A 72,089-nucleotide genomic window follows, 5' to 3' on the forward strand; every position below is an offset into this window, starting at 1 on the left:
AACAAGTCTGCTGTGGGGATGGGTTTAAAGTCCACATAAATTTCTAATTATAAGATACCCAATTCCCTTCTGATGAAAATTAGAAGTTGAATTCAATGTGGAAGGCTTATACTTAGAAATTTGGAGTACAAAATTTTGTATCATCCCAAGGTAAGGTATGTACTCGGACCTGTTGAAGGTGAGGATGAAGTTTAGCTTCTTAATGGTTTATTTGAAAAAGTGCAATAGCAGGTGCATGACTGAAATGAACTACCTATGTGAATGTGAAGTTTTGCCGCTTCAACAAAGCTTGGACTTTTGCTTTAGATACATTCATGAATGGATATGGACACATGGCTTGTAAAGTGTCAGGATAGCTTTAGAGTATTTGAAAACTTATGTGTATGTTATTTTCAGTTATTCAAATGGGTTGAAGGGTTCAATTCTTAGAACACCCCGATTCTCGAATATTTGGAATGTGTAATGTACTAAGGTGAAAATTCAATCTTCAAGATATTTTCATTTATGCATGAGTTTTGTTTTAATTTGTTTAATTCTCATGAAATGAATTGCACTAAATTGGGGAGGATTGTTGTAAATTTAGTGTAATTTTGGGTTTTAATCTACACTTGTAAATGAGTTTGGAGGTACGGAGTGTACACCCATTAAGTGATAGATTACCTGGACCCAAAAGTGATTTTCCATTATTTACTATCATGACTTGGTCTACCTGAAATTTGACTAAGTGTTTTCAGTACTAAGTTTTCTTAGTAAGCTGAAATTTGGCTAAGTGTTTTGTGCTGGTTGTTCTGCATTGCTGGTCCTTGTACTGGTTGTTCTGCATTGCTGGTCCTTGTGCTGGTTGTTCTGCATTGCTGGTCCCTGTGCTGGTTGTTCTGCGCAGCTGGTCCCTGTGCTGGTTGTTCTGCGCAGCTGGTCCCTGTGCTGGTTGTTCTGCGCAGCTGGTCCTGTTTGCTGGTTCCTCTGCGCTGCTGGTCCTGTATGCTGACTTTTGCGCTGCTGGTCCTGTATGCTGACTTTTGTGCTGCTGGTCCTGTTTGCTGATTTTTGCGCTGCTGGTCCTTTTGCAGTGCTGGTTCTTAAGAGACAGCAGTAAGAAAACACTTAACACAATTTTGAGTGATTACGGAAGAATTATTCTTGCACCCACTTTTGCTTTAGTGGTTGAAGGAATAATACTTGTTTATTATAAAGTGATCACTCATGCTTTGATAGTTGTAAAATATAATATTTGTTTATTGTAAAAGTAACAACTTTTACTTTAATGATGGAAGTGATAATATTTGTTTATAGAAATATTCTTCCTGTAACCACTTTTGAATATTATAAAAGATACTTTTATTAATCAATCGGCCAATTGATTTTAATAAAAGACTCTTTCATGATAAGGGTGTATATAAATATATTAACCAATATGCATGAGTAGATACACAAGTTACGAACACCAAAATATTCTTCTGCAAAAGGAATTCTTGTTTCTGCCAAAACAAGAATTTAATCTCTGTCTTATCCCAAAGTGATATTCGTGTAACCCAGGCTATAAGGGTCGAATAATTACTTTCGAAAAGTGATACCACGATTCAGTGATTTATCCGGCTATCGATTATTTTACCCTACACGAAAGAATTTAATAAAACCTCCAACAACGTTGACTGTTACGGAGTCTCTTTGAAGCTACATAAATGTCTTTGACCGCATCATACGATTTGAATAGTTTTCATAAGTCTACCACTACCCAATATTCCAAAAAATTGAAAAAACATATACGATGTTAGATGATTTCCACTTGAATGCTTGTCTCGATACCTATAGTCGCCGTTGTATTCTCCCAGGAATCTTGCCGTGCCTGCCCTTACGAAATTCTCTCTCTATTTTCTCTCTCCACACTCTCACTCCCATATTCACATATTTTGGTCATATTTTTTTTTTTTGGCGAAAAAACGAATACTTATATAGAAACGAGACCGTTTTCAAAAGAAAAACGCCCTCAACAAGGAATACAAAAAAAGACGCCGAAACAGGGAGGCTCGCAAGGAGAAAACAACTAATCTCCCTAACAACCCGGAAAACCATAATGACAAACTAACCAAACAAAAACCGATTACAACACGAAAAGAGCAATCACACCAAATTAACTATCAAAACGAACCCTACCACCCAACCTCGAGGACCCGCCCTTTTCAATTTACTGTTAACCGTCTCTTTCAAGGAATTCTTCCCTGATCGATTTTCAATCTTGTACGATAACACATTGGCGTATCCGTCACCCGGTGCGCTCTCGCCGGGCAAACGTGTCATCATAGCATCGAAAGCAGAAAAAGCCTCCGCGGACATATTACCTCGCCCGGATGCTGATGAATCTCCTTTTTTTACCATCTTGAGGACCCATAAACAAGTTTTGAATTGCGTCTCCGTAATCCAAGTCATCAACGTTATCTTTAAGCTTATACGTACCCGATGTAGAAGCCTCGTTCATCTTCTTTCTAGACCTCGGATTAACTTCACTAAAACATCTTCCACTACGACCAAACAATATTGGTAACGGCCTATATTTTGGTCGTATACATCAAAGTTTTTACTCTTAATAAATTCTATTTTATTCATTGGATAGTATTATTTTTCATGTTTGTAGTTGACTCCCTTAATGGTTTAGCTTGGTTTATGACTAAATATAAATGAAATGGACAATCATCACCTATATACTTCTAATAATCAATAGCCCATGAACGGTAATTTGAGTATAATTTATTTTTTTTATGGTTACAACTAAAATTTGAAATAAGCTAGCAAACCTACTTTATGTGAATCTTAATTCAAACAACTTTTTTATAACTTTGGTTTTGAAATAAGCAAACCTTATTTATATGAATCTTATTTCAGCAACTTTTTTATAATCTTTAGTTGAGTAACATGTAGTTTTTTTACTTTTTATACAATAGAAGTTTGTATTACCGTCAACATACGAATTGTAATTATAAATGTATGGAGCGAAATCATTTCCCATATCAACACACATGTCACTTAAATGCATGGTCGTCTCATTAATTTATTAGTCCATATTCAATATATGAAAATGAGACATTAATACGTTAAAAATTTCAACAAGTATAATAAATACTACTACTAAAAAGTTATCATCATAAATAGCAAAACACGTTATTATTGAAAGTAACCTACAATGTTATATTGATTACCTTATTCAACATGCCGCAACATTACATTCAACATGCCGCAACATTACATACACATTGCGGATACTTCTCGCAGCAACGTACGGGCTCAAACTCGCAGGTTTAAACTAATTTTTAAACAACATTTATGATTCTAATTATAAAATAAATTAGCTATTGCCGACCATTAACATGGTGCAATTATCAATGAAAGATTACCACCATATTTTAATAAGTATATGCTATCAGCTATTATATCAGGTGTAATTAGTATGGTAACTGATTCTTATATACTACAAAAAACGGTGGCATACACCACTAAATTATGATTAGTTCACGTCATTACCACGGAATTAGTATTGTGTAAAAGGGATACTTAAAGCAGGAGAGCCAGAAGCCATGCAATAGTACCGTATTCTTTAAGAAATACACAACCTCTGTTAAACTAAAGTTTACACATGCACACTCAAAACAATGTTACAGATTTTCAGCCACAATCACCATATGTCATTATGTTGTAAACATACCCAGAAATTTAGACTGAATTTTTATTTACACATGTCATTAATACACATACTTATATGCAGAATTTATGAATGATGTTTCATGGAACCATTTATGCATCTTAAAGTTCCAAATTGAAATCACATGTAAGGATTTTGAAAATCATTGGTATGAGTTTGAAAAGTACTTTCTCTGAAGCCCGAATACGTACATACACTTGGTTCTAACTAGGGCTATAAATGAGCCGAACTACTCGCGAGCTACTCGAGCTCTGCTCGTTAAAAGCTCGATTCGAGCCGAGCCTGAATGAGCTCGAGCCTGAACTTGAACATAGTTTAAAACTCATTTAGTAAACGAGCTCGAGCTTCATGTTTCGAGCTCGAACAAGCTCGCGAGCCTTAACGAGCTTTTCATTTATAAACACCAAAATACTATTTTTCAATAAAATAATATATAATTTATAATATAATAATTAGTTATATCAATAATAGTTGAAAAAATAATATATGTGGTTAAAAATTATAAGAATAATAAATATGAAATATAGTAAATTTAAATAATATAAATATAAATAAGATTATTTGAAAAACCAGCCGAGCTCGAGCTTGTAAAACATCAAACGAGCCGAGCTCGAACTTAAAATATTAGGCTCGAACGAGCCGAGCTCGGGGCTGGCTCGTTTACACCCCTAGTACTTCTAACTTGTCAAAAGAATAAATAAAATAATAATAAATAAATTACTGTTTCAAAATTTGAAGATGCTGTAAATGGAATGAAAGTAGTGATGATTTAATTAAAGATCAAGTAATCAAAACTTTGCCTATTTAGATAGACCTTCACATATATGTAATAACATGGTATGATATCAAAAATGTTGGGGTTTAAGATGTTAAACTAAACAAAAACGAAGAAAATTGAAGGTTGCTGATATTTCGACTGGGATAGGTGCATCCTGACCGGGATAGGTGCATCCCTACCGCGAAATTGAGGTAGATGTCTAGCTAAAAATTTTGGTTCCAATCCCGACCGCCATGGTCGGATCCCGACCGCGAAATTTTGTCTAGCAGGACAAGTTGGACAACTCTATGTAACCTGTAATTGTGTGCACAATATAATAAGAAGAAAATCTATGGATTGAGCACATGGAGTAAACTCTTCTCCGTGTTTGGAGTTAGGATATACCCACGTTAAATTCTTGTGTCGTTATGCTTTATTTTTTTATTGTTTATGCTTGTAGTTGATTCGTTTGTCGTTCGTGAGTTGGTGATTGTTGTAAATCACTTGTCTTGGTTGGGTCTAAATTCCTAACAAGCGGTATTAGAGCTACATGCTTCGAAAACGGGCACTATGGCGAATATAAAGCAGATATTCGATTGTTTGATGATTCAGTTATCAAGAAACGACATATCAAGGGTTTGTGTCTTGCAACAAATATCGAGATCTAGAGACTTAGTTGATCGCGGTGAACTTGGAGTATGTCTATGTATCCATAATAGTTGATCACACTAGGGTTAATCTGATCTTGGCTTAATAGAGTATATGCTCTCAGCTATTATATCAGGTGTAATTAGTATGGTAAGTGATTCTTATACCACGAAAACTGTTTCATAATTATGATTAGTTCGCATAATTACCACGGAATTAGTATTGTGTAGAAGGGATACTTAAAGCAGGAGCCATGCAATAGTACCATATTCCTTAACAAATACACAACCTTGTTTAATTAATTTTTACACATGCACACTCAAAAACAATGTTACAGATTTCCAGCAACAATCACCATATGTCATTATGTTGTAAATATACCCAGAAATTTTATTTACACATGTCATACATACACACAATTATATGCTGAATTTCTGAATGATGTTTCATGGAACCATTTATGCATCTTCCAAGTTCCAAATTGAAATCTAATTCACATGTAAAGATTTTGAAAAACATTGGTATGAGTTTGAATTGAACCTTCTGTGAAGCCCGAATCCGTACATACAGTTGGTTCTAGCTAGGGCTGTAAATAAGGCGAGCTACTCCTGAGCTACTCAAGCTCGGCTCGTTAAAAATTCGAATCGAGTCGAGCCTAAACGGGCTCGAGCCAGAGCTTGAACATAATCTAAAGCTTATTTAGTTCATATTTCGAGCTCGAACAAGCTCATAAGCCTAAACGAGATTTTCATTAATAAACACCAAATTACTATTTTGTAATAAAATAATATATAAATAATATAATAATTAGTATTATATCAATAATAGTTGGAAAAATAATATACGTGGATAAAATTTATAAATACAATAAATTTAAATAATATAAATCAAAATAAGATTATGTAGAAAGCCAGCCGAGCTCATAAAATATCAAACGAGCCGAGCTTGAACTTAAAATATTAGGCGCAAACTGAGTCGAGTTCGAGCCATAGGATATTTAAACGAGCCGAGCTCAAGCCCGGCCGAGCTCAGGGCTCGACTCGGCTCATTTACACTCCTAGTTCTAACTTGTCAAAGGAATAAATAAAATGAATAAATTACCGATTCAAAATTTGAAGATGCTGTAAATGTAATGAAGTGATGATTTAATTAATAAATAAGTAATCCAAACTTTACCTACTTCAGATAGACCTTCACATATACGTATAATGTAATAACACGGTATGATATCATAATTGTTGGTGTTGAAGATGTTAAACGAAACAAAACTGAAGAAAGTCGAAGGTTGCTGATATCCCAACCGGGATAGGTGGATCCTGACTGGGATAGGTGCATCTCGACCGCGAAATTGAGGCAGAAGTTGAGCTGAAATTTTTGCTTCCAATCTCGACCGCGATGGTTGGATCCCGCCCGCGAAATTTTGTCTTGCTGACAAGTTGAACGATCTGTTTCCTTTTATCGTTTTGCCCTATAAATACAACCATATGTACATGTAATTGTGTGCACAAAATAATAAGAAGAAAATATCTTGTTTGCGCTTGTGGAGTAAACTCTTCTTCCTGTTTGGAGTTGCGATATAACCACGTTAAATTTTGTGTCGTTATGCTTTATTTATTATCGTTTATGCTTGTCGTTGATTCGTTTGTCGTTCGTGGGTTAATGATTGTTGTAAATCACTTGTCTTGGTTAGGTCCTAATTCCTAATAAGTGGTATCAGAGCTATAGGCTTCGAAGAACGGCCACGATAGCGAATTGAAAGCAGATATTCGATTGTTTGATGATTCGGTTATCATCATGAGAAGAAACGACAGATCAAGGGTTTGTGTCTTGCAACATGTATCAAGATCTAGAGACTTAGTTGATCGTGGTGAAATTGGGGTATGTCTATGTATCCATGAATGTTGATCACACTATGGTTAGTCTGATCTTGACGGGTTATGATGCCAACGTCCGCGACGCTGGTTACATTATGATGGTGATTTATTCACGAAGAGTTAGGGAGTCGGGGGATCGATTTGATAGGGTTTTGCTGCAGAAGATACAGAGAGATTTTCGGGAGATCCGGGTTGGATCTGCATTCTTGTTCTGCGTGATCTCGTGCGAAAGAATGATTGAGCTATCAAATCCGGATGTTCATACGCAGTTGTAGGAGATAATTTATAGAGTTCGTTAACCGTTGTATCGACTTTAATTTTGGGCTGTATGTAGTAGATACATGGTCTACATGTGGTAAACATTTATGGCTGATCGGACAGTTGGATTTTCAAATACGAATTTTCGAATTTGGGCAATTTCAGGATGAAATTTTTTGGGTTAAAGCCAAAAATAGGCTACAAACTTACACAAATGTACCGATGTCGCCCACAAACTCATTTCCGTCCTACTGTCGCCTACAAACTTTCAAAAAATGTGCTAATATCAATATTTTATAGTTTTGACCTGTTACATACTAATTTTGACCTGATTTTTTTTTTTTTTTTTTTTTAAGAATTAAGATCCAATCCACGAACGACGCGTGTTGATTTTAACCAGTTTAGCCGGTAGCAAGTCATTTTTGTTTACATTGGTACACATTTTGAAAGTTTTTGTTTACATCGGTACACTTTTTGAAAGTTTTTGTTTACATCGGTACACTTTTTGAAAGTGTGTAGGCGACAGTAGGACGGAAATGAGTTTGTGGATAACATCGGTACATTTGTGTAAGTTTGTGGCATATTTTTGGCTTTAACCCAAATTTTTTTGGTTTGATGACTAAAGTGCGAGACGGTTTTGTCTCGTGAAACTTCAAGCGATACGCGTTGTGTTTTCAAAGATGTTGGTTTGTTACGGGAGCTCGGTAGGATGGTTTAGCTCGCATTTGGGCGGTGTTGTAATGAACGAGGTGCATCGGTTTGAAAGTCAACAGTGGGAGTTATCGGGGAAGTTTGGTGCTTGCGGGTTTGAAATGGGGGGACCAAAGTTTTTGGTCAGATATTCCAGAATAGAATTTATGGAATATGCGCGCAGGTTAGAGTTCCTTGTCACTAAGGAAATTGATTGTCGAAGGGTGTCGGATAGAACACATTCGACGGGTTGCTCGGGTTTGGTTGATGTTTCTACAAAGGGGAGCGATTTTTCCTTCAAGGGTGATCAATTAGGAATCTTTAGGTGATGGTTGGGGCAGATAATCTTGTAAGTCCCGAAACTTGAAGCTTTCAAGATATTGTTAAAGGTGTCGGGAACTCGATGTGAGTTTGTTAACTGATGGAAGTATCGGGCTAGTGGGACTTATGGAGACGGGTATGCGACATGGGTCTCTAACTTTTACATGGTATGTGTGTTTGATTCTTAGGAACATTAGAGAACTCGAGTACTTGTTTATATCCTCCAATGGCAAAGAAATTTGCGACTGACCGGGTGGTCCTTATCAAATTCTTCTCAAATAGCAGTTTATGTTTTTTTTACTCGTACAGTGAGAGCGTACTTGAGGATGTGAAGATGTGTTCATGAAATTCATATCGCTATGAGATAGGTCAGGTGTACCAGCGTGAAAGCGGAAAGTTGAAGGTGTAGATTTCGAGGTTGTGACTGTGTTCTCACTGGAGCCTTTATGAATAGTCTACGAGGGCGTTTGTCAGATTTTCTGATTGTTGAGAAGGAAAATCAGTGATAGACGGGAAATTCTGTACAAGGGTGATCGTTGACATGTCGGTGACAAGGTTGGGCGTGTCTAGAGCGATGAGTTGAGGTGGTTTTGTCTCCTGTTTAAATCATGTGATTGAAGTCTCACATACTTCAATGGATCTTCTAATGTAAGAAGATGGTGACGCAGAAATCGAGATGACCCAAGCTAGTAAATGAAGATTGGATTATTACTCAGCGGTGTTTTTTGTGTCAAAAGCCTTCCTTCTTACAAACGGGTAACCGGTGGATAAGTGCGGCGTGACCCGGATAATTTATCCAGTGGTATTGAAAGGAATCATGGTCAGCTAATCGAAAGTTGTTTTGGGTTTTTAACATAATTGACAGGTGAAGTTGATTACGTTTTGACAAGAGAATTTGAAGTGCTCTTTATCGAAAGTTGCTAACTTGATGGTTAGAATGTGTGTGTCCCAAGAAGCTTTTTTGACGGTATAGATGGGTAGGTTTAGTGAAGTTAAGATAGGTAATCTAGTACGGGTTCGTACAAGATCTTCAAAGTGGAAGATTTGTTGGGGGTTGAAGATGTTATACGAAACAAAAACGAAGAAAATTGAAGGTTGTTGATATCATGACAGTGATAGGTGCATTGCGGCCGGGTAGGTGGATCCGGACTGGGATACGTGCATCCCGACTGCGAAATTGAGATAGAAGTCGAGCTAAAATTTTTGCTTCTAATCCCGACCACGATGGTGGGATCCCGACCGCAAAATTTTTCTTGCAGGACAAGTTGAACGATTTGTTTCCTTTTATCGTTTTGCCCTATAAATACAACACTATGTAACCTGTAATTGTGTGCACGAAATAATAAAAAGAAAATCTCTAGTTTTTGCCCGTGGAGTAAACTTTTCTCCGTGTTTGGAGTTGGGATATAACCACATTGAATTTTTGTATTATGCTTTATATTTTATCATTTATGCTTGTAGTTGATTCGTTGATCGTTCGTGGGTTAGTGATTGCTGTAAATCACTTGTCTTGGTTGGATCCTAATTCCTAGTAATAAATGACATTACTAATATTGTATATATATTTTTTTGAACGGCGATTTTTTGGCATCAGTAGATCATTTCTTTCAACGACCCTCATCATTTGCACGTAACACACACGTTCGGGCGAAAACCCGAACCCGATCGACGGTACCCGGGAACACATCCATTCGGGCAGTGTACCGGGTAGAGGTCCGTGAACGAATCCGGTAAAACCTCCCTATATGGTCAATATATACCACCGTTATTGGTGTTCAATTGATTTAAAGAAAATCACGTCATCCCTAAGGATCGAACCCATGACCTCTCCCCATCCCATGACACAAAGTACATGGGGTTGAACCGTTGGGCTATGCCCGCAAGTTCTACTAATATTGTATATTAGTGAGTAATATAATATCATTATTATAGCAAAACAATGCTGTATGGTTTTTAGCAAAACTAAGATGCTATAAATACACATATTTTCATAGCATTCATATTGTAAAAGTATCGGTGATAATGGAGGGTGGAGATGCGTTTAGAGTTAGTAGCGCGCGAATAAGTAGTTCTAATATATGGAGAAATAATGATAGAGATATTTTTCCAAGATCTTCAGTTGAAGAAGATGATGAAGAAGCATTAAAATGGGCTGCAATTGAGAAATTACCAACACAACTTCGATTAGAACAAGGAATATTAACCGAAGAAGAAGGCCAACCAAGAGAGATTAATATCAAGAATCTTGATTTAGCTGAAAAACGAAATCTTTTAGAAAGACTTGTCAATATTGCAAAAGAAGATAATGAAAAATTCTTGTTAAAGCTCAAACATCGTATTGACCGGTAATCTCCATTGCATCAAAAATTCATTTGATCAATTCTTGGCTTTTTATGTTTTATATTTTTTGTTTTCCTTATATTCGGATAATAAAAAACAGTGTCGGGCTTGAACTTCCAACTATAGAGGTCCACTTTGAGCATTTGAACATAGATGCTGAAGCATATGTTGGAGGCAGGGCACTCCCTACCATTGTCAACTTTCTGGTTAACATCTTACAGGTTGTTATATATATTTTCACTTTATACCCCCAATTTCAGCCAATATAACAATATTTCACCTCAATTCAAACTTCTCATTTCAGGGATCCTTAAACTATCTGCATCTTCTTCCAAGTAAAAAGATTCTGTTACCAATTCTCCATGATGTCAGTGGTATCATTAATCCTGGGAGGTAAATAATTACCATAATATCTTCTGAATTGTTTTATAAAAATATACGAAAATAACAGTAATATGTACTGTTTATTATGCAGAATGACATTGCTACTGGGCCCACCAAGTTCGGGAAAAACTACACTGCTTTTAGCTTTGGCTGGAAAACTCGGGTCAGATTTAAAAGTAAGAGAATCATCTACTAATTCGATAAAATTGAACTATCCTATTTGGTCTTTTGTTGTAAACTGACTAATGTGTTGGTGAATGAACTATAGGTTTCTGGTAGAGTAACTTACAATGGGCATGAGATGAGAGAGTTTGTACCACAAAGATCATCTGCTTATATAAGTCAACATGACCTTCATATTGGAGAAATGACGGTAAGAGAAACGTTAGCGTTCTCTGCCAGGTGTCAAGGAGTCGGAGCAAGTTACGGTCAGTAATACTATTACTGTTTATATTTTCACACACACACACATGTATATATATATGCACTGTTGTAAAAGTCCGCTGAGTAGGCCGACACGTCGGTCAAAGTCAGTCAAAGTTAAGTCAAAAAAATTTATATTTTTTAAAATCAAATTTTGTGCCATATACCCATTTGGGGATAAGCAATTTAGATTATTTTATCTTTAAAATTAAAGTTCGGATTTAATATATATATATATATATATATATATATGTATATATATATATGTATATATATATATGTATATATATATATAATCAAGAGGGAAGCACTTTTTTAGGGGAAGTAATTTTTTTTCGTTTTTTTCGAAATTATTTTTTCATGCATCAAGATTACATGAAAATATAAACATTTAAAAAAGACACTTTGTGATGAATGTTATTATTTTGACGGGAAAACGCTCGAAGAAAAAAATGAAAGCATGCATCATGTGTAATATTATGCTTCTGAGTTTTTTCTTAGGGTTTAAAAATTAGGGTTTAGTAATTTGGGTTTAGAAATTATGGTTCAAAAATTAGGGTTTAGCTATTAGGGTTTAGAAATTAGGGTTTAGGGTTTAGATTGAATTTTTAACACGAACGGTTTAGAGTTTAGGATTTAGGGACTAAACCCAAAACACTAAACCCTAAACCCTAAACCCTAAACTCTAAATCGGCCTAAATTTTGAAAAAAAAAACTTCATATAAGATGAAAGAAAACAACGTTTCAAAAATATTATTGAGAATAACATTTACTCATGATGAATGTTATCAATTATTTCTTCAATCGTTTTCCCACCTAAATAATAACATTCATCACAAAGTGTCTTTTTTAAATGTTCATTTTTTCACCTAAACTTGATGTCTGAAAAAAAAATCGAAAAAAAGAAAAAAATTTACTTCCCCCGAAAAAAGTGCTTCCCTCTTTATATATGTATATAGGGCAGGATCAATGGGGAAGTAACCAATCGGGGGGAAGCGGGGGGAAGCAAAAAAAAAAAAAAATTCGTTTTTTGAAAAAACTTTGTTCACGAACATTATAGATTGGATGAAAATAAGAACATTTAGAAAAGACACTTCGTGATCAATGTTATTATTTTGGCGGGAAAACGATCGACAAAAATAACATTCAAGATAATATTGTTCGTGAAGAATGTTAACGTTTTTTTTGCATGTTTTGTGAAGTAAAATTTAGCCCGATTTAGAGTTCAGGGTTTAGGGTTTAGGGTTTGGTGTTTTGGGTTTATGGACTAAACTCTAAACCGTTCATGTTAAAAACTCAATCTAAATCCTAAATCTAAACCCTAAATCTAAACCCTAAACCCTAAATTTCTAAACCCTAATATCTAAACCCTATAAACCCTAATATCTAAACCCTAATATCTAAACCTAATGTCTAAAACCTCAACATACGCTCGAAAAACACGATAATTGTTATATATTACTTCTTCGAGCGTTTTTCCGCCAAAATAATAACATTCATCACGAAGTGTCTTTTCTAAATGTTCTTATTTTCATCCAATCTATAATATTCGTGAACAAAGTTTTTTCAAAAAACGAGAAAAAAAAAAAAAAAAAATTGCTTCTCCCCGCTTCCCCCCGATTGGTTACTTCCCTCTTGATCCTTCCACTGTATATATATAGTAGAGGGATCAAATGAGAACTTTTTTTGTGTGAGAACCCTGAGAACTCAAAAATACACTGAAATTTGAGCAAAAATGGGAAATTCGAGCAAAAAACTCCATATTCGAGCAAAAAATAGGACACGGACGAGCAAAAAACCTGATAGTCGAGTAAAAATGGAGACAGTCGAACAAAAAAAAAAGGACGAACAAAAATTTGATATTCGAACAAACGCAAAAATGTAGAACATATAGGTAGTCGAACAAAAATTTTGATATTCGAACAAAAGATGGTTCTACATTTTTTTTTGAAAAAAAAAAAAAAATAAATAAAATTTTGCTCGACTATGAAATTTTTGTTCGTCCGTGTTTTGTATTTTTGCTCGAATTCCTCTTTTTTTGCTCGAATTTAAGTGTATTTAGGTGTTTTTTGGAGTTCCTAGAGTTCTCACACTGAAAATGTTCTCACTGGATCCTCTCCCTATATATATATATATATATATGTATATATATATATATATATGTATATATATATATATATGTATATATATATATATATATATATATTGGGATTAGTAATCATTGTGTAAATTCAGAAAAAAAAAAAAAAAAAAAAAAAATTCTTTACAGCTACTATAAAGGTCTGATATATGATAAGAGGTTATCATACATTTTATGTATGATAATCAAAACTAATGAAAAAATTACTAATGACTATGACAGATGAAAAACAATGTTTAGGGTTCAGTAATTAGGGTTTAGATATTAGGGTTTAGGGTTTAGATTGAGTTTTAACACGAACGGTTTACAATTTTGGGTTTTGGGTTTTGGGTTTAGGGACTAAACCCTAAATCCTAAACTCTAAATTTAGCTAAATTTGAAGGAAAAAGAAAAAAAATATAACAGTTTCATCACATGTATAATAAGCTGTTGTGAAAAAAAAATTTGTATATTTTTTTTCTGAATCTAAACAATGAATATTAACCCCAGAAATTAAAAAATCTAAAATCTAACCTCTAATTTTAAAGATATAGAAAACAAATTCGCTTATCCCCTTATCCCAAAACGGGATAAGGGGATATATATATGTGTGTGTGTGTGTGTGTGTTTAATTTATTGATTACTAAAAGTCAACGTTGGTCAACATCCGATCGTCCCCGTCTCGACCGACTCGTCCCTCCAAGATCCTGACCGATCGTTTCCGACTCGGGACTTTTACAACCTTGTACATATGTGCAAAAAATGTTACAAATTTGACCAAACTTGATACTTGTTTTATTGTGGGAAATTTGTAGAAATGTTAGCAGAAATGTCAAGGAGAGAAAAAGCTGCAAACATTAAGCCTGATCCTGACCTTGACATATTCATGAAGGTGAAATAAAGAAAATAAAATATAAAAAAAAAAAAAAAAAATTGATAAGAAAGGCACTTCTATCATTATCTTGCATCTACACTTAAAAAAGAGTAATAATTTTGTTAAATTCTATAGGCAGCATCACTAGAAGGGCTAGAGGCTAGTGTTATTACTGAGTATGTTATCAAGGTACCAAATATTTTTACTAACGCTCTATATGAAATAAGCTCAACTGAAAATTCTAATTGAAATGTTTATATATATGAAGATATTAGGCCTTGAAGTCTGCGCTGATACCATAGTAGGGGATGAAATGTTTAGAGGTATTTCAGGAGGCCAAAAAAAGCGAGTCACGACTGGTACAAACGAATTATACATGATTGTAATTGATTACTAGTGTTAAAGACTGTATAAAGTAAGGTTGATTAATATATATGATTTGGTATGCAGGGGAAATGATGGTTGGACCAGCAAGGGCATTGTTTATGGATGAAATTTCGACCGGATTGGACAGTTCAACCACTTTTCAAATAGTGAATTCGATTAGGCAATCAGTACATATTCTTCAGGGTACTTGTGTAGTATCACTTCTACAACCTGCACCCGAGACTTATGACTTATTTGATGACATCATTCTTCTTTCGGATGGCCAAATTGTTTACCAAGGCCCTCGAGAGAATGTTCTAGAGTTTTTCGAGTACATGGGATTCAAATGTCCTGAGAGGAAAGGCGTTGCAGACTTCTTACAAGAAGTAATCTTATTTTTCAAACCATTAACTTTTACCTTTCTTTTCTTTTTTTTAAGGACAAATATTACAAATGGCCATGTGATTTGTATCGGATTACACTCGTGGTCCCAACACTTTTTTCCCATCATGGATGGTTCATGTGGTTTGCATTTTTTCGTCAAGGATGGTCCTTGTGGTTTGCACCACATGACCATTGATGATTCAAGTGCAAACCACAGGGACCATCCATGATGGAAAAAAAAAAAACTACAGGGACCACCGGTGATTTCCGATACAAACAACAGGGACCATCCGTGATATTTGTTCTTTTTTAAGTTAATACAAATTTCAAATTGCACTTCATTATCATAGGTGACATCGAAAAAAGATCAAGAGCAATACTGGGTGAAAAGAGACGAGGCTTACAATTTTATAACTTCAAGAGAATTTGCAGAGTCGTTTCAGTCGTTTCACGTTGGAAGAAAACTTGGAGATGAACTTTCTACACCGTTTGATCGATCAAAAAGCCACCCTGCTGCTTTAACAATGAAAAAGTTTGGAGTGAGCAAACGGGAGTTATTAAAAGCTTGCATATCAAGAGAATACTTGCTTATGAAAAGAAACTCATTTGTATATATATTCAAGATGACACAATTAGTATTCATGGCTACCATAACAATGACACTATTTCTAAGAACCGAAATGCCAAAAAAAACATTAGTCGATGGTACAATTTTCATGGGTGCATTGTTCTTCGCATTGGTCACGATTACATTCAACGGTTTTTCAGAGCTATCGTTGAGCGTTTTAAAACTACCTGTATTTTATAAGCAACGAGACCTTTTGTTTTTTCCCACTTGGGCTTACTCGATACCTACGTGGGTTCTAAAGATCCCGGTGACAATCGTAGAGGTTGCCACCTATGTTATAATGACTTATTATGTCATAGGATTTGATTCGGATCCTACAAGGTAAAAATCGTTCATTTGTTCATAACAATAACACTACAGTTTATATAAAACATGTTTTTGATGAACATTTTTCACATTTTGTAGGTTTTTCAAACAGATGTTTTTGCTAGTATGCATTCACCAGATGTCGTCTGCCTTATTCCGATTCATAGGATCATTGGGAAGAAATATCATTATTGCTAATGTATTCGGCTCATTTGGAATGCTTACTATATTTGTCCTTGGTGGATTCATCTTAGCGCGAGGTAACATATGTACATAATTGATAATTTCATCAACGCTTTATATCTACATTCTCAAGAATGTGTACAGATACGAGCTTTTTTCCCTTCATACAGATGACATTAAGGGATGGTGGTTATGGGGTTACTGGTTTTCACCTATGATGTATGGACAAAATGGTTTGGCAGTCAATGAATTTCTTGGAGATAGTTGGAAAAAAGTAAGTACCACTTATGCCAATTAACACATGTTTGCAATGTGTCAATCAAGTTGAGATGCAAGGTTGCAAAAATCGATACTCGGTGAGTACTCGATCAGGCCCTTTTACGGAGTACTCGACAACTCGGGGCGGGGAGTACTTGGATGTTCGGACGTTGATCAAATTTGACTTTGACCGATTTGACCGAGTTTTGACCAATTATGACTGATTTTTGGGAGTAATCTGAGTTTTGGCCGATTTTCCGAGTAATCCCGATTTTTTGCAGAGTTTGGCCGACTTTTGACCAAGTACTCGCCGAGTGCTCCCCGAGTTGCAAATCGAGTAGTCACCGAGTAATTCCGAGTTGGGCAACACTGTGGAGATGATCCTATTATCTAACCTTACGATATAAGTATAGGTTTCGCCCAACTCCAGTGACACAATTGGTGTCGCTCTACTTAAATCTCGTGGAATTTTTCCGGAAGCATATTGGTATTGGATAGCCGTAGGTGCATCGATCGGATACATGTTCCTATTTAATATCTGCTTCACCCTGGCTCTCGAATACCTCAACCGTAAGGATTTTACTTAATAATACACTGTTGTATACAATATATATATATATATATATATATATATATATATATATATATATATATATATATATATATGTACATACATATATGATACATACATACATGTACATACATACATGTATACATACATACACAAACATATATACATATATATACATACATACATACATACATATATATATATATATATATATATATATATATATATATATATATATATATATATATTTATTTTATATAGTTATAATCAAGAGGGAAATAGATTTTAGGAGGGAATGGTGAAGAAAATTTTTTTTTTTTTTTTTTTTAGAAAAAACTTCACAAATATTAATATTAAGATCATATGAAAATATGAACATTTAAACTAAGAAACTTTGTGATGAATGTTATTATTTTGACCAAAAAACGCTCGAAGAAATAACATTCATCACGATGAATGTTATAAATGACGTCATCGGGAATAACATTCATCGTGATGAATGTTCTTCTTCGAGAACTTTCTGGTCAAAATAATAACGTTCATCACTGTTCATCACTGAGTGTCTGTTGTTTAAAATTTTCATATTTTCATCTGATCTTGACATTCATAACTAACTTTTTAAACGAAAATTAAAAAATTTACTTCCCTCTTCCCTTCTAAAATCATATATATATATGTATACATATATATGTATACATATATATGTATATATATATATGTATATATATATATATATAGTGGTAGGATCAAGAGGGAAGTAACCATTCGGGGGGAAGCGGGGGGAAGCAAAAACTTTTTTTTTTTCGTTTTTTGAAAAAACTTTGTTCACGAACATTATAGATGAGATGAAAATATGAACATTTAGTAGACACTTTGTGATAAATGTTTTTATTTTGGCGGGAAAACGCTCAAAGAAGTAATATATAACAATTATCGTGTTTTTCGAGCGTATTTTGAGGTTTTAGCTATTGTGGTTTAGATATTAGGGTTTAGATATTAGGGTTTATAGGGTTTAGATATTAGGGTTTAAAATTTAGGGTTTAAGATTTAGATTTAGGGTTTAGATTTAGGATTTAGATTGAGTTTTTAACACGAACGGTTTAGAGTTTAGGGTTTAGGGTTTAGGGTTTGGTGTTTTGGGTTTATGGAATAAACCCAAAACACCAAACCCTAAACTCTAAATCGGGCTAAATTTTACTTCACAAAACATGAAAAAAAACGTTCATATTCTTCACGAACAATATTATCTTGAATGTTATTTTTGTCGATCGTTTTCCCGCCTAAATAATAACATTCATCACGAAGTGTCTCTTCTAAATGTTCATATTTTCGTGTGATCTTGATGCCGAAAAAAAAAATTTTCAAAAAAAAACGAAAAAAAAAATAAAATTTTGCTTCCCCCCGCTTCCCCCCGATTGGTTACTTCCCCATTGATCCTGCCCCTATATATATATATATATATATATATAATGGTAGGATCAATGGGGAAGTAACCAATTGGGGGGAAGCGGGGGGAAGCAAAAACTTTTTTTTTTTCGTTTAAAAAAAAAAATCAAAAAAAAAAAAACGAAAAAGAAAAAGAATTTTGCTTCCCCCCGATTGGTTACTTCCCCATTGATCCTGCCCCTATATACTTCCCCGTTGATCCTCCCCCGATTGGTTACTTCCCCGATTGCTTCCCCCTTCCCCCGATTGGTTACTTCCCCATTGTTTTTGTAGGTATGTATGTATGTTTTGCCTATGTATGTATGTATGTATGTTTTTGTTTTGTTCTGTAGGTGTATGTATGTACGTAGGTATGTTTTCTTGTAGGTATGTAGCTTTGTTTATGTACGGTTGTCTGTTGGCATGTATATTGGTTTATGTATTTATGTGTGTGTGTGTGTGTGTGTTTGGGGGTGGGTTGGGGGGGGGGGGGGGGGGGGGGGGGGGGGGGAGGGTATGAGAGGGGGCGTGTGTGTGTGGGTGGGTGGGTGAGTCTCGTATCGTTCGGTGCATCCTGGGGTCATTATGGCTGAGGACGACCATTCTTTGCTCCTGAGCTTGATTGGTATTCTTTTAGCTGTGTGTCTTCGGGGATGTCTACCGTAAAGATGCATGAGTGGTGTTTGGTTTGTTACAGGTGGTTGGCTCCTTGCTTGCGCAACAACTCCCACCTGGCATGCCTTTCGAGTTCTGTTTTCAAGGTCCCTTAGCTCTATTTATTGAGGCAACACCAAGCGTCGATTAAGTGGCGTCTTGACTGCCGCTTATAGCCTAAATTGATTTTCTGGCAGGCTTTTAAACCCATGAAAATATGATTCTACCATTTTCATGGCGTCTTAATTTTTATTTTACTATTTTTTTATTTTATTTTACTTTTTTATTTTTTATTTAAAAAAAATCATTCTTTTTGGCCGGAGGTCCACTCGGAAGCAATCTCTTTATCCGTCGAATAAAGAGAGGGATGACTTTCTCTACTGTTCTGGGTGGAGAAATGACTTGTTTTTATTCTCGGGTAGGGGAAGGATTGTCTACATCTCACCTCCCCATACACCACTCAGGTGGTATTGGATTTTGTTGTTGTTGTATACAAGAAAAGGTCTAACTTATTAAATCCTTCATTGCAGCCTTTGGAAGTCCTCAAGCAGTTTTATCAAAAGAAAGCATGGCTGCAAGAAAAGCTATGAAAACGGGACATTCTTTTGAGTTATCAGCAAGAGCTCCATCAGGTAAATAATCCCTTAATCACCTATTTAGATGGTAATTAGTACTCAAATGTCGTCTGAATTAATAATGCAGAAAGAAAGAATGAAGTTCGAATGTCATCGAGAGTCGGAAACATTAACGAAGTTAACCATAACAAAAAACGTGGGATGGTTCTACCCTTTGTGCCACTATCCATTGCGTTTGATGAAATTAGATACGCAGTCGATATGCCACAAGAAATGAAAGCTGAAGGTGTAACTGAAGATCGGTTAGAACTACTAAAAGGTATTAGTGGTGCATTTAGGCCCGGAGTTCTTACAGCTCTAATGGGAATAAGTGGTGCTGGTAAGACCACGTTAATGGACGTTTTAGCCGGAAGAAAAACAGGTGGTTATATTGAAGGAAGTATCACTATTTCGGGGTACCCCAAAAAACAAGAAACATTTGCTCGTGTTGCCGGATATTGTGAACAAACTGATATTCATTCGCCTCATGTTACGGTATTTGAATCCTTACAGTATTCTGCATGGCTCCGTTTACCTCCCGAAGTTGATTCAGCAACCCGAGAGGTGAGTATTATTATGATTTTCAATAATTTCACCTAAAAAAGAAAAATTACATAAGGTGTCATTGTGGTTTACCCCAAATTTCATGCAGGGTTTTTACGTTCAGGGTCCCCGTATTTTACAATCGTTTCGCGAGGAGTCTTTTTTAGTAACATGCGGGGCCCCCGGACTTTACACTCGTTATGGGACCCCTCTCTAAATGAGTGTAAACTACGGGGACCCCGCACGTCAAAAGAAAGTTTAGGGACCCCGCCTAAATCTAGAGTAAAGCACAGGGACGCCTCATGTAATTTTTTCGCTCAAAAAAAAAAATAAAAAATAAAAATAAAACATGATGATATGTTTTATTATGTGTAGATGTTTGTTGAGGAGGTAATGCAGTTAGTAGAGCTAGTTCCACTTAGGGAAGCACTTGTGGGATTACCTGGAGTGAACGGGCTTTCAACGGAACAAAGAAAAAGGCTAACAATTGCAGTCGAGCTTGTGGCTAACCCATCTATAATCTTTATGGATGAGCCGACATCGGGACTTGATGCACGAGCTGCAGCCATAGTCATGAGAACGGTTAGAAACACAGTTGACACAGGAAGAACAGTTGTCTGCACCATACATCAACCAAGCATTGACATCTTTGATGCTTTTGATGAGGTAAATTTATTTATATTTATCTCAAATATCAAATAGTATAACAAAGTTATTGGCAGATAAATGTTGATTCTTATAAGTTCTTATTAATATATAGTTATTTCTGTTAAAAAGAGGAGGTGAGGAAATATATGTCGGTCCACTAGGCCGCCATTCTTATCACTTGATCAAGTACTTTGAGGTTAGCATGATGAACATACATATATACTTTCTATAAGTTTAGTTGAAATATATGAAAATATAAAATGTGTCATATATGAAGGAAATCGATGGAGTTCGTAAAATTAAAGATGGTTACAATCCAGCAACTTGGATGTTAGAGGTGACTTCAGCAGCACAAGAAGCAACTCTAGGGATTAACTTTGCAGAAGCATACAAGAACTCAGAACTATACAAGTAGGGTGATTGCGATTCAATACTTAAAAATTCCTATTCTAACACGATTTGCATGTTATCTGAGTATGATTTTTATGACTCGTTCAGGAGAAATAAAGATTTGATAAAGGAAAACAGTAAGCCTATACCGGGTTCATCTGATATACAATTTCGTACTCAATATTCACAATCGTTCTGGGCACAATGTATGGCTTGTTTATGGAAACAACATTGGTCATATTGGCGAAACCCTCCATACACTGCTGTTAGGTTCTTGTTTACAACCTTTATCGCTTTGATGTTTGGGACGATCTTCTGGGACATGGGGTCTAAAAGGTTAGCCGACTAGTTAATTAAAAAAGTTTGATTTTTTGTTATGTGTTTTTTAAATGGACCTTTTGGTAAACTGTTTCTACATCTTACAGAAGAAACCAACAAGACCTTTTTAATGCAATGGGTTCTATGTATGCTGCTATCCTTTTTATTGGAGTACAAAATGCTACATCGGTACAACCAGTTGTTTCTATCGAAAGAACCGTCTTTTATAGGGAACGAGCTGCTGGGATGTATTCAGCTTTGCCATACGCTTTCGGACAGGTTTTTTTCTAGTATCTTTATACCTGGAAAACGGGCCGGGTTGGGTCAAGGATAAAATGGGTTTGGGTTGAAACAGATCACGGGTCGAAACGGGTCAGCTTTAGAACGGTAGAACGGGTTGGGTCAAGACCCGGGCCGGGTTGGGCCGGGACCCATTTTTGCGATATTATTATATTTTACTTATATCTGAACTTTTTTAGGTTATGATTGAGATCCCATACATCTTTGTTCAGACTATCGTCTATGGACTCATTGTATATTCCATGATTGGATTTGAATGGACAGTAGTGAAGTTCCTATGGTATCTCTTTTTTATGTACTTCACCTTTTTGTACTTCACGTTCTACGGGATGATGACGGTTGCGGTAACCCCTAACCACAACTTTGCTGCTATCATTTCATCGGCATTTTATGCGATATGGAACCTTTTCTCAGGATTCATTGTTCCACGAACAGTAAGTCTCAAACTATCGAATTTATTAGAGGCTTTAATCAATATAATGTTCACATACTAACTTCTAGACTTTTTCTATATGTTAAACAGAGGATTCCTATATGGTGGAGATGGTATTATTACATTTGCCCAACTGCTTGGACGTTATATGGATTGGTTACTTCACAGTTTGGTGATATAACAGGCAAGCTCGATACAGGAGAAACAGTAGCGGAATTTGTCCACCAATTTTACGGCTTTGAATTTGACTATATAAAATATGTGGCAGTAATCATTGTTGGATTTACTGTTTTGTTTGGGTTCATTTTCGCGTATTCCATCAAGGCGTTTAACTTCCAGAAACGGTAGTGAATGGATCCTGATATGCTTACCCGAAGTACAGGAAGCAATGTGTGAATCAAGAAACTTGTTTCATTATGAGCATCTTATTAGATAGCGTTTGTCATTAGTTGTGTTCTGTGAGTTGTGTAAATGAAAACATTATAACATATTACATTTCATAGTTTTGGATCATAAAATTGCAAGAATGACATTAAACACAAAGCAGACATTTCATCAAACAGATTATATGCATTATCAAGCACATAATAATATAACCACTAAGTATTGAAATTAGCACATATTACCTTGTTATGTAGCGGATTATTGCTAAGCCGAACTTTTGTTTCTGTTCACAGCAAAATCCTTGTGGTAGCTAAAAGTATACCTGCTATTTAAAAAATAATAATAAATAACACATTCTCGTTCAAAAATATTCTTGAATACTGGAGGTAGCAAAAGTGGGTGAGTTGTGTCTTCGATACGATTACTAAAAATATATTATTATAACAAATTAACAATAAGCCGATCTTTTTCTTAAAGGAGTTTACTAGTTTGTATGCATTATATATGCACTTTTCAGCAACCTTTGGCCCATTATACCTACTAATACTGTACCTAATTTCTACAACTGTACCCATTTTACCACTTAAAAATGAACATAACAGAAACTGACGTGTTCAATAAAATAAATGGGTCAAAATAGCCACCACCTCTATTACTTTATAATTGACACAAACATTGTTTTCATGATAAGGAAATAAAAGCTCTTACAATTTGGGTAGATAGCAGCAAGCATATCAACTTTCTTTTGTAGCAGAATGGGTCGTAATAGCCACCACCTCTATTACTTAAGCATAAATTAAATTTTCAAATATTCCTGAATATAAGTACTGAATAAATCACCCGGCTTTACTTAGGATTGCAAAACTATATTATCATAACAATCAAACGCTCTAACATGATCAACCACATTATCAAGTACTGAATAAATCAAATCCGTGTGACGATGAGATTGATCTTTTGCGATAAAAACATGAACTTCATTGTTCATTTCAATCCAACTACATCCAGCTTCTTTCACAACACCGTTACACTCCATCCTCTTTCGCACTTTCTTCACCGCACCCCACATACCCTTACTCGCATAAATATTCGAAAGCAAAATATACGACCCGCTATCTTTCGGATCATTCAAAATCGCCATGTCAGCAGCATATTCACCGACTTCAACATTTCCTGCAACTCTACACGCACTTAATAAACTCCTCCAAATTATAGCTGCTGGAAATATTGGTAATTTGTCAATGAAATCTTTAGCTTCATACAACTTCCCAGCACGACCCAAAAGTGAAACCATGCACGCGTAATGTTCTAATCCAGGTTCAATACCAAAGTCAACCATTGAGTCGAAAAGGTCAAACCCATCTTTGACCAACCCCATATGGTCACAAGCCGAGAGCACTGCTACAAACGTGACATAGTTAGGCCGAGTTCCTTCATTCAACATTCTTTCAAACAATTTCAAAGATTCTTTAGCGTCTCCGTGTTGTGCGTGTGTTAATATCATCGAGTTCCAACACACGATGTCTTTGTATACTGTGGAATCGAATAGAATTCGAGCTTCTTCTTTACTTCCACATTTAGCGTACATGTCTAATAACGCGTTTGAGACAAAAGCATCGAGGTTTAAGCATGTTTTTACGATCTGTGCATGGATCTGTTGTCCATGAGGAAGGCTAGCAAGGTTACTGGCTGCGGTAATCAACGCCACAAATGTAAACTCATCTGGTATATGAGATGAAAGCTTCAGTTCTTGATATAATTTAAGAGCGGATTCGTTTTCTAATACGTGTGTATACCCGGAAAGCATAGTATTCCATACCACAATATCTTTCTCACTCATTTCATCAAACACTTGGCGTGCATCAGAAGTCAATAAGCATTTTGAGTAGACATCAATCAAAGCACTGCCAGCAAATACGTCCAAACAGACACCGAATTTGATAACTAAACCGTGTATTTCTTTGCTTAATTCTAACGTGAGCAACGAAGCTGAAACACCAAGAAGACTGATAAAAGTCAATAAGCTCGGGTCAATGTTGTGAAGCCTCATTTCACGAAAAAGATCCAATGCTTCGTTAATATTCTCATGCCTCGAGTAACCTTCAATCATTGCATTGTAGCCAATCACATTACGATTTGGAATGCTATTAAAAACTCTTCTTGCAGCATCGAGACAATTGCATTTTGAATACATGTCTATTAAACCATTGTTCACAAATTCATCTTTTTCAAGATTCATTTTTATTGTATATGCATGTGTTTGGCTACCTTGCACTAAAGCTTCAAGCGAAGCACATGACGTCAAAATGCTCGTACAAGCAAAACCATCTGGTCTCAAACCATTTTTAGTCATTTCAATGAACAAATTTATAGCCTCTAAATCAAACGAGTTCTGCATATAGCCAGAAATCATTGTGGTCCACGATATAGCATTCTTGATGTGCATTTGATCAAAAACTTTCCTTCCAGTTTTCACGTCACGACATTTCACATAAAAATCTACAAGCGCATTACTAACTGATATATCCATCGATGCTCCTCTTCTTAACACAAAACCGTGAATTTGTTTTCCGCTTTCGTACAGGCCAAGAACCGAACACACGCTTAAAACCTTAGAAGAAACATACCTATCTGGAACAACATCACTTTCTCTCATTTGTCTAAAACATTCCAAGGAAAGTTCACTTTTTCCTGCTCTTGCATAACCATTTATTATCGTTGTCCATGTAACAGCATTCTTGATAGGTAAATCATCAAAAACTAGTCTCGCATCTTCCACTTCACCAATTTTGAAATAAAAATCAACAACTGAATTACACACATAAACATCTCGATCAAGACCAGTTTTAGCAACCAAACTGTGCAAACAGCAACCGTTAATCGTACTTCCTAACTGAGTAACAGCCCGAATAACGCTAGGTAATACATACTCATTCACAGACTCATAACTATCTTTTCGAAACATTTGAAACATCATCCAAGCTTCTTCACAGTATCCGTGTTGTGTGTACGCAGAAATCATCGACGACCAACTACTTATATTTCTCTCAGGCATTTCATCGAACACCTTCCGTGCAAAAGCTAAACGATCACTTTTTGCGTAGCCGGTGATCAATAAGTTTGCAAAAAATGTATCTAACTGAAACCCGGATACTATAATCAATCCATGAACTAATTTGTAATATGAACTTGGGTTAGCAGTAACGGATGGTGACTGCAACAGCTTAGCAAGTTCTTGTTTTTGGGTTCTGCAAATTATGTAAAAATATAAACGATAATGAAAATATTTGATTCAATTTCTAGTTGAGCATTACAATACAGATGGAAAGTGCATTATTATGTAGATTAAAACCTTGAATACTTACTTGATCAGTGGTCTACATTGTCGGCCCACCGCAAACAACATAATAGATGACCACGGAGTCGGACTATTGTCAGCTGACGGTGATTCTTCCTTCCGCGGTAGCTAACCATGTGAAAACCATCAATTACTCTGATTAAATTTCTTATGGACAATTGAGTATCAAAATGCCGATTTAGTGCATGTATCTTTTTTTATGAACTTCGACCTAGTTATTTGCAAATGTTGCTTTATAAACTATAACTGATGGTCATTAAAAAATTTAGTTAACACCAATCATGTGACAGACATGTAGACATGTGAGAGTATTTTCGTCTTTTTCTTTCCTTACCTTCTTAGTTCTCGCCTGGTTCATGCAGATTCTGCTTCATCATTTTTTAAGTCAAAATAAGTCAATGTCACAACAAGAAATAGGATGGTAATGGACACCCGATCCGGTGGATATTTACCTGATCCACCCGCTTCGTAATAGATATGGATGAACCTAAATGGATATGGATACGGATATAGATGAACCTAAATGGATATGGATATGGATATGAACATGAATGAAAAGTTTCATCCATTGATATAACCATTACCATCCGAAATACATATAAAAATACATAAATGTAGATATTTGCTTACATATTTACTATTACAAGTTCATTTATTGTTAGATTTATATTATTCTTTCAACTCTATAATGAAATAAATATAAATATAATATATTAAATAAAACATGTAAATCTAACAAAATAAACTTACAAATTTCATATTTAATTTTTCATAATCTATACTTTTTAGTAAATTCAACAATTTTTGTTATATTTTCGAAAAAAATTACACATTCTTATGGATAGATTTTAATTATGTCATGTTATATTCATTTTTACTATACTAAGTTTCATTTTAATCACATTTTTTTTAACGGCAAAATTATATTAACAACCGGCCCTCTAGAAAGTCTCTAGAGAAGCCACAACCACCACTTACAACGGATTAACGTTCCATGAAATCCAAGGTAAATTACATTTTCCTCTATATCTAATATCTAATCCAATAATAAGAAAAGATACAAATAAAATCAAAAATTTCAGATTTTTTCACCGAAGGATTATTGAAAACAATCCCGTTTATGTGTCTCCATAAAAGCCACATACAAGCTGCAACAATGACCGAAACCTTCATCTTGGCTTCCTCTAAACCGCTCCAATGTTGGAACCAAAGCATCCAATTCGACCACGAATTAAACACTGGAAAATTGCAATCGATCCATCTTCTAACCTTAGACCAAACTTGCGAAGCAACCTGACATTCAAATAATACATGATCCTGCGATTCTACACGATGAGAACACACCTGACACATGATATTAATAATCTCCAAACCGCGACTCGAAAGATTCAACCTTGTAGGAAGTCTATCCACTCCAACCCTCCATAAAAAAATGTTAACTTTACGCGCTATAGATTTATTCCAATTCGTAGACGGAGTTAAAGACCGTAACATGATGTCATCGACTTTAGCCCTGGTAACGTGAACTGAAAAACACCCATCTGAGGCAAACAACCAAAACCAAGAATCATCACTAGAGGAAAGATTAACTGAAAGGAGTTCAGCAAGCATGTTGCTCAACAAAGCATCGTTTCTACTACCCAAGCAATCTCACACCCAAACCCAGTTCCACGAGCCATTCACAAGACGATCCTGTAACAGACAATCGACATTTGCATCCAAGTGAGCAAGTCTATTGTACCTCAAAAACAACGGTCCATCTACAATCCAATGGTCTTTCCAAAATTTGATAGAAGCACCATTTTCAACTTTCCTTCTTAAAGTGCTTAAGGGAATTATTTCCTTCCTATCCATCTCTTTAATCGATTTCAAAATGTTGGACCATAAACTCAAGCCCATGTAATGCGTCCCGAAAAGACCTCCATCATTCCCATAAATGGCAGTTATGACCGAAGACCATAAAGTACCGGAACACGCTTGCAAACTCCATCTCCATTTTTGAATTAGAGCAATATTGAAGGCTTTAATACTACCCACATTCAATCCACCTTTTTCAAAAGAAGCCATCACATTCAACCATTTGATCCAGGCCATTTTAGTCACATATTAGAAGATATTATAACAAAATTTCAATATCCATTGGATATCCATTAACCCGCTTAATCTACTGTATATGGATATGGATGGATGACCGAAAACTAAATGGATATGAATATAGATATGGATAAACAAAAATTAAATGGATATGAATATGGATACGGCATCACCCGATTCATTTCCGATCCATTGCCATCACTAGTTAAGATGTTTACGTATCATATTATATGCTTTCATGTTTCTCCTCATAGGCACCTTATTAGTGTATTTTCAACAAGTGTTCAACCGTGCAATTTTTGGTTCAAAAGTGTCACTCGTTTAGAATCCGGAGTGGTTCTTGGCGGTTAACATCGACAATTTGTAAAAGTAGCTCAAAACACCAAATTAAGATACGTATATTTCCAGAAAGTTGCGTTGAGTAATCTTAAACACGTATGCAATTTTAGTTTTTATAAAAACAAGATCAAAGATGCAAACAAGATCGATTTCAGTTTAGTTTTTTTAACATAAAAACGACAATAACTCAATCATTATGAGGAATTAATGTCTTAAATTTTAATTTTGCAGACACCTATCACTAAGAGTTTCCGAAACTTTCCTCATTTTTAGATTTAGCTAATTTGTAATAAAAATCAAAACCAGGTTCTAAATTTGAAATTTAAACATGAACCCAACCTTGGGATGGAGACATCGGATCACCTTGACGGATGCCACGTTTGCCCTTGAAATAGCCGTGTAAGTTTCCATTAACATTTATTGAGAACGATGAAGTACGAACGCATTTATTATCCATTTGATCATTACTCTATGAAACCCAAAATGACATGAAATCGTTTCAAGAATGTCCCAATCAACATTATTGTACGCTTTTTGAATATTTACTTTAAAGGCACGTCTAGGTCTACCTTTATTCGGGTGGTAGTTTCTTATCAATTCCTAAATTAGCAACATGTTATCTGATATATGTCTCCCCGGTATAAAAGCATACTAGTTACCCCCAACAATATCTTCCAAGCGAGAAGTGATCTGATTAGTAATAATCATGCTAATACATTTGTAAATTACATTACAACATGAAATAGGGCGGAAATCGATCACTTTACTAGGATAATGAGTTTTCGTAACTAGAACAATAATTGTGTAAGTGGCCATTGCCAAAAAGATGTCTTTATTGCAGCACAAAAATCAGCGCCAACTATGTCTCATGACTGCTTAAAAAAATACAAAGAAAAATTATCAGGGTCTTGGCGATTTATCATTCCCAATATCAAAAAGTGTCATCTTTACTTCCTTATTTGTAACCGAACGAATCATGTCCTAGATTAAGCAAAATTCACATGGTCATATTTTACTCATCTGTAAAACCCATCTATATTAAGTAAAAGGTACACAATGAAATTAAAAAAAAAAAAAAAAAAAATCAAATTATACATAGATTCAATTGGAAAACAGAAAAAGACAAAAACATGGCACTATTCCATTAGGCTAAAGTCGTAATTAGTCCAAAAATGAGGGGTAAAACTATAGTGACGCATTCCTGTGGCTTTCAACTTTTTTCACGTTTTCACGTTTTTTAATCTATATAAAAATATATCTTTCTCCACTAAAGTAACAATTGTTTGGCTGTCTGGGTGGTTTGCCTATTGACGTGTTGATCTAGAGGTTCTAAGTTCGAATCATGCTGTTTTTTTTTTTCCTTCCCTTTTTTACACAGCCTTGGACTAAATAGCAAGTGGGTTAAGCGTAGCGGGCCGGCTCAATACTTGTTATTACTCAAACAAGAATGGTATTGCTTCTGTACATCAAAATTCATAAAATAATTGAGTAGAAGCATTAAATGTCTTTCAAGTGGAATTGTGTAGACTCCTCACCAAAGAATGAAGGCTGCTGAAACTATTTTAATTTCCAAAAATCACATGTTCAATAATTAACTTATTATTATTATTATTATTATTATTATTATTATTATTATTATTATTATTATAATATAATATAATTATATTTATAATTATAATTATAATTATAAAAAGATTAAGATAAAGTTGTTGAAATGGTCCCTGTAGTTTGTACAAAAATGCTGATTTAGTACCTATAATTTTTTTTTATGGATTTCGTCCTTCAAGTTTGCAAATATGGTTGATTTCGTCCTTTCGTCGGACGGAAAAAGACTGTTAAATCCAGTCACATGCTAAGCACATGAGGGTGTTTTTGTCATTTTACAATCCCGTTCATCTTTAACTTCTTAATTCCTCTATCATCATCCACATTCATTCATCTTTCTCAAATCCCTAAATAACACACCCTAGTCAACACCAAACTCAATTCCATTCTCAAATTCAAATCTAAACCCAAATCCAAATCCAAATCCAAATCCATCTTCTCAAATCAAAGATCTTAAAAATTAAATTCATAAGTCACTCATTATATATCAACAAAAATCCACCAAATATAAAACCCACTCTGTTTATTAAAACCCAATTTAAAACCCCACCAAATATGAAACACACTTCGTCATACACGATTCATACCCCATGACCCGTTAGGAACCATAATTGAGGGTAGCGAAATCGTATTTATTGTGTGAGTTCGTGACGGAGTTGAACCACATCGGCAGCGGCGGTTACTGATTTTTGGGAATAACACAAATTGTAGGATTTATTGTTTGATTTTGGTAATTGAAAAAAAATATGAATTTGTTCCGACGCAATATGTAGGCTTTTTAATTTAGAACGAAAATTAAAGATTTGAGTTTTTTTATTTGGATTAGGTATTAATGTGAGATATTATACGATTTTGGTTCATAAATTTCATTGCAAGAATGATAGATAGTAAATAAAATGGTTTTGGCATAGACGAAAGAGATGAAGATGATGATGAAACAACTAAAATGACGAATTTACCCTTACATGTTTTGCACATGATAGGAGTTAACCGAATTTTTTGACGACCGTCAGTCAGAGGGACGACATCAGCAACATATGTAAATCATGGGGACGAAATCCATAAAAAAAAAAATATAAGGACTAAATTAGCATTTTGATACAAACCATAGAGACCATTTCAGCGAATTTGTCAAAGAATAATAATATTACTTTTTTTCTTGTCAAAATGAAGGATATATTACTAAAATAAACAAACTCTTACAAACCAAGAACAAGACATATTTCAAACTCTACTACACAAACAAAACATATCTAACACTAGATTTAAGAGCCCGTGCGTTGCACGGGAACTCTTCAACAAACAAACTTGAATCGTAAAATATTATACAATTAACGATATTATGAATGCAGTATCACAAGTATTTTTGTGGGTGAACTGCTTAAGTGTTTCTGTTTTACACAAAACACATAAATTAAGGCTCACTTAAAGAGCTCATGCGTTGCACGACACCTAAAAAAATATTATTTGAATACTTTACTTTTAGTACTGATTACCTGTATTATACAATTACAATGACAAAAGAAATCATTAATGACATATGAATTGCATAATGTCATTATGTAGTAACACAACTAATTGTTAAATAAAACATAATAGTACATGTCGAGTAATTCGATCATTAAAGTGTATGTAACATCCCGTTTTCAGTTACACGTTATTTTAGGCGTCATTCGAATTACGAGGAACGTAAGCGTATATTTGGACCCCAAATAAAGTTTGAGTTAATGTTCTAAAACCTTACCATTGGATAGTAAATCTCATTACGTTTTCAACGATATTTGATTCATCAGAAACGGAGTTACGGTTTGAAAGTTACGACCAAAACAAGTTCAGAAAATTGATCCAGTTGATTTGGACGCCGTCCAACCTTTTTGGACGCCGTCCAAATGGCCTGACAGGCCAGCTGTTGGAATTTTAATGAATTTAAAAGGGGTATTTGTGTCTTATCACTTGGGGGTCGGTTTTGAGCCATTAGAACTGATCTAATCTCATTCTTATCCCCATTTTCACCTTCACAAAACACTCCCAACATATTCTAGTAAGAGAGGGTGATTTTAGTGTGAGAAAGCTTCGATCTAGGAGGAAGAAGCTCGGTTCTCGCCAAAGCTCGAGAGTTAAAGTTGTTCCTTTCATTCTCGGCTACGTTTTGATTGTTATGGTAAATTCTAAATCCGAATTTCATTGTTTAATATTCATGTTTGAGTTAGGGTTTGTGTTAGTTAGAGTTATAAACCCATTTATTGTGAAATTTCGGGGTTTTGGGTAAGATTCATGTAAGTAAACCCAAATTGGTGACTTAGAGTTTTGATTGATGAAATTGTAAGTTTGGGTCTTGCATATGTTGGTTAACCTTAGAACACTTGTGTACTAGTGATTTTGGTGTTGTGTTGACTTGATTTTTGGGTGTAAACCCTAATGTGGGTAAAAATGGATTTTGTGTTGAAATGGGTCAAGTGTTATTGAAGTTTGGTGTCAAGTGATGATTTTGAGATACAATCACTAGTTGTTAGTGATTGTAGGTACTTTGGGTGTAATTTGACAAGTCGAAGTGTGTTAAACCTAATTTGGTCAAAGGGAAGTCAAACTTTTGTGTTAAGTATTAAATTGGTGATTTTATGACAAAATCACTAGTAATGGTGCTTATGGGTCAAACTTGACTTGTTTTAATGGTTAAGTGCAATTTAGGTCAAGTTGCACTTATGGGTTGGTTTTGTAAGATCAAGTGCATTAAGTGTTAGATTGTACTTGTTTGAATGGGTCGGAATTACCACCCGTAGAGGTAATTGGTGAAGTCCCCTTTAGGTATCTAAATGGGCGGATTGTGGAGGTAAGTAGAAACCCTTGGTTAAGGGCGTTGGCGTCGAATTCTCTTGTAGAGAATGTATGTTGATTGTATGTATATCTATATGCGTATTATAGGTAAAAGCTTGCTCGGTTGCGTTTGGAGGCGATTTACATACATGACTTGTGCAGGCATTTCGAGGTGAGTGGAATAATTATATATATGCGTATATAGTTTATTTGCTTGCGGGCTTGTGGTTAGTGTTATCCGGGCGTGTGGATTCACTATAGTGCTATCCGGGCGTGTGGATTCACTACTCTTTTGTGCGATGGAGACCACATGTGCGTGAAGGGTGGTTCGGTAAGTGCGGACGTCCACCTAGGGGGTTAGATGTACACTAACGGTCATTGTGCGAGTACCAGCGGTCATTGTGCGAGTACCGTTCCCTTGTGTGTGTGTGTGTGTGTCTATGGTTAATCATGTGCGTGAAGGGTGGTTCGGTAAGTGCGGACGTCCACCTTGGGGTTAGTTTATACTAACGGTCATTGTGCGAGTACCAACGGTCATTGTGCGAGTACCGTTCTCATGTATGTGATAATGGTTAACCATGGTTACGCGTTGTAGTATAGCATATTATATTGTTCGAGTTATATGCTATTGTTTGTGCTAGCTTGCGTATTGGAGTTTTAGCGTTATACTTTGCGATGGTATGCTAATTATATTGCTAGCGTGTATGCGGTAATTGTGTAAGTGATTGCAAGTAAGTATGTTATATATGTATATGTATAATTATTGCATTCACTAAGTTTTATGCTTACCCCTCTCGTTGTTTACCTTTTTACAGGTATTGTGATTATGAAGCTAGCTAGTTGTTATGCTAGATGCATAGGAGCGATTGGGCTCGATGGGGTAGCTTTTGGAGATATGGACGCGGATTGGGGATTTGGTAGTCCCCGGGATTATGCTCTTGGTATTGGGTTGGGTTATTAAGTCTTAACCCGTATTGGTGGCGTAAACACTTGTATTTAACGTTTTGTTGATGTAAAACTTGATTGGGTTGTTACAAATCGTTTTGGTATTGATTCGAAGTGTTTAGTATATTTTGAAATGAAATGGGATTGATCAGGTATCCTGGACGTCGTCCAGATTGGTTGGACGCCGTCCAGTATAACGTGGGTTGGGTGTTTTCTGTCTCAGAACATTTTAGTGTTACTGGACGCCTTCCTGATTGTTGGACGTCGTCCTACTCTTTGTAACTGGATGTCGTCCAGAGGTCTGGATGCAGTCCAGATGGTCTGTTTTTTTTTTAAAAAAAAAAATTAAGTAGTGTTTTTGGTAAAACGAAGTTGGGTTGTTACAAGTGGTATCAGAGCATAGTCTAAGGGAATTAGGTGACCTTGGAATAGGTGCCTAGTCTTAGACTTATTGGCGGTTATGTATTATTTGCGGGACTTGTAGGAATACGGGTCGGATTGAGATTTGTTAGTGCCTTAGAGTAGGTGACTAACTAGGACTTGCGTTTGTCCAAAGTGTGATTATGTGGGGCCTTATTTCGTGTGTAAATTAGTGCCTTAGACAGAAAGTGCCTAATGTAAGTAGGTGAAGCTGGACATTGTTTTAGTGATAGTCACCTAGGTTGTAGGTTGACTTGTTGTTGCGGTGTACTTGTGTACAATTATTATTATATTGTATATAGGTGTATATATATATATATATATAGGTATCTATTTGGTGCGGTGTCCTAGGTATGAATCTATTGGAGAGATTCGAATGTTTGGCGGTTTTGAGTGATCAAGTTCACGGTAAGGACTTTGGTCATTCGGGTACTAGGAGTTATCGCGTGTTATTTTGTGTGAACGTTGCGTCAGTCCGGGTAAGTACTTTGCGTGACCATGTGAAAATGGTAAGGCACTCAATTGTAATAGTGACTGATCACCATTATTACAACCATGTATCTTGACACCAAGCATGACATGACGAGTACCAAACGGAGGAAACGTGGCATGGTTGGGGTAGATTTCGGGATGAATTAGGAATCTTTTATTGGTTCCTGGGATATAGTTGTCTCGGGTGATGTGCTTGTAGTCACATCGGGTTCATTGTGAGTCGGAAGTGTTACGGTGGATTCGGTTAGTTAAGTGAGTGAGCAAACTCACGAGTTCGGCGCGTACTTAGTCACCCTAAGTAGAGGGTGCACTATTGAGATTGTCTTTTAGTTGTAGTTACCCATCGTAACTAGGATGAACGATTAGCGAGTATGTGTGCGATGAAGACTTGAATCTCGTAATGGGATGTAGCAAGTCTAATGATTGTAGTTTGGAGTTACACTCGGTAGAGTGTAGGGCTAGAGGATCGTGTAAGGATTCTAGTTGTGAGTCGCCTTGGAATTGGCGAGCCGAGGAGTCTTCAGGTCATTAAACTCATGGGAATGGGACCCGTATGACGATGTTTCCGTATTGTGTTAGCGTGTTGTGGAATTATAGGGTGACATTCCTAACTGAATACCCCTTGATGATGTGGTTGTGTCGATATGCGGAAGAGTGTAAGACTTGGTGTTTCCAAGCATCTCTTTAGTGTTAGATGAAAGGTTTCGTGAGGATATCTCGTTTGGCCTTGTGGAAATTGCGGGTAGCGTGTGATCGCTAGGAACTTTCGATAAGACAATAAACCGTAAGGTTTGTCGGGTAGGTATGAATTCGGGTCATTATTATAGGGAGATGGGTGACATCGGGTGTATGGAACCTAAAGATCGAGTTTCTAAAATTCGGTTGATTGTGGTGGGAGTATGCATGACACTGCGTCAGGTGCCTCTTTATACCTGCTAATGTAATGTTCAACTCCGGTAGTGGTGTGATCACTTTGTGCTTAGGGTGATGTGAGATACCCTTGAAAGCAGCGGAGATTGTAATAGTGATCGACGGGTGATAGCAATTCGACGGTGGTGAAAGTTGAAGTTTAAGAGCATTGCGGTAAATACTTCTTATGAAGTGACGGGTGAGCGAATCTTGTTGCTCTTAAGTGATAGACGGATAAAGATGACCGTTGAGCCAATGATGGACTTAATGGTCGGTTAGGCCAAAGGTTATGATGAAGTGTTGATATTGCGGCCGGTGCAATTATTGTGTCGGGTTGGTCACTCTTCTCCATGAGAGTGAGCAATTGTTAATGAAAGTTCGTTGCGGGGAAGGTCGAGTGATCTCGACTGAGATGCACGACTGATTAAGCGGAGTGGCGTATGCCTAGGCTTAGAGGCGTACATAGGATTTTGGTGGAGTTCGCTTTGCGAACGATGAAGGACTGTTAGTTGTTAATCGTGGTAAGAAAGTGTGATGTCGTCGCGTGTACGACATCTCTAGTGATTGTGTATGACGGCTCTGAGAGCTTAAAGTGAATTTACAGTGATTTGGTGTGTATGACCAACGATGAGGATGGTCATGTGTGTCGTGGAATGACAATTCCGTGGGATGTTATCATGTTGGCGGTGAGAATGTGGAGCTGAATCCTAAGTGGGGGAGTTTTACTGCTGCCTGAAGGAGCTTCGGTGATGTTAATATAAAGAAGTGGCAGAGTGTACCGTGCTAGGTCTCAACAGGAATTCGGAATTTCCTAACGAGGAAGAGTGATGGGTTGTTGATGTCGACTTGAGATCGTTCATTATGATTGTGAGTTACAATTCTGGAATGTTATGCGTGAAGATTGTGATGATGAGATCGAAGGAAGTGTAATTCTTCTTATGAAAGGTGGTCGTGTAGTACCAAAGTGTGGTATGAGACCAAGTGTGAAGTTTGAGATCATCGGACGTGAGAGAATGTAACTGTCATTACGGGTGCTCTCGTGATATAAACTTGGGTTGGTGCGAGACTTGGATAGTACTGTTGAGTGGGTACGAGTTCGACATTGTGGTGGATACTGTATTTTCCCTGTCGGGAAACGTGATCGTGGAAATTGTAAGTGGATTATTCCACTTTATGGATGATTGTGAGGCGGGGAGTGCCGGTTCCGACCGTCTCACATAGAGACACGCGGATGTTGTTTGTTTGCGAGAGTGTTTTCCATAGTGATGTGACCTGTTGGTTGCATTGAAATGTCGAAGCTATCCTTAATGGACGGTCTAAGTAGGAGGATTCACCCGGCATTGGTGAATATTTTGTGGGTCGTGTGGCGAATTGTTAAGTTGATAATTCGCTGTTGACGGGATTCTAGTACGCGAATAGTTTCCATGATAGTACTAGGAAGCCGTAGTGTATGGATGTGTTGTAGGGTTTAAGGGAGAAACCTTGTGTCGAGTGTTGATGTTTTTCCTAGTTCGTGGTGTACTAATGTCGTCCTGGATTAATCCAGAGATGGATAGTCGTGTGCGAATCGATCGGTGGGAAAGTGTTACTTCTAAAGTGTTTATTTTAGCGGTACCGAAATTTCTTCGTTGAAGGAATAACCCGGTTGTGGCGACTGTAAGAAGTACTAGTCGGAGGAGCGTGTCGATTGCCCCGTTGGCATCGACTTGTAAAATTGCGAATCACGGGTTTTCTGGGGTGGAAAACAAATGTTTGCACATAAGCGGATGTGCGATCGTTGAGTGGTACGGTTATGGACCGTTGTGAGTACTTAGTTTCGACGTGGCATGAATCCTTCTTGATTTGGATTAATGCAAGACCTGGTTCACGGCGTAGTGGACCTGGTAGATCGCGTTGGGTGATGTAGTTATGGATGTAGCTTGTTGCGAGTTTAGTCGAGAGAACATGTAACGACCCTGGTTTTTCCAACATTAATTAATAATTATTATTATTAATTGATGTGGTAGCGGAGTGGTATATAATACTATTAAATTTTACAACGAAACACTATTAAATACGATACAATTTTACACAAGATATTTATTTATTTATAGAATGGATATACTTAAACCTTGCTACAACACTTATAGGCAGTGTACCTAATCGTACAGTAGTGTAGTTTTTAGTAAGTCCGGTTCGTTCCACATGGAATCTTTTTTAAACAAAGCTCAACGCTATATTAGTTTACTTTTATAAAAATACAAATATATATATAAGTAATATTATTATTATAAAGGGGGGTTTTTACCATTTAATGACCGGTTTGTCGATTTTAAAACTTTAGTCGTAGTTAAAACCAAATGTAAAATATTAAAAATAAATACAAGACTTAAATTAAAGCATGAAGTAAATAACGATAAATGAAATTGCGAATAATAAAAGTGCGATAAAATAAACTTGCGATAATTAAAAAGTACGATAATTAAAAGTGCGATTAAATACAATAACAATAAAAATGCGATAATTAGAAGTGCAATTAAATATAAAATAAAGGAAATTAAATATGAAATAAAAGAATTATGCTTATTTAAACTTCCGTAATCATGATGTTTGACGTGTTGATTTTTGTTTTATGCCCATCTGTTAATTGTCCTTTGTCCTGGATTATTTAATATGTCCGTCTGGTTTTTGTCCATAACAGTCCATCAGTCATAAATATAAAGTGCGAGTGTCCTCGTCAAATTATCCTTATACCCGAAGTTAAATATTCCAACTAATTGGGGACTTAAACTGTAACAAGATTTTAATACTTTGTTTAATAATTACACCAGGATGTCGACTGAGTGTAACCCAAGGTTTTAATATTTTGTTATCAATTATACCAAGTGTCCTTTGTACATAATTTCACCCATGTTTTAATTATTCTAGTGGCTATTAATCCATTCCCGTGTCCGGTTAAATGAACGATTATTCGTACATATAAATACCCCGCCCATCGTGTCCGATCGAGTGTATATGGTAATTTATAGGGACGCCCAATTGTAAATCTTTATATTAACATTAACAAACTATCATTTAGTTAAACAAATATAAAGCCCATTAATAGCTCATAGTCTAATTTCCACAAGTGTCGTTCTTTTGTCCAAACCCCAATTATGGTACAAAGCCCAATTACCCAATTTTAGTAATTAGCCCAACATCATGATTACTTCGTTTTAAATAAGCATAATAATAACTTAGCTACGAGACATTAATATAAAAAGGTTGAACATAACTTACAATGATTAAAAATAGCGCAGCGTTACACGGACAGAATTTCGACTTACACCCTTACAATATTCGCTAACATACCCTTATTATTAGAATTATAATTATAATTAAAATATAAATTATAAATATATATATATATTTTACGTATGAGGAGAAGAAGAAAAAGATGATGAAAATGATCAGATTTCGGTTTGCTTTATAGGGAGTTTCAAAACTGGGGGCTCCGCGACTCGCGGCCTTTTTGGCCTTCAAACTCCGCGAGTCGCGGAGTTTGCTTTTACAGCTCAGAGGAGTTTGGCTCTTTGTTTACCGACGGTTTATAATATATATATAATATATATATATAATTAATATAATTAATTATATATTATATTATATTTATATACATAGTTAACTTGTAATTTTTAGTCCGTTGCGTCGAGCGTTGAGAGTTGACTCTGGTCCCGGTTCCGGATTTTCGAACGTCCTTGCATACAATTTTATATTTTGTACTTTGCGTTTTAAATCTTGTACTCTTGTAATTTCGAGACGTTTCTTATCAATAATTGGAACCTCTTTGATTTTCTTTTGTACTTTTGAGCTTTTTGGTCGTTTGCGTCTTCAATTCGTCGAATCTGTCTTTTGTCTTCACCTTTTATTATTTAAACGAATATCACTTGTAAATAGAACAATTGCAACTAAAAGCTTGTCTTTCTTGAGGAATAATGCTATGAAATATATGTTCGTTTTTAGCATTATCAAATATTCCCACACTTGAGCGTTGCTTGTCCTCAAGCAATATCGTCTTGAAATACTAGAATCACTTCTTTATTCTTCACACTTTGTACATCAGTGATTTCTATACTGCGGTATAAACAATGGTAGTAACGATGTGGTTTACAGTCCCACATGACTATAAAAATTTAGATCCATTAAGGAAATTGGATCTTTATGAAAACATTTGATCTTTTGAAAATTAAATCTAGTTTTTACCCTAGATAAGTTTTCTGGAATAACCCTTTACCGGTGTTTGCAAAATATTTTTGTGGATTTGGTGGGTTTCAGATTTGAAAATTTTAGCTCAAAACTTATGGTTTTGTGTCACCCATTTGCTAACCTTGTATTTGGAAAGCAACACGTCCAGTTTACTTGTCCCGTATATTACCTTTCGGCAAACTACCGTCCGGTTGTAAAGGAAAGCGTTGAACAAGCAACTGTTAAGGCAATGTCCCCTGACATGCTTTTAATTATGGTCTATAACGTGTCGGACGCAATTACTATCCTTGGTAGGAGCAATAGTAAGCTCACCCTTATGATTTTTCGGTCTGGCACAAGGTCCTGTCTTTTACCACTATGCAACCACCGTTCTTACGGTTGACACCCGATTTGGTTCAGGTGACCTAATGAATTCCAGGTGAATTCCTAGGATTTTACGTTCAATGGTAATGAACGCATTGAAAATAGGGTTTTCAGAAAACAAATCGGTTTGTAATTTTTATCAAAATATTTTCTCGTTCAAGCTCGAGTTTAGATATCATTGAATTCCATGAGTTTGTAATTCTCAATCTTTAAGGTCACTCTCTAGGATTGAGTAATATCAGGCTTAAAATCTGATTTTTAATCTTTAAGGAGATTATCCTTTCTGGGGATCTGATTCATTAGTCTTATCCAGCTAATTTGCATGGTGCCCCCCCATTTTACGAGATAAATCCTTCTCATGGTTAGGATAAATCTGACCACTTGGCGACCCTGTTTAATGCTGAGGTCCGTGGATTTCCTGCTGATTTTAGTGATGACTTTTCTAGATTTTTCGTCAACCTACAGCTGGTCTGGACGACAACTTCATGACCTAAATCAAGAAGCGCGTGTCTTTTTCGGAAGACTTTACTTCCTTTTAATGATGGAATTGATTCATCGTGTAGATCCATCTCTTCTTTTCTTTCATCGGGTAAAACAGTTTAGTTTAGTCCAAAGCAAAAGTATTTTCAGTTATTTGTTACAGATATATGTGACATATGTTTAAGATAACTTGGTAAATTTTCCCACACTTGGCTTTTATTTTCCTTTTTATCGTCCTCTATTCCATTTTAAATGAATTTTAACATTTTGGTTTGTTTCTCAATTTATGTCTTTTTTGAGGTAACAATAATTTCGGTGTTAAAACCTAGTTTTATCGTTCATAAATATGTATAAACATGATTTTTAGTTCATTTAATTGAAAATTTTGAAAAATTTTACTAGAATTGGGTAGTCAGTATATAAGACCAGGGCTGTTCTTTATTATCAGAGAGCACTAGATTCTAATACAACTACTGCTTTACTAGTATTTTTAATGGTAACCAAGTGTATAAAGTAAAAATTTTTAAAATCCGAAAGAATTTAACCCCTTCCCACACTTAAGATCTTGCAATGCCCTCATTTGCAAGAAATCAGTAACAATTTAAATTATTGAGGGTGATTTGTGTGAAAATGATTAAATTTTACCAAAGTTTCCAAATATATTGGCGTTTGTTTGCTGAATGATAAATGGTGCACATCATTTGTTCATTCCGTCTTGTTGTTATTTCACATATATTTTGCATCTTGTCGTCAAAATTAGTTGCTTTTGCTGAACTTAATGCCAGTCTTTGAAAATGCGTTGTTTTACCCTGTTGTGTACATAAGATAAACTGCAAACATATATACATATTTTTGAAGTTTGGTATATTACCCCACATTCAAAAATTATTAAAATCTAAGAATAAAAGTTAGATAATTATAAAAATGATTACAATATTAACAAAAGTATTAAACGTATCAATAATTACAAATTACAAAATAAATAAAACTAAGTATACTAGGGATGATACTGGTACCAATAGGGGTTCCAGGCATAACCATAGGTGCTATAGAATGCTTCGGCAGGGTTATACGTAGGATACGGTGGCTGCATCTCTATAGACCAGGGAGGGAAGATGGGTTTTGGTGTAGGAATATAGTTTCTACCTATATGTTGGCAATGAGCTATGATTTGGTTCTGATGAACTTGCCAATCTTCAAATGCTCTCTGTCTAGCATTTTCGTATTCCTGAGAAGCTATAAACCTTTGCATTTCTTGCATCTCATTCCCCCCTCCTACATTACCTTGATGTTGGTTTCTCTCCACCTGTGGATGTCTACCATGGTATCGTACTGCGGCGTTATTTCGCCTCTTCAAAACTTTCGCACCATGGTATACATTTAAACCTATAGTATCGCGGGGTTCTGGTTCTTCTACTAATAATCCCCACCGACTTATATCCACACCGAGATATTCACCAATCAAAGTAATAAAAATACCACCTCCTATTATGCTATGCGGTCTCATCCCCCGAACCGTAGCTGATAAATAATAACCCACACAATACGGTATACTTACAGCGCTTTGTGGGTCTCGAATACACATATGGTAAAACAAATCCTGTTCATTTACTTTTTCCTTGTTCTTACCCCTTTGTGTAATCGAATTAGCTAAAAACCTATGTATCACTCTTAATTCGGCTCTATCTATATCCAAATAAGAGTAATTTCCCCCTTTGAAACGGTGATGGCTTGTCATTTGACTCCACACACCGTGTGTATCAAAATTTTCATCTATCTTTCTACCGTTTAGTATCAACCCTCTACAATCGGCAGATGCTAACTCCTCAGGCGTATATATACGTAAAGACTGAGCCATGTCCATTAAAGACATGTGGCGCATCGAACCGCCTAACAAAAATCTAATAAAAGAACGATCGGTTAAACTAGCTACCCGATCATTCAACTCTATACTACACAACAATTCTTCACACCATACTTTATATATAGGTCTACGCATGGTGAATAAACGTACCCAGTCATTAAAAGTAGAATTACCATACCTCTGTACAAGTAATTCCCTAATTGGCCCGGCCAATTCTACAGCTTCTAAGGGTCCCCATTCTATGACCCTCGGTACCTCAACAACCTTAGAATGAAGAGTATGTAAACCCCTTTGATATTTTGGATAATCTATCCAAAGTCTGTCAAATCTCAGGTTCGGGTGCAATTCTTCCAAGTGCATATCAGAAAAGGTCATGACTGGATGAGGTATATCCTGCTTGTAGTAGTTATCCACCTCCTGTTGTTCCGCATTCTCAGCAGGAGTATTACGGGCTTGGAATAAAGATTCACCCCTTTCAGTCTGCAAAACACATCAAACACAAATTTTGTGCATACAAATATGCATTAGTGTCAGCAAAATCATCAATCAAAATAATTACAATGACATTATCAATTTATATCAAACTTAAGCTTATTTTCATATTTTCATCAAATCTACACTCTTTCAAATAAGCATATACCAAAATGTTTGCCAAGTTCATAAGCATTTAACTCAAATAACATGTCAAAATAATCATTACTAGCAATTAAACAAGTCTCAAATGGCATTATCTTTCAAAAATCAAGTTCATGAATTTTAGACTTGAAAAAGTCCACTTTAATTCTCAAAATCATGTTTAGGCTCAAAGTTTGGATCATTTAACTACCTAGACATGTTACACTACTCAATTTAGCAACAATTCATGACAAAAATCGGCCATAACCTGTTTATATCAAAAAGCCCCAAATTGCTCAAGAACACAAACCCTAGATTACTCAAAATTTGAAGTTTAAGGCTTCTAATCATGTTAAACAGCATCAATCTAGGTTATACAAGCATAATACATAAACAATTTAAGCCTAATTACACTAAAAAGCATCAAAATCAAATTGGGGAAAAAATTGCTCAAGAACACTAATTTCGGATTAAATGGTGTTTAGGTGTAGAAATTTACCGTTTTTCTTGAGTAATTCCTAGATAGCATCCTTCTCAACATGATTTTAGTAAAAAATTTGGTGATTAACGGTTAAAAATTGTGATTTTGGGGGTGTTTTTGGGTGTATTTTCGGAGTGTTTTTCGCAGTATGTTTTTGTTTTGGGGTTGGGACTGATCTGTTCCAGCTCTTTATTTTTTTCTAATTTTTCGTAACTCCGCGACTCGCGGTGAATAACCCTTCAAACTCCGCGAGTCGCGGAGTTTGATATATATATATATATATATATTTTTTTTATAATCAATAACTTATAAAACAATTAAGTATTTAATTTTAAAATTTTGTTTCCTTTGTTATTTAGAACGAGGTCGTTTCGGATCGATGTCCTAGTCCGTCCCTCGACAAAATTTTAAAATTTGTCTTTTTGTAGCGATTGTTTTAAAAGCTAAGATTTTTGGGTTTTTTCAATGTTTTTGGCATACTTTAATTCAATAAGATTAAAAATAATGATAATAAAAGTTCTCGCCCCTCTCTCGGGTAAAGCAATTTCGGTTCAAAGACCTAGTCTTCAACTTACGACGAATTTTAAAAATCATATTTTTAACTTAATGAGATAAAGTAAATTTTTGTTTTTAAATTCACACAACTTAAATATAAAATTCAAAATTTATATTAAAAATTCACACCAAACTTATATTAATTTTTCAAATATTTACAATTTTAAAAATATTTTTTTTTTACAAAGTTTACAATATTAATTTAAGATTTAAATATTAATTTTAAAAACATGGTAAAAATAAAATTAAAAATCTTTTTGTCTTTTTATCCCACTTTAATCAATCAAATATTATCAAAAATATGCGCCCCTTTTTTCGGTAAAGTAATTTCGGTTCCAAAACCTAATTTAACTCATGACGAATTTTTGAAATATTTTGGGTTGATTGTTTAAAGATATTTATACCTTAAGAATAAACGTTAAATTTCGCAGTGATGTAATAAATTTTTGAATGATATCAATAATTTCGGTCGCCAAACCTAATTTTATTCAATACCAATTTAATACTTTTTAGCGAACAAATTAGCGTTTATTATCAAAAGGTTAAAAATAAAAATAAAAATAAAAACTGTACAGACATACCTGTGAAATATATTTCTTAGTTATATGATCTATCCCATTCATAAGATAGTCGGTTTAATTGGTTTTCCATGGCTACATAGGCGTAACCTCGAGCATTCAGTGTCTTTTCTTCTAAACATATGAACGGTCCGTCTCTGCATAAAGTAACAAATTCGGTATTTGAATAGGTTTGATTATTTGAACATTTACCTCCATGTGACCATTTTCCGCATTTGTGACATCTTTCTAGGTGTCGTGCTCTTCTTTTTGCTGCGGATTTTGATTTTCCTTTACCAAATTGTAACTTATTATCTTCGCATCTGGATTCTTTTCTAACTCTGCCCATTCTTTCTCTGATTACTAATACTATTTCACTTGGTAGTATGTCATTATTTCTTTTAGTGATCAAAGCGTGCAGCATTAGACCATGGTTTAGTTCACAGGCAGTCTTCATTTTGTAAAAACCTAAAAAAAAATAAAAATTCAGAATGGGGGGAGAAGACTAGTTCTTTAGGGTCTGCTAGGGAAAGACCATTTGGGTTCCATTTTCGAGAACTACACGAAAACAGACAATCTAACTCTATCAGAAATACATATTATCCTTTAAAGACTTGATTCTCCCCACACTTAGTTAGCTGTGGTGTCGAAATTGTGATTAACTTCGTTGTCGACTTCCATCGGACCATGTATGTAATGTTTAACTCTGTGACCATTAACTTTAAATTCAATCCCATTTGAATTTATTAATTCTATCGTTCCGTATGGGAAAACTCTTTTGACTATGAATGGTCCAGACCATCTTGATTTCAATTTTCCAGGAAATAGCTTGAATCGTGAATTGAAAAGAAGAACTCTGTCTCCTTCTTTAAATTCTTTTGAACTTCTGATTCTTTTATCATGCCATTTCTTCGTTCTTTCTTTATAGATTAATGAATTATCGTATGCTTCATGTCTTGATTCTTCTAATTCGTTTAGTTGACTTAATCGTAGACGTCCGGCTTCATGTAAATCAAGATTACATGTCTTCAAAGCCCAAAATGCTTTGTGTTCAATTTCTACTGGAAGATGACATGCTTTTCCATAAACAAGTCTAAAAGGTGTAGTTCCAATTGGAGTTTTGTAGGCTGTTCTAAAAGCCCAGAGTGCATCCTCCAATTTAATGGACCATTCCTTCGGATTTGATCCTACGGTTTTCTCTAGAATACGTTTTAAAGCTCGGTTGGTATTTTCAACTTGTCCACTTGTTTGTGGATGATATGCGGTGGAGATTTTATGAGTTACTCCATATCTTTTAAGAACTTTCTCAAGTTGATTATTACAGAAATGAGTACCCCGATCACTTATTAAAGCTTTCGGTGTTCCAAACCTTGCAAAAAGACGTTTTAAAAAGTTGACTACAACTCATGCATCGTTAGTTGGGAGAGCTTGTGCTTCCGCCCATTTAGATACATAATCAATGGCTACGAGTATATATAAATTATTATGAGATTTTGGAAATGGACCCATAAAGTCAATACCCCAAATGTCAAATACTTCACATACTTGGATGACATTTTGTGGCATTTCATCACGTTGACTTATTTTTCTGGCCCTTTGACAAGCATCAAAGGATTTGCAAAGAAGGTGTGCGTCTTTGTAAATTGTTGGCCAATAGAATCCAGCTTCATAAACTTTTCTTGCTGTTAGTTGAGGCCCATAATGCCCTCCTGTTGGTCCTGTGTGACAATGGTTTAATATTTTACTAGCTTCATCTCCAAATACACATCGGCGTATTATTCCATCGGGACAACTTTTAAACAGATGTGGATCTTCCCAGAAATAGTGTTTTATATCACTGAAGAATTTCTTTCGTCTTTGGTACGATAATCCTTTTTCAAGGAATCCACATACTAAATAATTTGCATAGTCTGCAAACCATGGGATTTCTTTATAATCTATCTTCAATAGATATTCATCAAGAAAGTTGTCTTGTATGGCCGATTCATTTAGAACTTCTAACTCAGGATTTTCAAGACGAGAAAGATAATCAGCGGCGAGATTTTCTGCTCCTCTTTTATCTCGGATTTCAATATCAAACTCTTGTAAGAGTAAAATCCAACGGATTAATCTTGGTTTAGCATCTTGTTTTGAAAATAGGTATCTAAGAGCAGAATGGTCGGTATAGACCACCGTTTTTGCTAGAACGAGATATGATTGAAATTTGTCAAAAGCAAAGACAATAGCAAGGAGTTCTTTTTCAGTAGTTGTATAGTTTGTTTGTGCTCCTTGTAACGTCTTACTAGCATAATATATAGGTTGAAATCGTTTTTCAATCCTTTGTCCTAAAACGACTCCCATTGCAAAATCACTTGCATCGCACATTAGTTCAAATGGTAGATTCCAATTTGGTGTTATCATAATCGGCGCATTAGTTAGTTTTTCTTTAAGAATATTAAAAGATTTGATACACTCATCTGAAAAGATGAACGGAGCATCCTTTTCTAGGAGTTTATTCATAGGAGTGGCAATTTTAGAAAAATCTTTTATGAAACGTCAGTAAAAACCGACATGCCCTAGAAAACTCCTAACTCCTCTAACATTGGTGGGATGTTGAAGTTTAGCAATTACATCTACTTTAGCTCTATCCACCTCAATTCCTTCTTTTGAAATTTTATGTCCAAGAACGATGCCTTCTTTAACCATGAAATGGCATTTCTCCCAATTAAGTACTAGATTTGATTGTTCGCATCTAATTAGCATTCGTTCCAGATTAACTAGACATGATTTAAATGTATCACCGAAGACTGAAAAGTCATCCATGAAAACTTCCATGCATTCTTCTATCATGTCATGAAAAATCGCCATCATACACCTTTGAAAGGTTGCAGGGGCGTTGCAAAGTCCAAATGGCATGCGTTTGTAAGCAAAAGTACCATAAGGGCACGTGAATGTGGTTTTCTCTTGATCTTCGGGTGCTATTGGAATTTGAAAATATCCGGAAAATCCATCTAGAAAACAATAGTAACTATTTCCGGCTAATCTTTCCAACATTTGATCTATGAAAGGTAAGGGAAAGTGATCTTTTCTGGTGGCGTCATTTAATTTTCTATAATCAATACACACACGCCATCCTGTTACAGTCCTAGTAGGAATAAGCTCATTTTTCTCATTTGTAATGACAGTCATGCCACCCTTCTTAGGTACGCATTGAACTGGGCTTACCCATGGACTATCAGAGATTGGATAAATTAGACCTGCATCTAGCAGTTTAATAATCTCTTTCTTAACTACATCTTGCATATTAGGATTTAGTCTTCGTTGGCGTTGCACATACGTTTTATGACCTTCTTCCATAAAGATTTTATGTGTGCAATACGAAGGACTTATTCCTTTAATATCATGAATTTTCCATGCAATGGCTGGTTTATGAGCTTTCAACACAGAAATGAGTTGTGATTTCTCATTTTCAGTAAGAGAAGACGATATTATTACAGGTAATTCAGATTCACCATGTAAATAAGCGTATTCCAAATGGTTTGGAAGTGGCTTTAACTCTAATTTCGGAGGTTCTTCTATCGATGATTTATATCGATATCTGTCTTCTTCTTTTAGCATTTGAATTTCTTCTGTTGTTGGTTCATATCCATTAGCTATAAGTGTAGCTAACATTTCAGCTTCATCAATTGGTTCATTACCTTCTCCTAAAGAACATTCTCCTGTTCCTTGTAATTCTGGAAATTCTTCTAATAATTCTGCATGTGCATCTATAGTTTGAATATAATAACATGTATCATCTGCAGATTGTGGTTGTTGCATTGCTCTATCAACTGAAAAGGTAACACTCTCATCCTCTATACTTAGGGTCAGTTTCTTACCGAACACGTCTATCATTGCTTTAGCCGTGTTTAAGAATGGTCTTCCTAATATGAGAGGAACTTGAGAATCTTCTTCCATGTCCAGAACAACAAAATCTACTGGAAATACTAAAGTACCAACTTTAACTAGCATGTTCTCCATTATCCCTCTAGGATATTTTATTGATCTATCGGCTAGTTGTATGCTTATTCTTGTTGGTTTCAATTCTCCAAGGTCTAGTTTAGTGTATAGTGAATACGGCATTAGATTTATACTAGCACCTAAGTCTGCCAATGCTTCTATTGAACTAAGACTACCCAGAAAACATGGAATTGTGAAACTTCCTGGATCAGATAGTTTTTCTGGTATCTTATTCAACAGCACTGCTGAACAATTAGCATTCATAGTAACAGCCGAGAGTTCTTCCATTTTCTTTCTATTTGAGATTAGATCTTTCAAGAATTTAGCATATCTAGGCATTCCTGAAATCACATCAATGAAAGGAAGATTTACATTTATCTGTTTAAACATATCCAAGAATTTGGATTGCTCGGCTTCAAGTTTTTCTTTCTTCATTTTACTCGGATAAGGAAGTGGTGGTTGATATGGTTTAACATAAGGTTTAGCCTTAGTTGTGTTATCTTCATTAATCTTTTCAACTACCGGTTCTTTTTCCTTATCTTGATCAGGTTGTGGTTCTTGTGGAGTAGGAATAGTTTCATCAGAAGTTACAGGTATTTCAGGTGGTTTAAGTGTTGTACCACTTCTTGTGGTAATGGCTTTAGCTGTTTCATTCCGGGGGTTAGCGTTTGTATCACTAGGTAGACTTCCCGGTTTTCTTTCACCTATTAACCTTGCTAGGTTACTTACTTCTTGTTCCAGATTTTGAATAGAAGCTTGTTGATTTCTAAATGCTTGAGCATTTTGTTCATTGGTTTGTTTCTGAGATGTGAAAAACTGTGTTTGAGTTTCAACTAGCTTTGTCATCATATCTTCTAAATTCGGCTTTTTATCATCGGTTTGTTGTGGTGGTTTGTTTTGAAAATTCGGTCTTTGCTGATTGTAAGTATTATTGGATACTTGTTGATTGCTAGGACCTTGTTGGTTGTTGTATGAAATATTTCGGTTATAATTCTGGTTTTGATTGTAAATCGGTCTTGGCGGTTGATAATTATTCTGATAATTATTTCCAGGCCTTTGGTTTATGTATGAAATATTCTCTCTTTGTTCCATTGTTAATTCAATACTGAGACAATCTTTTGTCAAATGTGGTCCTCCACACTGCTCACAACTAATTCGTATTGAGTGAATATCTTTAGTCATCTTTTCCATTCGTCGTTCCACAGCATCTATCTTTGCGGAAATGGAATCTAAGTCATGGCTAGAATCGGCTCTAGCTGCTTTAGATGATCTAATGATGTCTTTTTCTTGGTGCCACTCATGTGAGTGGGAAGCAGTATTATCAATAATTTTGTAAGCATCAGTTTCGGTTTTCTTCATAATAGAACCACCAGCTGCTATATCTATGTCTTTTCTTGTAGTGATGTCGCATCCTTGGTAGAATATTTGTACTATTTGACAGGTGTCTAAACCATGTTGCGGACATCCTCTTAACAACTTTCCATATCTTGTCCATGCCTCATATAGAGTTTTATTTGGCTTCTGTGTAAACGTAACAATTTCTGCTTGAAGTCTTACGGCTTTAGATGCAGGAAAGAATTATTTAAGAAATTTTTCAACTAAAACGTCCCATGTATCAATCGCCCCTTCAGGTAACGATTCCAACCAATCTTTGGCTTCTCCCTTTAAAGTCCAGGGAAATAACATGAGATATATCTGTTCATCCTCCACTTCTCGGATTTTAAATAGTGTGCAGATCCTATTAAAGGTACGTAGATGTTCATTTGGATCTTCCTTCGGCGCACCACTAAATTGGCATTGATTAGTCACCATGTGTAGAATTTGTCCTTTGATTTCATAATCTGTCGCATTAATGTCTGGATGAGTAATTGCGTGACCTTGGCCAGTGCGTTTAGCTCTCATTCGGTCTTCCATACTTAAAGGTTCCAGATTCTCCATAATTGAATTTGTTGAATCGGTATCACTAGATGATTCTGATTTAATGGTTCGTTCCTCAACAATCTCTGTTTGAATGATTGGTGGCTCCGGAGGAAAGTTTAGTGGTTCAGGATCTACGAACCGTTCCTGAATATTCTCTGGATTCTCAATTGTGAGGTTGGGTTCAAAAAATGGATTATCGGAAATTTGAACTGAAGTACTTGGTCTACTGGATGACGATTCTAAAGAAAAATCAACGGCGGTTATATTTGCTAAATGTCTTGATCTAGTTACAGGTGGTGAACGTACAAAAGGTGGTGAACGTCTTGCTCGGTGCATTCACTGAATATCCTATTAGTTTTAAAAAGGAAAGAAAAATTATAATAAGTTATCCAATCAATAGACTTTTCTGATTTTGCCCACGTTTCGAATAGCCAAAAGATGCAGCAGAGGGGCAGGATTCGTTTGGTCTCAATATAATTAAGGACTGTTTGGCTCCAATAACCCGGTCCACGTACAAATCCAACTATTACTACGAACCAGAAAATTTTGATGTCTATTAATTTAACCACTTAAAATAAATTTTCGTAATTTTAAGAAATTTAGATAAGAAGTAGAATAAAAATCTTATCCTAAAACTAGAATAGCGAGAAATAAGAAAGAAAAAGAGTTCGTCGAAAAAAGGTTGAAAAAGAAAAATGGTTGAAAAAATAAAAGGTGACGAAAAAAATAAAAGAAACTTATAAAACTTAAAAATACTTGACTAACCTAACCTTATTACTACAACTAACTTAAAATTATAATCGCAAATTGAAATTACTAATTGGAATGATAATTGATACATAGTAAAAGGTGTCTAAAAATATTAAAGCTTACAGGAAAAACTAAATCCCAAATGGAAATAACTTAAAAAAAAACTAAAACTTAAAAAGGCGTCGCAAAATTCTAAAGCACCTAAATCTTAGTCTAAAGAAAAAGCACTTAAGGAATTCTACGGCAAAGCCTAAAAATCTAGGAGTAAAAATAACTATGGCAAAAACTAAGTTTAAAACTAAATATGAGCTAAAAATACAAAAGTTACGCTAAAGCGATTAAAAAGGGACAAAATATAAAAATATACAAAAAGTTGTAAAAATTACAATTTTTATAAAAATATTATTTTTATATTATTTATTTAATAAAACTACTAATTTTACAAATTAATTAAACTAATTTAAACAAAATATACAAAATAATAATAAAAACTAAAAACTAATTAAAAACTAAAAACATAATTAGGGTTTTAATTAATAAATAATAATAATAATAATAACTCCGTAATTAATGCCTGATTAGGGCTTCTGTCGCGTGTCAGAATACCTCCGCGAGTTGCGGTATTTAATGCATCAAACCCCGCGAGTCGCGGGGTTCAGAAATTCAGATCTGAAACAGTTTAAAAATTACGCGTTTTTTTTTTTTTTTAATTTCTGTTTTTAGTTTTCTGTTTTAATAAAAGTATTTATATAATAAAAACTTATATCTAAAAACTAAAATAGAAATATTTTATAATTTTATAAATAAAAATCTTAAAACTAGAATTATATATATATTTTTTTTTCGGTTTTTGATTTTATGTTTTAAAAATACTTAAATAAAACTTATATTTTTATAAAATAAAAATAAAGAAACTTTCTAAAACTTAAATATTTAACAAAATTTTAAAAATATATAAATTTTTCTTTTTATATTTTCAAATATTTAAAACGTATTTTTATAAAAATGAATTTTAATAAAAGTAATTTTTTTTTTTTATATTAGCGTTGCGCTTCCGGCGTTTAAGAGTTTCCCCGGCAGCGGCGCCAAAAATACTTGATGTGGTAGCGGAGTGGTATATAATACTATTAAATTTTACAACGAAACACTATTAAATACGATACAATTTTACACAAGATATTTATTTATTTATAGAATGGATATACTTAAACCTTGCTACAACACTTATAGGCAGTGTACCTAATCGTACAGTAGTGTAGTTTTTAGTAAGTCCGGTTCGTTCCACAGGGAATCTTTTTTAAACAAAGCTCAACGCTATATTAGTTTACTTTTATAAAAATACAAATATATATATAAGTAATATTATTATTATAAAGGGGGGTTTTTACCGTTTAATGACCGGTTTGTCGATTTTAAAACTTTAGTCGTAGTTAAAACCAAATGTAAAATATTAAAAATAAATACAAGACTTAAATTAAAGCATGAAGTAAATAACGATAAATGAAATTGTGAATAATAAAAGTGCGATAAAATAAACTTGCGATAATTAAAAAGTACGCTAATTAAAAGTGCGATTAAATACAATAACAATAAAAATGCGATAATTAGAAGTGCAATTAAATATAAAATAAAGGAAATTAAATATGAAATAAAAGAATTATGCTTATTTAAACTTCCGTAATCATGATGTTTGACGTGTTGATTTTTGTTTTATGCCCATGGGTTAATTGTCCTTTGTCCTGGATTATTTAATATGTCCGTCTGGTTTTGTCCATAACAGTCCATCAGTCATAAATATAAAGTGCGAGTGTCCTCGTCAAATTATCCTTATACCCGAAGTTAAATATTCCAACTAATTGGGGACTTAAACTGTAACAAGATTTTAATACTTTGTTTAATAATTACACCAGGATGTCGACTGAGTGTAACCCAAGGTTTTAATATTTTGTTATCAATTATACCAAGTGTCCTTTGTACATAATTTCACCCCTGTTTTAATTATTCTAGTGGCTATTAATCCATTCCCGTGTCCGGTTAAATGAACGATTATTCGTATATATAAATACCCCGCCCATCGTGTCCGATCGAGTGTATATGGTAATTTATAGGGACGCCCAATTGTAAATCTTTATATTAACATTAACAAACTATCATTTAGTTAAACAAATATAAAGCCCATTAATAGCTCATAGTCTAATTTCCACAAGTGTCGTTCTTTTGTCCAAACCCCAATTATGGTACAAAGCTCAATTACCCAATTTTAGTAATTAGCCCAACATCATGATTACTTCGTTTTAAATAAGCATAATAATAACTTAGCTACGAGACATTAATATAAAAAGGTTGAACATAACTTACAATGATTAAAAATAGCGTAGCGTTACACGGACAGAATTTCGACTTACACCCTTACAATATTCGCTAACATACCCTTATTATTAGAATTATAATTAAAATTAAAATATAAATTATAAATATATATATATATTTTACGTATGAGGAGAAGAAGAAAAAGATGATGAAAATGATCAGATTTCGGTTTGCTTTATAGGGAGTTTCAAAACTGGGAGCTCCGCGACTCGCGGCCTTTTTGGCCTTCAAACTCCGCGAGTCGCGGAGTTTGCTTTTACAGCTCAGAGGAGTTTGGCTCTTTGTTTACCGACGGTTTATAATATATATATAATATATATATAATTAATATAATTAATTATATATTATATTATATTTATATACATAGTTAACTTGTAATTTTTAGTCCGTTGCGTCGAGCGTTGAGAGTTGACTCTGGTCCCGGTTCCGGATTTTCGAACGTCCTTGCGTACAATTTTATATTTTGTACTTTGCGTTTTGAATCTTGTACTCTTGTAATTTCGAGACGTTTCTTATCAATAATTGGAACCTCTTTGATTGTCTTTTGTACTTTTGAGCTTTTTGGTCGTTTGCGTCTTCAATTCGTCGAATCTGTCTTTTGTCTTCACCTTTTATTATTTAAACGAATATCACTTGTAAATAGAACAATTGCAACTAAAAGCTTGTCTTTCTTGAGGAATAATGCTATGAAATATATGTTCGTTTTTAGCATTATCATTAATACTTGTGATTTAACGAATGTATGTTATTACGTTTACTTGTTGACATGATTAACCATACTTGACTTTTGAATGCCCGAAACGTCTCTGTGACACACGAAACTTACACGAATAATATTTTCAAATATTATTTACATTCATGATTGATTTTTGTTAATCATTTTAATTAACTATGGTTATTAGTTAGTTACTTGGACCTTTATTGGATTAACTTGTTAATTACTTGATCTTGGGCTTTGATTAATATTAGTGGACTTAGAGCCCAAGCTACATCTTTAATGGACTAAGTTAGCCCATTTGTGTATGCAAGTATTACTTTCAACTTAACTAAATTACTTAGGCTCATGGAATCAAGTTACAAACTCCTTACACCTAGTTCCCATGCATGGCCATCTAATAACCAACCTTTTAAGACTTTTACATGTAAGATCTAGTGGTTCTTTTCCTCCCTCTTGTTTCCCTCTAGGCCGTCGGCCTTTGTGGTCTTTGTGGGGTGTTTTGTTTCAAAATTTGTTATCATATCTACTTGTAAACTTCATTCTTTCCAAAACACACACTACTTGCATTTCTTTCTCTCTCATTTTTCTCTCAAGATTGTAAGTGTCATGAACTTTTCTCTCCCTTCTTTTTCTCTTGTAAAACCGTGGCCAAAGACACCCCTTTAATCATCATCATTTGCTTGTTGTTACATGTTCATTGTTAATGTTACTTACTTGTAGTTGTTATTGTTGTTTACTTACTATTTTCTAAGAAGCAAACTTGTTAGTTTGATTCTTCATCTATCTTGTTCTTACAAGACATACAAGAACAAAACTCTTTAGTTTATGTTCTACATACAATACTTTAAAAAGATTTAAGTTCATGAGTTGTGAAATCATTACTTGTAATTCATGTTTGTAAACTTAAAGTTTACATTCTTAAAGATCAAACTTTGGTTTGAATCTTTAAAGTATGAAACCCATGAACTTATTACTTGTTACTTAGTTTATTTCTTTATATTATGTACTTTAATTTCATGTTTGTTGGTTTTAGTGGTCAAATGTTACAAGTTAACTTTGATCTCATTTTTCTTGAACTAAAAATTAACTTTGAAAGTTCAAGAACATGTAAGTAAGCTTTCTTTAACTATAACTTTGTACACTTATGTTAGATCTAGACTTTTGGGTCTAGGATCTTCAAGATCTAACTAAGAACTAAGTTCTACAACTTAAGATCTTGATTTCATAAGTTCACTTTCAAGTTTGTAACTTATTATTACTTTTATAGTTCATGTATGTGTTAAATCTAAGACTTTGATGTAACTTTAGTTCATCAAAACACTTGCAACACTTAAGTGAGTTGTGCTTCATGTCTTAGACTTACACTTGGGTTATGATGGTCAAACCTTGGTGAAAATGATGCAAACACATCAACGAGTTGTACACTTGAAGCTATATGCATCAAGGATGAGAACCATGATAAGCATCGAGCACCAAGAACCACCGGAACCTACTGACCCTACTGTTTTACTGTTTCTGTGTCTGACCTGTACGACCTGGGCTACTGTAAAGATGATTTTCAGATAGCTCTGTTCGATTAGATAACTTTTCATATAGGACTCGTCTTAATCCGAGTTACGGTTTAGGATTTATGGCCCTCCGATCGTCACTATGTCTTTTAACGTTGTGCTGAAAATTCGGACCTACTCGCACTTAGACCGTCGCCACAGTCAAACGAAGACGAGTTTGCTTCGGAAATTTTTACCACAACTAGAGGACTCATATACAGAGCCATGGCCACTGGTCTCACCTTATTTCAGTAGGTATAGAGGCCGTGGTGACTGATCGAACTCAGCCTTTGTTTTAAACTCTATACTTGAACGAAACTTACTTTACACCTTTTGTTTAATGATGAATGATGATGACCCTTAGGACCTTATTTACATACATTTAAACCTATTGGGACGATTTACTGACTTAGTACTATTTGACTTAGGTTGAGGACTTTCCGGACCTACACACTTGCTTATTTCCCGAGTCATACTTTACCGCTACTTTATCATTGTGAGTTATAGCATTCCCTTTTTACTTTAACTATTTTGGGAACTGAGAATACATGTGCATTTTACGTTTTACATACTAGGCACAAGTACTTAAACTTATATATGTGTGGGTTATACAACGGCATAAACATTCCCTTTAGCTCAGTAACGTTTAGTCATTGGTTTTTGAACCGGTGAACGCGAATCTTAGATATGGATCCATAGGGTTTGACATCCCCACTCGGGCTAGTAACGCTAGCATTTAACGAGTGTTTAATACTTCGTAAACATACGCACTTGCCAAGTGTACTTTCAGGGGGTATAAACGTTAAGTTAGTTACCAAGTGCCCACGGTTAACATATACTTTATCATACTGTTTTGAAACGCTCTTTGTAGCACTGAAATCTCGTGGCCTACCTTACATACTGTTATACTTAAACTATAGCTCATCAACCTTTGTGTTGACGTTTTAAGCATGTTTTTCTCAGGTGCTTAAGGTTATTTGCTTCCGCTGTCGTGCTAGTCTTGCTGTAGACACCCGCTGTTCTAGAGTTATCACCGCATGAACTGTTTATCCAGCAATAACTTTAATACTTTTGAACTATGATTTGTAACGACCTAAGGGTCATGTACTATTATCTTTTCTTCCGTTCATAGAAGCATACTTTGGTTGTAAAACACTTGACGTTCGTTATGACGTCACCTTTTATCCTGAATGCAAACGTATTTTGAAATAGCATATAGTGTTTGACCTTGTAATGATCCTGTTGTTGATGATTCGTACATGATGGTTTTGTACGGGGCATCACAGAACATGCAGGGATAATGGTGCTTTTCGTATTTTGATGTCGAGTGTATGAGATACCGATGGTTGCGGTAATGCACGCTAGTGGTTATTAGCGTGTGGTGAGATATTCGGATTAACGGAAGATATTAAGGATGACGAGTTTGGTGGTGTTTCGTAGGATCGTGAGGCGTGGTTCCTAGTTGTAAGAACGTGAGAAGGCATTGGAGCACTTAACTATTGGTAGATGATGAGGATCAAGGGGACGTGATCCAGGCTAAGTGGGGGAGAGTTGTAACATCCCGTTTTCAGTTACATGTTATTTTGGACGTCATTCGAATTACGAGGAATGTAAGCGTATATTTGGACCCCAAATAAAGTTTGAGTTAATATTCTAAAACATTACCATTGGATAGTAAATCTCATTACGTTTCCAACGATATTTGATTCATAAAAAACGGAGTTACGGTTTGAAAGTTACGACCAAAAAAAGTTCAGAAAATTGATCCAGTTGATTTGGACGCCGTCCAAATGGCCTGACAGGCCAGCTGTTGGAATTTTAATGAATTTAAAAGGGGTATTTGTGTCTTATCACTTGGGGTCGGTTTTGAGCCATTAGAACTGATCCAATCTCATTCTTATCCCCATTTTCACCTTCACAAAACACTCCCAACATATTCTAGTGAGAGAGGGTGATTTTAGTGTGAGAAAGCTCCGATCTAGGAGGAAGAAGCCCGGTTCTCGCCAAAGCTCGAGAGTTAAAGTTGTTCCTTTCATTCTCGGCTACGTTTTGATTGTTATGGTAAATTCTAAATCCGAATTTCATTGTTTAAGATTCATGTTTGAGCTAGGGTTTGTGTTACTTAGAGTTATAAACCCATTTATTGTGAAATTTGGGGTTTTTGGGTAAGATTCATGTGGTAAGATTCATGTAAGTAAACCCAAATTGGTGACTTAGGGTTTTGATTGATGAAATTGTAAGTTTGAGTCTTCATGTGTTGGTTAAACCTTAGAACACTTGTGTACTAGTGATTCATGTAAGATTCATGTAAGTAAACCCAAATTGGTGACTTAGGGTTTTGATTGATGAAATTGTAAGTTTGAGTCTTCATGTGTTGGTTAAACCTTAGAACACTTGTGTACTAGTGATTTTGGTGTTGTGATGACTTGATTTTTGGGTGTAAACCCTAATGTGGGTCAAAATGAGTTTTGTGTTGAAATGGGTCAAGTGTTATTGAAGTTTGGTGTCAAGTGATGATTTTGAGATACAATCACTAGTTGTTAGTGATTGTAGGTACTTTGGGTGTAATTTGACAAGTCGAAGTGTGTTAAACCTAATTTGGTCAAAGGGAAGTCAAACTTTTGTGTTAAGTGTTAAATTGGTGATTTTATGACAAAATCACTAGTAATGGTGCTTATGGGTTGAACTTGACTTGTTTTAATGGTTAAGTGCAATTTAGGTCAAGTTGCACTTATTGGTTGGTTTTGTAAGATCAAGTGCATTAAGTGTTAGATTGTACTTGTTTGAATGGGTCGGAATTACCACCCGTAGAGGTAATTGGTGAAGTCCCCTTTAGGTATTTAAATGGGCGGATTGTGGAGGTAAGTAGAAACCCTTGATTAAGGGCGTTGGGGTCGAATTATCTTGTAGAGAATGTATGTTGATTGTATGTATATCTATATGCGAATTATAGGTAAAAGCTTGCTCGGTTGCGTTTGGAGGCGATTTACATACATGACTTGTGCATGCATTTCGAGGTGAGTAGAATAATTATATATATGCGTATATAGTTTATTTGCTTGCGGGCTTGTGGTTAGTGTTATCCGGGCGTGTGGATTCACTATAGTGTTATCCGGGCGTGTGGATTCACTACTCTTTTGTGCGATGGAGACCACATGTGCGTGAAGGGTGGTTCAGTAAGTGCGGACGTCCACCTAGGGGGTTAGATGTACACTAACGGTCATTGTGCGAGTACCAGCGGTCATTGTGGGAATACCGTTCCCTTGTGTGTGTGTGTGTGTGTGTGTGTCTATGGTTAATCATGTGCGTGAAGGGTGGTTCAGTAAGTGCAGACGTCCACCTTGGGGTTAGTTTATACTAACGGTCATTGTGCGAGTACCAACTGTCATTGTGCGAGTACCGTTCCCATGTATGTGATAATGGTTAACCATGGTTATGCGTTGTAGTATATCATATTATATTTTTCGAGTTATATGCTATTGTTTGTGCTAGCTTGCGTATTGGAGTTTTAGCGTTATACTTTGCGATGGTATGCTAATTATATTGCTAGCGTGTATGCGGTAATTGTGTAAGTGATTGCAAGTAAGTAGGTTATATATGTATATGTATAATTATTGCATTCACTAAGCTTTATGCTTACCCCTCTCGTTGTTTACCTTTTTACAGGTATTGTGATTATGAAACTAGCTAGTTGTTAGGCTAGATGCATAGGAGCGTTTGGGCTCGATGGGGTAGCTTTTGGAGATATGGACGCGGATTGGGGATTTGGTAGTCCCCGGGATTATGCTGTTGGTATTGGGTTGGGTTATTGAGTCTTAACCCGTATTGGTGGCGTAAACACTTTTATTTAACGTTTTGTTGATGTAAAACTTGATTGGGTTGTTACAAATCGTTTTACTATTGATTCGAAGTGTTTAGTATATTTTGAAATGAAATGGGACTGATCAAGTATCCTGGACGCCGTCCAGATTGGTTGGACGCCGTCCAGTATAATGTGGGTTGGGTGTTTTCTGTCTCAGAACATTTTAGTGTTACTGGACTCCGTTCTGATTGTTGGACGCCGTCCTGCTCTTTGTAACTGGACGCCGTCCAAAGGTCTGGACGCCGTCCAGAGGTCTGGACACCGTCCAGATGGTCTGTTTAAAAAAAAATAAAAAAAATTAAGTCGTGTTTTTGGTAAAACGAAGTTGGGTTGTTACAGTGTAACATGAGCTGCTCGTGCTAAATTCAAAACTTGGTAGTCAATTACTTAATAATATTTTAACATATGCCATGACAAATTAAACTGAACACAAATTATGAGCCAGACCTGTATGCTACCGTTGCAATTCGCTGACCATCTCGATTCAGATAACAATGGCAACTGGTCAAATACTGAATCGTTTTCATACATATCACACACCTGGTGGAATGTAAAAAGTTAAAGAACATGATTTAGTAAAGCAATCCACTTTGCAAAATTGTGATAGATAGTTTAAGCTGTCATCGGTCGATTTCTTATAAACTACTCCACGTAATTATTTGTTATAAAAATTCAGCTACAATAGTATGTCTACATTTTTGTCATGTTGCTATAAAATTATATCCGCACCAAGTAACGCTTCAAATAATTCCATTCTTAAATTCTATGCAAATATGAGTGGCAATTGGGCTGGGTTGAATTTGACTCGGGTCAACACATGTTTGGGCTAGAGAAGTTTGGGTCTGAACGGGGCAGATTTTTTAGACAGACCGAATGGGTCGGGTCAAAACAGGTTAGGTTGGGTTGGTTCAAGACCTGTTTAACGAAAACACAAAATTCGTCAATAATTCACATAACGACCATTGTATTGTGTAAGTGCGGCAATCAAACTGTTTTTCACATATGCATTATCAAACTTTGTTCTGCTTAAGGAAGAGACCCATTCTACTATTGTAGCTAACAAAAAAAAAAAAATGACCAACGTAATCTTGTTTGTCATTAAAGACCCATTCTAGTTTATCAATTGCATTTTGAGAAGCTTCTCCAGTTTTAACTACACAACCTTCCGATTGACCGATACCATCAGCACAAACTTACGAAATTGCAAGATAGGATACTTACCAAAGCTAGAAAATGTGTCATTCCATGGTTTTTTGTCAACTGACTTGTCCAAGTTCTGCACACACATAAAAAAAGGTAACATATTGTTACAATACATAAGACATACGTATACACATTTAATGTTAGTAGGTTTCACAGATTCACCATTTGCAACAGTTGAAGATGCAGCATGTGCTGAGAGATTATTCCTCATAATTTGAGTTTGCAATTTCTTGCAAAATCGTTTAGTATGTCCAAGTTCATGACAATAAAAACACTCCACGCCAGAATTAGTGGGTTCTTCCGTTGTTCTATCAGTATGGCCTCCTCTTGAACTTCCTCGATAACTTTCTAGATAGCCTCCACGAGACCTCCCTCCTCCTCTAAATCCTCCACGACTGACAAGAGCAGTGTTGTGCTCAGAAACTTGAGGTGTTTTAACATCCTCGTAACGGAGGACACGAGCAAATGTTTCTTGAAGAGAGGGAATTGTAGACTCGTTCAAAAACTGGGACTTAATAGCATCATGTTCTGGTCGTAAACCAGTTAAAAAGCTCATGACCGCTATTTGCTCACGTTGTGTCTGCCTAGTCTTAATATCAGCACTCAAAGGCATCACAGAGTTAAACTCCTCATATGTTTTCTTAAATTCCATAACATAAGCCATTAGAGATCGATCGTGTTGTTCACCGCGACGAAAAGATTTGCACACATTAAATATTCTAGAGATATTGCTCTTTCCAGAATATAGAAAATCGAGATACTCCATAAGCTCTTTTACATACTCACAATGATTTACCAACGAAGTAACCGAAGATTCAATGGAATTCACAATTTGAAGAAAGAGTCTGGCATCATTTTGTAGCCACGGATCCCGTGTATCATCTTTAGGAGGTTCGGAAGTAAGATGAGAAGCTTTTCCCATGCTCCTAAGATATACACGGATTGTCTTACTCCATTCAAAGAAGTTAGACCCATTAAGTTTATTGTCGGTCAAACGGGCTCCAATAGGAATAGTCTCGCTTAAATTACTATCTATTTTCTTTTCATCGCTCATTTTTTTTAAATAAAATAAAATTAAAATATAGCTTAAAATAAATAAAAAACGGATAAAAGAAAGTTTAAGCTGTTTGATGAATAAATATCTGACTCCACTTGGTAGTGGATATAAAAGAGAACCAGACAGAGAAATAGCAATCGACCTTTTTTTTTTCTTCAACTAGCAATCGGAGTAATATTCCAGAAACGAGCAATCGGAGTAATATTCCAGAAACGAGCAATCGGAATCACGAGACTGACGATCGGACAAGAAAACCGGCGGTGGAGAGTGATCATATGCACTTCTTCTTAGGCCAAAGTTTCTAACTACCGCATTGAATTTTTCGAACCAGGCACGAGGAGATTGCTTCAAACCGTAAATTGCTTTTCGTAATTTGCATACTTTACCAGACTTCCCCATATGCTGTCACTCATATGATCACTCCGTATTCTTCGCTTCATCAAACTCTGGGTGCATCTTGCTTGTTGTTTATGTGGATGACATTGCAATTACTGGGAGTGATAGAAGGAATTCACAGGTTAAAAACATTCTTAAGTACTCAATTTCAAACGAAGGACCTTGGTCCTTTAAAATATTTTCTCGGTATTGAAGTCTCTCGAAATAAAAGAGGTATTTTCTTATCTCAGAGAAAGTATTGTCTTGATGTGCTCAGTGATTCTGGGATGATTAACGCAAAAACTTGTGAAACACCAATGATACCTAGTATAAAGTTAAAAACTGACGACGGAGAATTTCTTATGAACCCAGAAAAATATAGAAGGATTGTCGGCAAGCTAAATTATCTTACACTCACCCATCCTGATATTGCTTTTCCGGTGAGTGTTGTTAGTGAGTTCTTGTCATCTCCGAGAACCTCACATTGGGATGCTGTCACTCACATCTTAAAGTACTTAAGATGTACATCTGGTCGTGGTCTTTTATACCAGAATCATGGTCATCACACTATCGAGGGATTTTCTGATGCTGATTATAATGGTGATTCTGCAACTAAACGGTCTACAACTGGTTATTGTGTCTTCGTTGGAGGAAATCTTGTATCTTGGAAAAGTAAGAAACAAAATGTGGTATCTCGTTCAAGTGCGGAATCTGAGTATCGAGCCATGGCCCAGACAACTTGTGAACTTATTTGGGTTCGTAACCTTCTTAGCGAGATTGGTTTTGCTCAGTCCGAACCAATGAATTTGTGGTGTGATAACAAAGCAGCCATTCATATTGCAAGCAACTCCGTCTTCCATGAAAGGACCAAACATATTGAAGTTGACTGTCATTTTACTCGAGAAAAGTTAGAAGATGGAATTATTCAAACACCTCATATCAAAAGTAATGAACAGTTGGCTGACTTATTCACCAAAGCATTACCTAGAAATTGCATCCGTCAGTTTTGTGACAAGCTGGGCATGATCAATATCTATGCTCCAGCTTGAGGGGGAGTGTTACAATACATAAGACATACGTATACACATTTAATGTTAGTAGGTAGTCGGTGCAATTAATGTAGTTAGTTGAGACAGTGCAATTAATGTAGTTAGTTGGGTTGGTGCATTTATTGGACAGTCAGGTCTTGTATCTCGGGTCTATATATATCCTCGTTGTATGTTGTAAATATGAATCAATAAAGAGAGATGAAATTACAGAGAGTTTAGATGTTTGTAAACGTTAAATTACACATATAAATGTGTGGATCAATGAAATTGACACACCAATGAAAACTTAATGCTCAGAATATTTTTAATTATGTACTCAGTTCCACATTTACCAATGCCTGGGTCCCAAATAGAATAAAGATGCTAAGTTTAAGTTGTATACATGTACCTTAGTTGAAGAAATAACTTGTGATGTTGAGGTATCTTTATCAAGATCAATAGTATGTGATTCACCATCCTGGTATCAATTTGTCATTTAGATAGAACACTGTTGTGATTAAAGATGCATGTAAAGATATCAATCATTGTGTTAGAATAAATACCTCATTCAGACCGTAAAAAGAAGGAAATTCATTACAAACTAAACAGAAATCACAAAATCAACCGAATCATTGATGGGAATTGAGAACCGAGTTGGTATTAACACTTGTTTTCAAAACCCATTGAAGTAACCAGTGACTTTGAGAAAACAAAATGGATAAATGAATGTTTGAATCTTGAAACCCGAATGTCAAAAATCACTTATGGACAAACCTAAAAACATCCAAAATAAAAAGTTGAACCAAAAATACATCAAACATATGTATTCAAATGATATTTACACACCTTTCATTTCTTCTCTCAAAGCTAACATTTTGCTCAAGCACATATCACCAACATCGTTATACCAAATCAAAACAATTAAGAACTAAACTTTCTTAAATCAATAGACAAATATAAACCATACCACTAAGGATTATCGTGACACAGAATTGGAAGAACTGTTAAGCGGTGGAGTTATGAAGCGTTGAACAAACCGTAACAAATACGGATATCCAAAATTCGATCAAATCATAAATCAAAGTCCAAAAGAAAAAACTACAAAAATCAAAGTACGCAAATACGATATGTAGATTGGGTTTGATAACTCACTTCGAACGAAGTTGATTCTTCACAAGAAATCATCATAAACCTATTTAACCCCAACTATTTCGAAAGCGGAAATTCGCAATTCGAAGAGATCAATCAACCTGGAAGTCAAAATCAGAAATCAAAAGAAAAATAATGTAATAGAGGGCTGTATGTATTGTGAAGAGGTGCCTCATATGCATTAGTTGACTGATACATGGAAATTAAAAAAAAAAAAAAAAAAAAAAAAAAAAAAAAAAAAAAAAAACTATCAAACATGAACGCAATACTTTCAAAATTTAACATCTTGTACAATTTACAATCGATACCTGGTCATGATCATCATCTCGCTTATATCAATATATGCATGTTCAATTTATCAATTGGGTGCAAATGAAACTTCGGAACTATACATACTGATAAGTAAAAAGACCATTAATACTTATAACAATCCAACTTAAACCACTGACTTCAGTTCTTGGTAAACTGTTCTATTTGCAAGAAGTCTCTTGCACCTGATAACAACCTTACGTTGTCTCGCCTTATCCTAAGTTATCAATTAATATTTTTAAAAATTCATTATTTGTAAGTTTGAAAGAGAAGCAACAAATAGAAAATATATGCAACATTCATCTTTTTAAAAAAAAAATATATATATATATATATATATATAAACAGAAGAAGGGAATATGTATATACCTTTGGAACTCAACCGTTAGTATGTTGTAAGTTCGATATCTTAATTTGTATGTCAGACTAATACCTTTGTATGTCGACTAATACCTTCTAACCCCGACGCAACTACTGAAAAACCAAATAAAATCATAACAATCTGTGCATTGTTAAGCATTATAATACTGACAATTAACACTAACTTACTCAGATGTCTAATAGCAAGACGCTGAAAATCAAATGAAAAGGAACCATTGTCAGGTTCTTTCGAAGTTGCATTTGCGTCGAGTCTACAATCACTCCATAAGCATCCATCAGCCTAAAATTGAATCAAAATCAGATTCCATATACAAACAGATTAAATTCAAAATTGAATCATATTCCATCACCATTTATATAACAAACTATAATTCGAATTGAATAAATTTTGAACATAAACACAAACCTATACTTGAAGCAGATGAATTGGTGATACAGATGTGGCGGTGATAGAAGTCATTAAACTTTTGATATCCAATCGTAATTTCGTGATTTTGGCCCAAAAAATCTGACTTGAATCTTCAATTTAGGTATTTTGTCGATGGTCTTGGACATTTTTGTTTTTCTATTGAATCAATCCAATATTAGCTCGTGTTTGGTTTTTTTTTCGATATAATCAATTGCCATTTAGGGTTTGTATCGGATGGATGAAAGAGACCACGAAGGATGGGTTTTAGGGTTTGAGTATGGTTTGGGTTGAACAGACGACGAAGATGATTGTGATTGTGGATCTTTTTTTTTATTTGTTTGTACACCGTGGCAGGATTAGTCCTAATGATAATTAGTTTAATTGTTAACATGTCAGCAATTTAGATTAGGATTAACTAATGAAGTGCCGCAGAGGATTTTTTTTCATGATTTATAAGATGTAATAGATAGATAGATCGTTACGGTTACAAAACCAAAAATAAAAACATTCAACGTTCCAACTTCCAAGAATCAGTTTAATACGGCTTCACAACCCAAAATCGAAACATTCATATTAACTTAATATAGGTTGTTCAATCTTTCATGACACGTTACAATTAACAAAATTACAACAAGAATAATACACTACAACTAAGATTGTAGTTTTTGACACTTTTGAATCAGTTTTTCACACTTAAAAACGTGAATATAAGTTACAAGCGTAGAAAAATATAACGTCAAAATTTTTGAAACGTCAAAAGATATGGCGTCAAAAAATCTAAGTGATATTAACTTTTTGACACTTTTAAGTGTCTTTGTGTTTTCCTTTTTGACGTTTGAAGTGTCAAAAACTCTGTGACACTTAAAAGTGTCAAAAACATGTCCAAGTTATTCAAATTTTAAAGTGTCAAAAATAATGAAAGACTCAAAAAACGAAACTTCTTTTTTAGTGATAATTTTTAAAAAAATATAGAATAGAACTAGTTCTAGTTCTATCACTATCCCACCTTTGGAACATTTGCAAGTCATTATCAAACGACTTTATATTCTTTTCAAATAAAATTCATTCCCCTTCTAGTTACGTCATGCTACTAGAATAACTTTATTTTAGTTGACGTTAAAAAAAATAAAAAAATAAAAAAAAAAAAAAAAAAAAAAAACTATCAAACATGAACGCAATACTTTCAAAATTTAACATCTTGTACAATTTACAATCGATACCTGGTCATGATCATCATCTCGCTTATATCAATATATGCATGTTCAATTTATCAATTGGGTGCAAATAAAACTTCGGAACTATACATACTGATAAGTAAAAAGACCATTAATACTTATAACAATCCAACTTAAACCACTGACTTCAGTTCTTGGTAAACTGTTCTATTTGCAAGAAGTCTCTTGCACCTGATAACAACCTTACGTTGTCTCGCCTTATTCTAAGTTATCAATTAATATTTTTAAAAATTCATTATTTGTAAGTTTGAAAGAGAAGCAACAAATAGAAAATATATGCAACATTCATCTTTAAAATATATATATATATATATATATATATATATATATATATATATATATATATATATATATATATATATATATATATATATAAACAGAAGAAGGGAATATGTATATACCTTTGGAACTCAACCGTTAGTATGTTGTAAGTTCGATATCTTAATTTGTATGTCAGACTAATACCTTTGTATGTCGACTAATACCTTCTAACCCCGACGCAACTACTGAAAAACCAAATAAAATCATAACAATTTGTGCATTGTTAAGCATTATAATACTGACAATTAACACTAACTTACTCAGATGTCTAATAGCAAGACGCTGAAAATCAAATGAAAAGGAACCATTGTCAGGTTCTTTCGAAGTTGCATTTGCGTCGAGTCTACAATCACTCCATAAGCATCCATCAGCCTAAAATTGAATCAAAATCAGATTCCATATACAAACAGATTAAATTCAAAATTGAATCATATTCCATCACCATTTATATAACAAACTATAATTCGAATTGAATAAATTTTGAACATAAACACAAACCTATACTTGAAGCAGATGAATTGGTGATACAGATGTGGCGGTGATAGAAGTCATTAAACTTTTGATATCCAATCGTAATTTCGTGATTTTGGCCCAAAAAATCTGACTTGAATCTTCAATTTAGGTATTTTGTCGATGGTCTTGGACATTTTTGTTTTTCTATTGAATCAATCCAATACTAGCTCGTGTTTGGTTTTTTTCGATATAATCAATTGCCATTTAGGGTTTGTATCGGATGGATGAAAGAGACCACGAAGGATGGGTTTTAGGGTTTGAGTATGGTTTGGGTTGAACAGACGACGAAGATGATTGTGATTGTGGATCCTTTTTTTTATTTGTTTGTACACCGTGGCAGGATTAGTCCTAATGATAATTAGTTTAATTGTTAACATGTCAGCAATTTAGATTAGGATTAACTAATGAAGTGCCGCAGAGGATTTTTTTTTCATGATTTATAAGATGTAATAGATAGATAGATCGTTACGGTTACAAAACCAAAAATAAAAACATTCAACGTTCCAACATCCAAGAATCAGTTTAATACGGCTTCACAACCCAAAATCGAAACATTCATATTAACTTAATATAGGTTGTTCAATCTTTCATGACACGTTACAATTAACAAAATTACAACAAGAATAATACACTACAACTAAGATTGTAGTTTTTGACACTTTTGAATCAGTTTTTCACACTTAAAAACGTGAATATAAGTTACAAGCGTAGAAAATATAACGTCAAAATTTTTGAAACGTCAAAAGATATGGCGTCAAAAAATCTAAGTGATATTAACTTTTTGACACTTTTAAGTGTCTTTGTGTTTTCCTTTTTGACGTTTGAAGTGTCAAAAACTTTGTGACACTTAAAAGTGTCAAAAACATGTCCAAGTTATTCAAATTTTAAAGTGTCAAAAATAATGAAAGACTCAAAAAAGGAAATTTCTTTTTTAGTGATAATTTTTAAAAAAATATAGAATAGAACTAGTTCTAGTTCTATCACTATCCCACCTTTGGAACATTTGCAAGTCATTATCAAACGACTTTATATTCTTTTCAAATAAAATTCATTCCCCTTCTAGTTACGTCATGCTACTAGAATAACTTTATTTTAGTTGACGTTAAAAAAAAAAAAAAAAAAAAAAAAAAAAAAAAATGAATAACTTTCTTTTTTAGTTCTTGCCGTAAAATAGTATGTAAGGTTTACAATTTGAATGAAGAGTAACAAATTCCATTCTTATATCACCCTTTTATGTATTTATTTTTATCCCTTCTCAAATTTTTTGCCACATGTAATGTAAGATTTAGCAATTCTAGCACAGTAGCAATTTCTGAAAATGACTATGGTATCATGTTCATAGTTTTGAAATCTGAGTTTCTTCATTTATTTTTAAAAGGTTACCACTTTTTACCTTTTCATACAAGCTACATTTGTTTCCATATTAAAATACGGGTGTGTTTGGATTGTGAGTATTGAATAAGGTTATGAAATTAGTATTTTGGGTATTTGTTTAAGGGTTCAGTTTTGAAAATTGGGAATCAAAGTCAATCCTAAGTAAGGTAGTGATATACTGATATTAACCTGAAAAACCCATCTCCATATACATAGTGAAACCCATATTGAAATGTCCCGTTCTTATTGATTAAAAACGTTCCATATTAATTGATTTCGTTGCGAGGTTTTGACCTCTATATGAGACGTTTTTCAAAGACTGCATTCATTTTTAAAACAAACCATAACCTTTATTTCATAGATAAAGGTTTTAAAAAGATTTACGTAGATTATCAAATAATGATAATCTAAAATATCCTGTTTACACACGACCATTACATAATGGTTTACAATACAAATATGTTACATCGAAATCAGTTTCTTGAATGCAGTTTTTACACAATATCATACAAACATGGACTCCAAATCTTGTCCTTATTTTAGTATGCAACAGCGGAAGCTCTTAGTATTTACCTGAGAATAAACATGCTTTAAACGTCAACAAAAATGTTGGTGAGTTATAGGTTTAACCTATATATATCAAATCGTAACAATAGACTACAAGATTTCATATTTCAATACACATCCCATACATAGAGATAAAAATCATTCATATGGTGAACACCTGGTAACCGACATTAACAAGATGCATATATAAGAATATCCCCATCATTCCGGGACACCCTTCGGATATGATATAAATTTCGAAGTACTAAAGCATCCGGTACTTTGGATGGGGTTTGTTAGGCCCAATAGATCTATCTTTAGGATTCGCGTCAATTAGGGTGTCTATTCCCTAATTCTTAGATTACCAGACTTAATAAAAAGGGGCATATTCGATTTCGATAATTCAACCATAGAATGTAGTTTCACGTACTTGTGTCTATTTTGTAAATCATTTATAAAACCTGCATGTATTCTCATCCCAAAAATATTAGATTTTAAAAGTGGGACTATAACTCACTTTCACAGATTTTTACTTCGTCGGGAAGTAAGACTTGGCCACTGGTTGATTCACGAACCTATAACAATATATACATATATATCAAAGTATGTTCAAAATATATTTATAACACTTTTAATATATTTTGATGTTTTAAGTTTATTAAGTCAGCTGTCCTCGTTAGTAACCTACAACTAGTTGTCCACAGTTAGATGTACAGAAATAAATCGATAAATATTATCTTGAATCAATCCGCGACCCAGTGTATACGTATCTCAGTATTGATCACAACTCAAACTATATATATTTTGGAATCAACCTCAACCCTGTATAGCTAACTCCAACATTCACATATAGAGTGTCTATGGTTGTTCCGAAATATATATAGATGTGTCGACATGATAGGTCGAAACATTGTATACGTGTCTATGGTATCTTAAGATTACATAATATACAATACAAGTTGATTAAGTTATGGTTGGAATAGATTTGTTACCAATTTTCACGTAGCTAAAATGAGAAAAATTATCCAATCTTGTTTTACCCATAACTTCTTCATTTTAAATCCGTTTTGAGTGAATCAAATTGCTATGGTTTCATATTGAACTCTATTTTATGAATCTAAACAGAAAGAGTATAGGTTTATAGTCGGAAAAATAAGTTACAAGTCGTTTTTATAAAGGTAGTCATTTCAGTCGAAAGAACGACGTCTAGATGACCATTTTAGAAAACATACTTTCACTTTGAGTTTAACCATAATTTTTGGATATAGTTTCATGTTCATAATAAAAATCATTTTCTCAGAATAACAACTTTTAAATCAAAGTTTATCATAGTTTTTAATTAACTAACCCAAAACAGCCCGCGGTGTTACTACGACGGCGTAAATCCGGTTTTACGATGTTTTTCGTGTTTCCAGGTTTTAAATCATTAAGTTATCATATCATATAGATATAGAACATGTGTTTAGTTGATTTTAAAAGTCAAGTTAGAAGGATTAACTTTTGTTTGCGAACAAGTTTAGGATTAACTAAACTATGTTCTAGTGATTATAAGTTTAAACCTTCGAATAAGATAGCTTTATATATATGAATCGAATGATGTTATGAACATCATTACTACCTTAAGTTCCTTGGATAAACCTACTGGAAAAGAGAAAAATGGATCTAGCTTCAACGGATCCTTGGATGGCTCGAAGTTCTTGAAGCAGAATCATGACACGAAAACAAGTTCTAGTAAGATCATCACTTGAAATAAGATTGTTATAGTTATAGAAATTGAACCAAAGTTTGAATATGATTATTACCTTGTATTAGAATGATAACCTACTGTAAGAAACAAAGATTTCTTGAGGTTGGATGATCACCTTACAAGATTGGAAGTGAGCTAGCAAACTTGAAAGTATTCTTGATTTTATGTAACTAGAACTTGTAGAATATATGAAGAACACTTAGAACTTGAAGATAGAACTTGAGAGAGATCAATTAGATGAAGAAAATTGAAGAATGAAAGTGTTTTTAGGTGTTTTTGGTCGTTGGTGTATGGATTAGATATAAAGGATATGTAATTTTGTTTTCATGTAAATAAGTCATGAATGATTACTCATATTTTTGTAATTTTATGAGATATTTAATGCTAGTTTCCAA

At 34.8% G+C, this 72,089-nt stretch overlaps 2 protein-coding genes and 2 long non-coding RNA genes across 14 annotated transcripts; 1 reads left to right on the plus strand and 3 right to left on the minus strand.

Annotated features, from left to right (window-relative positions):
* Positions 1 to 6,058: 6,058 nt before the first annotated feature.
* Positions 6,059 to 23,112, minus strand: LOC139864496 (uncharacterized). 2 transcript variants are annotated; one of them, XR_011764485.1, is made up of 3 exons: positions 23,030 to 23,112; positions 15,537 to 15,645; positions 6,059 to 6,567 (listed from the first exon to the last, which is right to left on the minus strand). It is a non-coding gene; the product is annotated as an uncharacterized lncRNA (long non-coding RNA). The 2 variants fall into 2 exon arrangements; XR_011764486.1 differs by lacking the exon at positions 6,059 to 6,567 and adding an exon at positions 10,718 to 10,968.
* LOC139864459 (pleiotropic drug resistance protein 1-like) lies at positions 10,259 to 22,751 on the plus strand. Of its 10 annotated transcripts, none has more exons than XM_071853075.1 (22): positions 10,259 to 10,587; positions 10,683 to 10,803; positions 10,887 to 10,975; positions 11,058 to 11,142; positions 11,235 to 11,394; positions 14,324 to 14,400; positions 14,518 to 14,571; positions 14,651 to 14,741; positions 14,833 to 15,134; positions 15,483 to 16,081; positions 16,166 to 16,326; positions 16,420 to 16,523; positions 16,921 to 17,077; positions 19,688 to 19,789; positions 19,860 to 20,335; positions 20,690 to 20,980; positions 21,075 to 21,158; positions 21,240 to 21,373; positions 21,461 to 21,688; positions 21,778 to 21,949; positions 22,150 to 22,404; positions 22,494 to 22,751. In XM_071853075.1, the coding sequence occupies exons 1-22, from the start codon at positions 10,265 to 10,267 to the stop codon at positions 22,749 to 22,751; spliced, it is 4,323 nt and encodes a 1,440-aa protein (XP_071709176.1). In that variant the 5' UTR covers positions 10,259 to 10,264. The 10 variants fall into 10 exon arrangements, with proteins under 10 accessions (XP_071709176.1, XP_071709168.1, XP_071709143.1 ...); XM_071853067.1 differs by lacking the exon at positions 19,688 to 19,789 and adding an exon at positions 18,026 to 18,051 and having other exon boundaries at positions 10,265 to 10,587; positions 19,868 to 20,335; XM_071853042.1 differs by having other exon boundaries at positions 10,265 to 10,587; positions 19,875 to 20,335.
* Positions 23,113 to 23,599: 487 nt separating the features above from the next.
* LOC139888543 (pentatricopeptide repeat-containing protein At4g39530) lies at positions 23,600 to 26,503 on the minus strand. The gene is made up of 3 exons (XM_071871549.1): positions 26,480 to 26,503; positions 26,153 to 26,253; positions 23,600 to 26,035 (listed from the first exon to the last, which is right to left on the minus strand). Exons 1-3 carry the CDS (start codon positions 26,501 to 26,503, stop codon positions 23,638 to 23,640), a joined length of 2,523 nt encoding a protein of 840 aa, XP_071727650.1. The 3' UTR covers positions 23,600 to 23,637.
* A 33,918-nt stretch (positions 26,504 to 60,421) lies between these two features.
* LOC139864503 (uncharacterized) lies at positions 60,422 to 64,294 on the minus strand. Its single transcript, XR_011764487.1, has 3 exons — positions 64,120 to 64,294; positions 61,269 to 61,323; positions 60,422 to 60,587 (listed from the first exon to the last, which is right to left on the minus strand). It is a non-coding gene; the product is annotated as an uncharacterized lncRNA (long non-coding RNA).
* Between the last annotated feature and the right edge of the window lie 7,795 nt (positions 64,295 to 72,089).

This window comes from Rutidosis leptorrhynchoides, chromosome 1 (genome assembly GCF_046630445.1).
Source record: "Rutidosis leptorrhynchoides isolate AG116_Rl617_1_P2 chromosome 1, CSIRO_AGI_Rlap_v1, whole genome shotgun sequence".
In the NCBI taxonomy this organism is placed as follows: domain Eukaryota; kingdom Viridiplantae; phylum Streptophyta; class Magnoliopsida; order Asterales; family Asteraceae; genus Rutidosis; species Rutidosis leptorrhynchoides.

Excerpts from the sequence above, each read along its gene's own strand:
- LOC139864459 (XM_071853075.1), top strand. The coding sequence starts at position 10,265 with ATGGAGGGTGGAGATGCGTTTAGAGTTAGTAGCGCGCGAATAAGTAGT. Across the intron at positions 11,143-11,234 it reads AACTCGGGTCAGATTTAAAA|GTTTCTGGTAGAGTAACTTA; the intron begins GTAAGAGAATCA and ends AATGAACTATAG. Across the intron at positions 20,336-20,689 it reads TTGATTCAGCAACCCGAGAG|ATGTTTGTTGAGGAGGTAAT; the intron begins GTGAGTATTATT and ends TATTATGTGTAG.
- LOC139888543 (XM_071871549.1), bottom strand. The coding sequence starts at position 26,503 with ATGAACCAGGCGAGAACTAAGAAG. Across the intron at positions 26,254-26,479 it reads ACCAGGCGAGAACTAAGAAG|CTACCGCGGAAGGAAGAATC; the intron begins GTAAGGAAAGAA and ends TCACATGGTTAG. Across the intron at positions 26,036-26,152 it reads CAATGTAGACCACTGATCAA|AACCCAAAAACAAGAACTTG; the intron begins GTAAGTATTCAA and ends CATAATTTGCAG.